General features: G+C 37.9%; 1 long non-coding RNA gene across 1 annotated transcript; it reads left to right on the top strand.

The window, feature by feature from the left end:
* Positions 1 to 12,858: 12,858 nt before the first annotated feature.
* Positions 12,859 to 68,628, top strand: LOC111094268. The gene is made up of 4 exons (XR_005384607.1): positions 12,859 to 12,922; positions 21,373 to 21,569; positions 59,006 to 59,110; positions 66,796 to 68,628. It is a non-coding gene; the product is annotated as an uncharacterized LOC111094268 (long non-coding RNA).
* The last annotated feature ends 3,461 nt before the right edge of the window (positions 68,629 to 72,089 follow it).

Raw genomic sequence — 72,089 nt, 5'->3', positions numbered from 1 at the left:
TCCTATGAACTGTGAGAGAATTTAGTTGAATTAGGTCCTGCGTGAAAATCTATTATTTTACAGAGCCTACAGTTTTCTGCAACCCTATAAGTATTCCTTTTTGAGTGAACAGTACATTCCAGTTTGTAGGGGTTACCTTAACTGCCTAAATTGTACGACTTCCAGATTGATCCCAGGGGCCCCTCAGCCTCAAAGCTCCTAAGCTCTATAGGAATCCTTGGGCAGTAGCCATACTTCTAGATACACAATGAACACTGGCTGCTAAGTAGATTGCTACAGAAAGGTAAAATGGGATAACAGTTGCTACATGATCTGATTTTTATTTGTATTTTTTGAAGAATGCTAGGATGAACCCTGATTGCAAGTAATCATTTTAACTGCATTGTGTGAAATTTCCCTAAGGGAAGTCATTCCTTTTGTTTTTAAGTCATTGCTTTTCTAGAAATCCCTTGTTGCAATTTAGATTCTCCACAGTCCCTAACACATTCATTTGCCATCAGTAATAGACATCTTAGAGGAGGTTGATATAGGAGAGAAGAAGGTAAAAAATAAATTCATTTTACTAGTCAGAGGATCTAGACTATGGGTGCTGAGAAAAGTCTAGTTGTTATGCTGTAATGTAAGAGAGCAAGCATAAAGAAGGCTGAGAGGTTCCAAATACAGATTTCCCTATTTTATGTTTTGGTCTTTGGGCAGCTTTGTTGCAGATTAACCATGGTTTCCTGATTGAGCTGGTGTGCGGATAAGGAAATGGAGTGACTTAGCTTGTGTCAGAGGATCTCATACTTGTGAGAACAGGCAAGCGGCCCAACAATGTAGAGATATAATCACTGTCCTTCTGTCTAGTAATAGTTGAATGGTAAATAGTGATAGCGTAGGGCCCTGAAAAGGAGACATAAAAAGACTCATGGTTATGGGTAGCTATTACAATTGTGTGTATGTGTGTGTGTGTGTGTGTGTGTGTGTGTGTGGTGGGGCAGGGATTCAGATGATCTGAGGTAAGGAAAACAGTAATTATTCTGGGTTCATATGGATAAATATAAATTGGAATAGTCATATGATACATTCTATGAAAATGTACATGTGAGATTATTTTTGATGCCAGGTAACACTAATGGGAAACATAATCTAACCCAAATTGGTGATTTATAATATGGAATAGGAGTACTAAGATTTCATTTCTCCCTCAGTTTTTACCATGTCCCAGTTTATCTTTCAAGACCAAAATGATATCTTTTACCAATATCTCATGATAAAATACCCTTAAATGTGGTTTACTTGCTCTTGAAAAAGTTCTTTAAAAATTAGGCCCTATCTTCCAGAGTTTTCTGGGTGCTTCCTCTTTCTACAGTCTTATCTTTCATTATTTTCCAAAGTGTATATTCGATGTTAGTAAGTCATTCTTCTCACAGGCCTGATTTCAACACATATATTCTTGATCCTGAGAATTTATCATGCTTTCTCCATGTCTAACACATATTTTCCTTTAATCTTAACATATCTAATCTGCTCATAATTCAGGGCACAACCCAACTTCTGCTTCCTCTGTGGATACTTCCTCCATGGATTCCTCTAAAACTATACTTGAAATCTTAAGCAGGGGTTGGCAAACTTTTCTATTAGGATGAATAGTAAATATTTTAGATTTGTGAGCATACAGACTTCCTTGCAACTCTACTGCTGCAGCCATACATAATACATTAAAGAATGATCATGGTTTGGTTCCAATAAAACTTTATTCATGAACACTGGCATTTAAGATGGGAGGAGTCCTGGCTTCATGGGCATGTGACCCGTGTAAGGTGTTCAGAGAGTCCTGCATTTAGAGAGTCCCGTGTTTACTTTAGTACTTTGCTATTATCATCTTGAAATTTGTACTGATTTCTCAACAAGAGGCCCACATTTATTTTTCACTGGGGCCTTATGTAGTCTATCCTGGGTGGGAGTGCATATTTTATTAAATGTCAAGAATTACTGTAAAGCTATAGGAGTTTAGGCAATGTGGCTTAAGTGCAAGGTCATATAAATTGTGGGATTTCACAATTCTAAGAACAGAATATAATTAAGAAATGGTGCATGCTTATATGGACCTTTGATTTATGACAAGGGTGGCACTCATTACAGAACAGTGAAGAAAGACTATAAGATGGAACTGGAACAACTAGATATCTATTCTGAAAAAAAAAATGAAATTGGATCTCAAACTCATACTCAGAACTTAGTGCAGATTATAGACTTAAATGTAAAAGATGAAACACAAAAGGTTTATGAGACCATTCTTTACCTCAGAGTAGACTAAGAATTTTTACATAAAATACAAAAAACAGTAACCATGATGAAAAAGATTTATAAAATTGGCCACATTGTTGTAGTTGAAATATTGAGAGGCATGGAGCCCAGCAGTCACGTCCAGGATCACAATACTGGGACTATACAGTTAAAGGGAAAAATTATAGAGGAAATCAGAGAGGTAATGGAAGAGAGAAGTAATGAGGACGTAGAAACTATATTGGCAGTTTGGGGCCATTTCCCATCTAAAGATAAATGATTATATCCCATCAATGATGTCCACATTATTTAAACTCCTTTCAGTGGAAAGTATAACCTGTGGGGATTGTTCCAGATATTTATTCCAGCATAACAAACCACTTTAAAACTTAAAAGAATAGCAATCATTTATTATGCTCATTAATCTGAAATTTTGGCCAGGCCAGGCTCAGCAGAGATAGGTGGGACAGCTCAAATGAGGAGAGATTTGCTCCTAAGATGATTTGTTTATATGGATGCCAAGTTGATTCTGGCTGTTGATTCCTCTTTGTGCCAACCTCTCCATGAGGCGCCCTGGGCTTCCTCACAACATGGCAGCTTGATTTCAAGAGCAAGTATCCCAAGAGAACTGGGAAGTAGAAGCTGCCAGTGTCATTTACACTGTACTTTGTGAGTCAAATAGCTACAGATCCCAAGGGGGAGGGAGTGTAGACTGCAATTATCAGTATGTGGCATATCAGAGAATCTGGGGCCAATCTTCCACATGGGCAAAAGCAAATATAAAATCTAAGAAATGGAGTCATGAATTTGATAGCCTGGAGGATGACTTGTGATTTAATAAAGAGACATCTGAGGCAGTCACCAGAACTGCCATGATTTGTAGTTTGTCTCGATGTACAAAGAAGGTGGATCCATGTAGTTTTCTGGGTGCAGGAGACATTTTTTGTCCAGTGATCATGTAAAAAATACATTTTTCTAGTAATTGGAGAGGGTCCTGATCATTTGGAAAGTTTTAGGTTTTTGGTTCAACTCATTGAACATAACCCAATTTGGTGGAAGTGAATGCAAAACCCTCAGTTTTAAAATTTTTTTTTAATTTTTATTTATTTATGATAGTCACAGAGAGAGAGAGAGAGAGAGAGAGGCAGAGACACAGGCAGAGGGAGAAGCAGGCTCCATGCACCAGGAGCCCGATGTGGGATTCGATCCCGGATCTCCAGGATCGCGCCCTGGGCCAAAGGCAGGCGCCAAACCGCTGCGCCACCCAGGGATCCCAAAACCCTCAGTTTTAAATAGGACCTTCCTCTATATGTGCTTGGTATTCACAGCTGCAAAGCTGCCTGTCCCATAACAATAGAGCTGATCACACACTCAAAATGACCAGAGGCTGCAAAATAAGTAAATAGATAAGCTTCTATTTAAAAATGCCTAACGATGCTTCCAAGTTATGAAATTGCTTGAGTTTACTTAGCCTACACATGGAGAAAAACTCATACAATTAAGCTCCGATAGTCATGTTTCTGATATTAGAGTGGCACATAAAAATTGTAGGATGTCTTCAGGAGTAGAACTGATTGTGAGTGATTCTGAAGTCTGTTTGATCTGTAGTCCACATTACCAGGAGAAAGGAAAGAAAAGGAAGGGAATTACCTTTCTGAGTGCCAGGCACTGGACAGAGTGCTTTTCATCTGTGATCTCATTTATCCCCCAAACAACTGTCGGTGGCAGGTATTATCAACCCTGTTTTTACAGCAAAAGAAATTGAGGCTCAGAGAGGCTGGATGACTTGCCCAAAGTACCACAAAGGTTTTCACAGGTAGGATTTGAACCCATAGCTGTTTGACTACAAAGGCCTTGCTCTTTCCACTATATTAAACTGCCTCTGAAATCAGAGGTCTGTCCTCAGCAAGAATGTGAGAACTCAGTGTTGTTCAGTTTGATATTAAAGGAAGAATTGTGAAGTATTAAAAATGTTGCACATTGAAGCAAATATATAATTTTACATTGTGTGTCTTTTAGGGTCATAAACACTTCATGCTTCTACATTAAAGTATACAAGAAGGAGCTGACATATTAACATTTTCACACTATCTTTGAGAGAAGCACAAAATCACGCTGAGAGTGGGCATGCTTAACCTGCCATGGGGCTTGATCATCAGACATGTTGGAACCTCCACTGAAAAAAAGAGGCCAGGGAGGAAGAATAGGAAGCTAGGAAAGGAAGTCATAAAGATCAGGGGCTGGGTAAAGTGATCCAAGTCTAGTGCTGCCCTTTGAGAGAGGAAAGCAACGGTCTCAAAAAGTTTCCAAAGGAACCTGGTGAACCTGAAATGATGCAGGCCAGGGTCATCCATTATCCAGCTGAAAGTGAGGCAATGGCCATGTTCAGTCAAATTGGGAGCAGCATTATCTTTTGGTGTTGTCTGTCATATTGGGAGAGGGGGCCAAGCCATTGGATAGGGTCAAAGGACAAAAGATAGGAAGGAATCCAAAGACTCAACTACATGGGCTGAAGATTAGGGCTGAACTCTAATTCTGGAAGGAAACTGGAGCCCTAAACAGGGAACTTGAGGCTGCAGCCTAAGCATACAGACTGGGAACAAGAAAAGGCTGTGTATAATATGACAGATTTGCGAGTGCCTAGCGCTCAATGCAGTCTCATCAGATACTATAACATTAACTCCAGACTCCAATGGCTGATGAGTCTAAGCTCACAGAACATTCTGCTTCCCTTGCTTTGAATTAATTTAAGAGTTTAAGAGACTCTTAGAGTGCAGCTGGGTCTAAAAGGCGTCAACTGCACGGGCAGAGCAGTTAACTTTCATTTACTCATTCCTTCCATTCTTCATTCATTAAATCATACTTATTCTAGGCCTTTATGTATATAGGCATAGTGAATTTCATTATTATATAGAATTTCAAAATTTAGGCTAGTATATACTGCTCATGTAAACCATGCACAATTCCTTAATTTGGTCTCATACTTAACTTCTGATCAATCAACAAACATAAAATCAATAAGTGCCTATTATGCATTAATCTCTTTAGCTGATCAAGAAATCCTATCATTTCTCATAGCTTTCTTCATCAATAATTATTTATCTCTTTTATATTTTGTATTCTTTCCCTTGAATTACCTTTTTTCTTTCTTCAGCATGAAAAGATGTTCAAGTGTCTATGAAACAAAAGAATCTTCCTGCGATCCTTATCAAACATTAAAATAATACCCAGTATGAGCTGGATAGAGTTCTTCATGTTTTGTATGTCATAAGGCATAGCAACCTTGTAAAATGGATAACATTATTTCCCCATTTTATGGATAAGGATACGGAGGCACAGAAAGGTCAAATGAATTGTTCAAGATCACACAGGTAGTGAGAGTTTGAGCAGGGACTTAAACCTAAGCAATCTGGCTCCTGAGTGTGTTTTCCTCTATGCCATGTTCCTCCTGGGAGTCCTCTTTACCTCTCCATCTTCTCTTCTCTTCTTTCTCCTCCCCTCCCCTCCCCTCCCCTCCCCTCCCCTCCCCTCCCCTCCCCTCCCCTCCTCTCCTCTCCTCTCCTCTCCTCTCCTCTCCTCTCCTCTCCTCTCCTCTCCTCTTCTCTCCTCAGTCACTTTCATGAAGGATTATCGTCTGCCTTTATCAGATTTCATCACCTGTATTCCATTCAATTCACACACCTCTCCAGATTTGTTTGGCCCCTGCTACCTCCTAGGTGCTTCACTGCTTGCTCGGTGGAGAATTTCCATATACAGAGCTGTCTTTCCCCCTAATGTTTATTGTGGATTCCCCCAGGACAAGGCCTGGGCCCTGGCATGGTCTGGATTTTTCCCTTGGATCTTTCCCAGGAAAGAATCACAGCTGTTCCAGTGCCAAGGTCTGAGCTGACTCCTTCCACCGCTAAGGACTCCGATGCAGTTGTGTGGCAGTGACAGCCTTGGAAGGCACAACTTGGGAGTAGGGGAGTTAGCACCACTTAGGGTAAACTTTGACCAATGGAAGAGGAGAGATGGAGGGTGGGCCAGGGGGAGATCCAGCAGATAAATTCCTCTTCCTCTTTCCCTCTCTTGGATCATTCCATACTGTGGGTACTTCCATATTATCTATCCAGACATCAAGCAGCTGGCTAGATTTTCTCAAAAATTTGTAGACTGCTCATCATGCATTTCTTTATATTGGTTTTTCTTCTCTCTAGCTTCATATTCTTTTTTCCTCATTCTTGCTACATTGAGACTACATCTCTAAGTGAAGCATTGGCTTTATGCTCTATTTTCTGTGGATTTCCAAGATGGTAGGTTTTCTTCCACTGCAGTAAGTAGGCTATCCTCCCACTTCTCTACTCTGTTTTCACCGAGATTATCAATGACCTCACTGGTAAATTAAATGAACATTTTTCAATTTCTTATTTTGTTTGAATCCTCCACTGCGTTTAACATTTTTGACCATCTCTCCCCAGCATATCATGATAATTTGTTCCCCTGGTTCTCTTCTCACCTGCTCAATACTGCCATTTATATAATTTATGTGCTGTTTCCTTAACCAGACTTTAAATGTTGGAATTGCTAAAGATTCTCAACTTTGGCTTTTTTTTTTTCTCTAATCTTCTTTAGTTCTTTTATCTATTCTCATGGTTCAACTACCTACAAATTAATAGAGTCCAAATCCACTTGTCTAGCACAGAACCTTCCTTTTCAACTTCAGACTCTGGATTTCTATCCCCATCTGAATATTCTATAAACACATGCTACTTGTTATGCGCAAAACTAAACGTACACCCTCAAGTCTATGTTGGTGTTGAATATCTTTCATTCATACTTCAAGATCCACTTTCTACCCTTAAGTACTCTGCTTTGGGCTCAGGAAGGTAGACCTGTATGAACTACCACAGCTCTGGAGGGCAACCCTTTGCTCTCCAGCTTCTGGTTGAGTTCAGCCTTTTGGCAGTGAAAGTGGGGCAGGAGAGGGAAGAAGGATACTGAATCTGGTTCCTTATGGCTCCAGCATCTTCCTAAGGATGTTCCTAAGGATGATTGAATCCCTTGATACAGGATCACAGCTTTTGTCAGGCAGCCCTTTCTGCACAGCTAGTCTGGACTCTTTTCATCAATATGCTACACACTCTATCATACCACATTGTAATTATTATCTTCTCTGTCTCTCCCGCAAAACTTCTTGCAAGCAGGGACCTTATCTTATCCATTTCTCTACCCTGAATAACTATCTTGGTTCCTTTCGGATAATAGGATATTCTCAATAAGTATTTAGGGTTAAAATATGTGTTCAAATCTATGCTACATGGAAAGGGGAAACAGAATAAGAAGATTTTGCCCCACTATCAAAGAATGGCAGTTCATTTGGGCAGCTAAGACTACCATGTGGAAACAATTAATTATTAAAAATTAATAAAAAGTCAATTTCTTCAACACTTTAAGAAATTGACATTTCAGGATGTAGAGCTTTCTATGCTATTAGGGGTCAGCAGGATTTCATAAACCAAGAAAAAGTGCTGGGTATTGGAGATTTAGCCTCCAAATCAGCTTGCAAATAAGTCACACACAACCAACATTGAAAACAAAATCTCCAAAACAGAAACAGCAATAGCAGCAATAAACAAAAACAAAACACAATAAAACAAAACATTATCAACCTTTTCTCTTTCCAGAGCCTGCATTGTTACTTAAAAATAAGTGAAATTGACATTCTTTGGTATTCATTCTAAACAAGGAGATGACTGGCTATTTCTAAGGTTGACTTAAATGTCACTCAGAGTTCTCTCTGCAGGTATTGAACTAGCCTGACCTACGGCTTTGGTTTTAAAAGATTATGGAAATCGGGGATGTGAGGTTGTGTGTGTGTATGTGTGTGTGTGTGTGTGTAGAGGTGGATAGAGGAAGCTTTAGACTCTATTCCAGAACTATAAAGATTCAAAGTAGAAATCCCACTAAACAGATAGTTTTTGTGTTTCAGTGTGTTGTAAACTGTCTTGCCATTTAAAAGCCAATTAACATTAGCCCTGCAGCAGAGCTTCAGCACTTTATTGTTTCTATAGAGTACCAAAGAATTGTTCACACTGACATAGTTGGAGAACACTGGTTTTGGGAAATAATCACTCCTCCCCAAAACTGTCACTGATGCATTCCATTAGGATAAATGAGTCTATCACACACACACTATCTTTATTTTTAATTGTACAATTCTATGCCTCTAAACACACCGTGGCTTCCTACTTAAGCCTGCCATTTGTGTGGCAACTCATCCGGGAGGTGAAATATGTAAACATGATTAAAAAAAATGAAGTGATACTCATTTTATTAATGTTTGGTGTAAGCATAGACTACAATGTGGACAAACACCAATAAAGGACAACAAAAACACTTTCTTTTCATACAACATTTATATTAATATCTCCAAACTATCAGCCACATTCTTATCTGCCTTACTTAAACTTCTTCTACCTTTTCTAGTCATAGCCTCCTCAAACCTGTATCTGGTTCACTGGAATGCTCTCTACATGACTCTCTATGTACCTTCTGACCATATCATGTTAGTACATACACATCATCTCTTGCCTGGATGATCCATAAATATAATTTCCAAAAGACCTAAGTCCCCCAGTAAGATCTTATGTCATACTGACTGGTTGATAGAGGCCATTTGGACACATGTTGGCATTGTGGACTTTATGATCAGCAGGATTAAAGACAGAGGAACTGACATGGAGGCAATTCTTAGCACATGGGCATAGTAAATCAGTATAGAGATGTGAACATGGTTTTAAGATGATTTGAAACTTGAGAAATTTAAAAAGTAGCATCAGTGTATAATTAGGTGACTCAGACAGAACGCTAGTCTAGTTTACACAATACAAAACTTTTTTGGAGTTAGAAATATGTATTGCAGAGCATTTTATGGTAGGAATTACCCATGTTGAACAAATATATTGAACATACCCATTATGCAAGACATAAGCCTAGGTTCTGGGAAGGCAATAATGAAACCTTTCAGTGATGATTTTGGAAATTTAGTGTGGGGAAAACCAAATTAGCCCTGGAAATGCCCAGAATCTGTAGGATTATAGTACTTGGGCATTGTGAAGAGTCATAAATATGAATATGTGTTCCTGTTTGATGGGAGGAGTCTATGATTTGTGGTATGAGTGGACATCTTAAGACACATGGTGAGGGGCAGCCAGTTGATGTAGTGATTTTTTGAGAGAGGAAAGACAGGAGGAACAAATATGGTGGAAACAACTGAAGTGGCTTCAGTTCAAGTAGGAATGACTGTGTGTCCCATTGTAGAGTCCAATGGAAAGCCTTTCTGGATCCATCAAGTTTGACATGGTCTTGTGTTGATGGAAGATAGATTAAAGACAGAAGTCTGACTTGTTTTATTGTAATGAAAATATAGAATTCTGGTCTTATTCATTTGGTGAGCAAACCATTTGAAAAAAAAAGGTTCTATGCCTATTATTTAAATTTCTGAATTTATTTTGTTTTTGTTTTAGTTTTTTCTGCCATTACACTTGCTAGTGTTTTGCCTCAAACCAATCATGATTAATGACAATTCGGTCAAATATAATGACACACATTGCTAACATTTATCACAGAGAATGGCATTGGCAGTGATTGAGAACAGAATTCTGGTAGGATTGGTCACAGTGGAACTTGAAGACTGGAGTTATTATAGAAATTTTTGTTTGTAACTTTTTCAGACCCTTCCTGTAGGTATCCTCACTATTCGTCCTTTTACCAATGTTGACTTGAAAATCTCACCTATGAAGGCTTGGGTAAATAGGATGTCCTCTTGGATTTATTTTTCAGGTGACTCCTTAGAACATATCCTGTACCTCTTCTACTTCAGCCGACTGCTATACAACAGTTTTTAGGTGTCTTGGTATATCTATTTCTATACATATTCATCTTGATGGAATCGTATTGTGATAAGTGGTACTTCAAGCCTAGTAGACTGGCTACATTCAAGGACTACATTGTTGGTAATTCAGTTTCCTCCTTCAACGTGAAAAAATATAACATCCAACGTGTCTTTCAAACACGTTGCAGATTCAATAGCATCAAGGTTTGGACAACAGAATGCCAACGAGAGCACCATTGTGCATGTGTATGGAGTGTTTCTGTGTTTGTGTGTGTGTGCGTGTGTGTGTATGTGTGTGTGTGTGTGAAAGAGAGAGACAGAAGAGAGAAAGACAGAGAAAAAGAGAGACAAAGAGGGACAGAGAACTACAGGGGGCAGAGTCCATAATATCTTTTATATGACAGAACAGAAATAATTTAAAAAATATACTCAGAATATATTTGATGACTAATGATATACTTTCTCATAAAATTGCAGATCCATATTTCACTTTCAGGAATAGACATACTATTTCCTTTCAGCTATAGACAAAGACTCTTTCAGGGAAGACAGTATTTTACCTTACAATCACACAACGTCAAGCCAGAGTCATTGTTCTAAAGGAACTGAACCTTCTGCCACTTGAACAACCCCTAAGTGCTGACTGTTAACTCATTTTTCTTTTCCTTTGATGTGACTGTGACAAGAAACAAATTCATGGAAGTGGAATTATCTGTGATGGTGGGCCATTGTAGAGCTGACCTTGGAAAAATTAATATAATAAGTGAGTAGTAGCAGTCACTACGATCAGATCTGTGCCAGAGTTGCAATTAGGATCATAGACTTTTGTCTGTTGCTAATTCATAATATTCCAGATACAGTGGTTGTTTTAAAGATTAGTTAGCTTTGTCATTGTTGTCAAAATTTGTTGTTGTTTGTTTATATGAAATATATGGTGTTAGTACTTTTAAGAATAATTTAAAATGTTTGATTTAGGTAACCAAGACAAGAGTGTGTATGTGTGTGTGTGCATGTATTTGTGTGTGGGTCTTTAATGAATAACATGATTTCAATAAGGCTTAAAGTGGAAAGGATCCTTTCTAGGAACAAATGTTTGGTTATTTCAATATTTATTTCAGTTTGGTTCTGGAATGCTTGGTAAAAGTTTTCCAAGACAGTATGTTTACCTTTTTATCCTTTATTCTTATGAAAGAAACTGAGTTTACACTTTGCCTCCTCCACTTGACATTTTTGCCTAAATGCGCCTTGGCCACATTCTCCAGTATTCCCACTCCCATGGTGTATGATTATGCTGCTCACCTCTTACTTCAGCTTCTATATACTTTTTCTTGCTCTGCTTGTAATATAAATGCCACAATCTCATCCCAATTGACTTTATGTTTCTTTTTATTTAAATAATCGTGGGGCTCTACCATATTGAATCACACGAATGAGCCTATGAATTTAATCAAATAGTAGGTCAATTCAATCAAATATCCACCTAGTTTGATTATTATTTTGATTATTATTTTTACTTAATTGATGGGTTGAGTAAATTTACTTAGTTGATTGATAACTGGGCCATAGGTCTCGTGTTATGAATATATATATAATTTTGTATATTTGCATATGTGTGTGTCTCTGTATATCTTAAATGTGTGTGTGTGTATATCCTATTTTAAATAGGATTCCTATCTTAAATATATTTGCATTTGTTGGTTCATTCATTCATACAATCTGTCATGCCTGTCATTCAATCCATGGTCACTAATCAAGAACACGATCTAAGTATGACATGATCTTGGTATTGAAGAGCTTAAACTTTAATGGCATGTTGGTTTGACTGATAAGCTCTTATTAGCTAATAATAGTTGTAATAATAGCTAATATTTCTTGACCATTATTTATATGCTTGGCATTGTACTAAGTGTTTTATATGCATTATCTCATTTGATATTTATGGCCAGCTCATAAGACATGAATTACTTGGCTTTATTTTAAGATCAGGGATCTGAGGTCCAGAGAAATTTAGTAATCCATGCTAAGTTATATAGTTAATGAGTGATAGAGCCAGAAGTTGAATTTCGGCAGCCTAAATGCTAGAAGCTCACCCCTAGTCACTGTATCCACATACTCTAGGAGGACAGACCAGGATGGCATGTGTGTAATTTTCTGTCACAACACCTGGCCACTTAGAGCCTTCATATGCATATTTATCCTGACAAAGGAAAAATAGATGCATAGGGCACTGAGTGGCAGAGATAAATAAGGCAATTTGAGATGAAATATTTTCTAAATGACATTTCTAATATGCAGATAATTAATAATATATTCTTTATCCTTCTGATTTACATATTTCCACTTTTAATTTTTACTTTAATATTTAAGAGATACTAAGTTTATTTTCACTGTGAAACTCAAACATTTAATCCTAACATATACAGACACCAGGAATAAAAATTCAATTTCTGGGAGTGAATGTGACATGGTTTAGAAAAATATTTTACAACTGTATTTTTAATGCTAGAGATTCCTTTCCCACAATGTTTCTTTTCCTTTAGGAATTTTATCTTTGCATTCCTATAATGGTATTGTAACATTCAGGAGCATCTGATCTTTCCACTTACTAACAATATATTTGTGAATATATACACATAAAGTATCATATAGGCTAATGAGCTATATTTTAGATTTGCTCTTCTTTTGATGATCTTAAATGAGGTTCCTTTTTTTAATTTAGAGAAAGCACAAAGTTTGAGTCCAAATTGTTCATAGAGATCTGAAGGAGAAAATTTGCCCTTGGTGAGTGTCTGGTTTTCTTTAAGATAATGCACATACATACTCTAAGTTGTTTTTATACTTAGAATGCACATTACTTGAAAGGTTGAGAACATTCTGATCCCTTGGTATACAGGTAAACTGGGGCATCTGCAAATCTGAACTTTTATTTATTTTATTTATTTTTTAATTTTTTTTTAAATTTTTTTTTATTTATTTATGATAGTCACAGAGAGAGAGAGAGAGGCAGAGACATAGTCAGAGGGAGAAGCAGGCTCCATGCACCGGGAGCCCGATGTGGGATTCGATCCCGGGTCTCCAGGATCGCGCCCTGGGCCAAAGGCAGGCGCCAAACCGCTGCGCCGCCCAGGGATCCCAAATCTGAACTTTTAAATTTGCCAAGTTTCAAAATAGTTTTATGGTTGTATATTTTTATAGCTTTATCATAGGAAAAAGAAGCTAGGTTTGATTAATGGTTCGCTTTTTCAGTTTTCTTATCAATAGCATTTTATCCCTTGAGCCTATGAGACTTGTAATTAGACTATTAAACAGATTTTACCATCATTATTTACAATACAGGTAACCATTGTTATGATTATGTTATATGCTATGTGGGAAAAATCTATTTAGGTTTCTGTTAAGGTGTGAATTGAACTCACATTCTGCAATCAGTCAATACATATTTTTAGTGAATACATATCTTTCTTTTCCCCAGCAAATCAAAGAATGGAAAAGAGTTTAAAAAATAGTTCCCCAACTCTCAGAAATCCAGGGCATCAGTATAATTGTGCAGATGAAGCGTATTAGTCTAGAATGATTAAGAAGTGATTCTGTCTCTGAAATCTTTGGGATAGCAACCCAGTTTCCTAATGCCTCAGTTCCCTCATCTATGATATTGAGTTGATAATTTCACTATACTGAGATTCTATGCAGATTAAATGAGATAATATCTACAGTTTTGGGGGGTTAGTTCCCCCTCTTTTACTAGAGAAGGTGGAAGACTATCTCATGTGTTATCCTCTTAGCAGCCTGGATGCTTAATACAGTGCCCAGCAAAGACCAAACACTAAATATGCTTTTAGTGAATAGGTGCATTTTCCTGGATGATGTAATGCAGACTATAATTGTTCTAGGAATTCAGAAAAATGAAAGAGAATTATGCCTGGAGCATCCAGGGAAATATTTGTAGTCGAATTTAGACGTAAGTTGACACTTGAAGGGAAAGCAGTATTTTGAGAGGAGGAGAGGCAGAGGATGGGAATTCCAGGGAGAAAGTGTATCTATCATAAAAAAAGACACAGAAATGAGAGAAATAAGCATACAGAGTGTTGTAAGAAGCGATAAACTAACCAATAAAACATTTATTGATAAAATAACAAATTTTAGAACCAACATTAATTTTTATTTATTTATATTAATTTTTAAATTTTTAATTGAGGAGTATAGATATATAACATATTAGTTTTAGGTATGCAACATAGCAATTATGCAATTATATATATTATGAAATTACTATCTGTCACTCTGCAAATTTATTACACTTTTATTGACATATTCCTTGCATTGTACTTTTTTTTTTTAAAGATTTTATTTATTTATTCATGAGAGACACAGAGAGAGAGGCAGAGACACAGGCAGAGGGAGAAGCAGGCTCCCTGTGGGGAGCCCAATGCGGGACTTGATCCCAGGACCCCAGGACCATGACCCAAGCTGAAGGCAGATGCTCAACCACTGAGCCACCCAGGGGTCCCTGCATTGTACTTTTCCTCCCTGTGATTTTTTTTTTAATTTTATGACTGGTGGTTTATATCTCTTAATCCTCTTCCCGTATTTCACTCATTCCCCACCTCCTCCCTTCTGTCAGCCACCAGTTTGTTCTCCATGAGTCTGTTTTTGTTGTTGTTTTGTTTCATTTTTTAGACTCCACATATAAGTGAAATCATATGTTATTTGTCTTTCTCTGTCGGGCTTATTTTACTCAGCACTATACCCTCTAGATCTATCCATGCTGTTGTGGTGGCAAGACCTCATTCTTTTCATGACTGAGTAATATTCCAGTGTGTGTGTGTGTGTGTGTGTGTGTATAACATCTTTATCCACTAATCTATTGATGGACACTCGGGATGCTTCCATATCTTGGCTATTGTAAATAGTGCCGTTAAAAAAAACCCCGTAGGGGTGCATACATCTTTTCAAATTAGTGTTTTCATTTTTGTTTTTTTTTGTTTTTTTTTTGTTTTTTTGTTTGTTTGTTTGTTTGTTTGTTTTCATTTTTCTTTGGGTAAATACCCAGGAGTGGAATTACTGGATTGGACAATAGTTCTATTTTCAGTTTTTTTGAGGAATCTCCATACTGTTTTCCAGAGTGTTTGCTCCAATTTACGTTCCCACCAACAGTGCATGAGAGAATTAGCCTTAATTTTTAAAATCATATGTGCCAAGATAAATTTCTGAAGATTAAAGCTTCAAGTTTCCTGCTAGCTTGTAACTACAGATAAGAAACTTAAAACATTTTAGAATAGCCTGTTTCTAAAAGAGAAATGAGAAAAGTTATCCAAACCAGCATTCTCTATTTTTCTATTTGAAGCATTATTTGCTATTTATAATGATTATTGTTCAGAAGTGGAAAATTGATTAGAAAATCTTTTACACTTTCCTTCCTTTACATCAGAGTGGCTTCTTGCATAATTTCGGTTCTAAGTTAAATTTCTATGCCAGCTGACCAACTGAATAATGGATAACTGTGAGCCTTTTAGATTTGTGAACTGAAATAGAGGACTACCGCTTCTATTTTACCATATAGATTTAATTTTTTTCTTCTAACTATGAATCTACAATTAAATAGTTAAAATCTCATTTAAACAGTATTGTCAGCACAGCAATTTGGGGGCAGACAAATAGGCATGGCCATTTAAAATATGTTGAGGATACATGAATAGATTAATGCTTAAAGTAAAATCAATAATGAGTTTGAAACAGAACCAAAAAGTGCTCTTCTTAGACTTTGATTCAGAAGGCTTTTGATTTTTAGCATTAGGTGACTTTATGGTCACTTGCTTTCTGAACCTGCTCTTTGTGAGTCTGACATAAACATTTTGCATGTCAAAAGTTGACTGACACTTTCTCTATATACATTTTAGTGTCAAGGCTAAACCCATCAATGAACATGAAGTCTTTCTCAAATAATAGTGTATTTGTTTACTGGTGTCTGCTGTCTGCTTTGAGAGTATTAGATCATCAAAAAGATATTAAAAACCTAACCTTAGTCATGGGAATAAAATAAAACACAATCATGATTTATTATTTTATAAGGCTCAACCAATATTATGTTGATACTGACAGTTGAACAAATTATTAGGTTAGGAACTAAAGTGTCAAACTTGGCACAATCTATAACTATGATGACTGTCAATGGGCTTTCATTAGTTTTTTTTTTTTTAGTTTTATCTGCATATAAAACTTTATACAAAATGTGAAATTATTGTTATCAAAAATCTAATGTTTCTTGCACACTTCTGTTTAATTCCTGGTAGAAATCATGATAAGATGTGCAGGAATGCTTTTTTATTTTTTATTTTTTGAGAAATAGGGAAACTCAGATGTAGAGTGATCGTACCATTTTGCTCCATCATTATAATACCATATTCTTTATGCATGTCAGCTTTCAAAGCATTTTTACTACATTATCTCATGGAATAGAAGAGAGATCACCGGACAAGAAATTAAGAACGATGACCTAATCCCAGTTCTGCTATTAAGTAGACTGACCTTGAGTAAGTCTCTTAAATTCTCTGGGCCTTTATTTTCTCATTTACAAAATAGAGGAGTTTGACTAGATCATAGCTCAAGTGTTTTTTGTTGGAAAAATACTTAAAAAAAAAAAATCATTCCTAATGTAACCTTGTGCAAGAGGCAAGGCAGATATTTTCTCTATTTTGCAAACAAGAAACCTGAGGTTTAACGAGGTTTGTCACATAGTCCGGAAACATTGCAGTAGGCCTAGAACATTAGAAATCTGAGGGCTTTATGAGGCCCCTCATGAGATTCAGTACTTAAATCTGATTTGGCTCATTTATGAAATTATTCCCCTGAATATTTGACTATTTATACCTTAAATGTCAGTAGTTATCAGCAAAATAATTAAAAAACTATATGTTTACTCCCATGATTTGTTAGTTGCCTCTAGACACAACAAGGAGTGATTACATATGGGGAAAACGTTGGACTTTGTCTTAGAAAGCCCATCATGTTGAGGCAGTGATAAAAAGGCAGTATGATGAGGCAATGAGAGCTAAACTTGAAAACCTCCCCTTTGCCTCTGAAGCAGTGTTAATCTTTTTACTTTGCCCCACCAAAGAAAATGAGATAAAGGAATATGCTAGTGTAGATAAGCATTTAGCTGGACTAAATTCATCTAGGAGCGATGACGCTTTCTACTTCCCAGTGTACATATGCCTGACACCTAGCACCTCTGAAGGCAGAGGGAGAGCTTGATTTTCACTTATCCTCCTTGAGGTTATTTTGATCGTGTCCTTAAGTTTTAAAAAATGTTCTACTTAAAAACCATCTTACTTCTCACAATCTCTATAAGCAATCAACATTATAATGTGAGTTTTACGAGGGCAGAGTTTTTTGTCTCTTTTGTTCACCCATGTACAAGTGCCTAACAAGTATGGCACATAGTAGGCCCTCAATAAATACTTATTAAACACATGAAAAATCATCTCCAAACAATTCTTTTTTTTTTTTTTTTTTTTATGATAGGCACACAGTGAGAGAGAGAGAGAGAGGCAGAGACACAGGCAGAGGGAGAAGCAGGCTCCATGCACCGGGAGCCCGACGTGGGATTCGATCCCAGGTCTCCAGGATCGCGCCCTAGGCCAAAGGCAGGCGCCAAACCGCTGCGCCACCCAGGGATCCCATCCAAACAATTCTTATTGCAAAAAGAAAAAAGAAACTCTTAGTGTTTTGTTGTTGTTGTTGTTGTTTACAACCTAGAGTACTATATGAACATTTGTGAGTAGAAGTGATTGAAATCTGAGACACTTTTTTCCTTTTTATTGAGGGAGATTTTTCCTCCCTAAAAAAAATGGATGTGCCATATTTGGAGGTAGGTAGGACTTTTTGTTGTTGTTGTTTCAACATGTGACTTGGAAATAAGAGTATTTAAAATACTTGGACGATTAAGTGTCCCACTCTTGATTTCAGCCCAGGTCATGATCTCAGGGTCCTGGGATCGAGCCCATAGTAGGGCTCCATGCTGGTTGTAGAGCCTGCTGAGATTCTCTCTCTCCCTCTGCCCCTCCCTGCCTCTAAAAAATTATAACAAAAATAAATAAAACAAAACAAAAAAATACAGCATTTACTTCAGGTAACCATGATGTTGTTCCCAGAAAGTTTGTGTCTCTTCCCTCATTTATATATTTGCCTTTCTGGTCATTAGATTGTGTGCAGAGAAGGCAAATGCAGAAATTGTGTTTTTCCTACTTTTTCCAACTTCTCAGCTCTTCTGATTATTCTTTTTTCCTTTTTCCCTCACCCCAACTCCCACTCGTGCTTCCCTTTTTCTGGTTGTGTGCTCTCCCCTCCGAACAATCAAAATGAATTTGACGTGGATGATGAAAAATATAACTAAGGGGGTGAGGGAGGGTCAGGCACCCAGGGACCTGAACCCAGGTCACCATCTTTACACTGCAGCCTGTGTTTCTGGATTTACACAGGTGAAATGTTGACCTAGAAGTACAGTCTATGGAACTACTACAGCTTTAAGCTGTGGAGGTTTATCAAAAAAGAGCAGAAACAAAGGCAAGCAGATGGCTAAAGATGAAGGTCACATCAGATTGAGAAGTTTGTCAAAATGTGATGACATAGGTAATCTGTAAACTGTTATTGCGCCTAGCTGGAGGTGCTGAAAAACATTTTGAAATTACAAAAAACACTGGAGTCGCCAGCACAGAGGCAGAAATGATAGCCTGGAGTGGTTCTGGTCTATGGATGAATGCCAGATGTGGAAAGCGACATATCTGGAATTAATGATATTAAACATGCTTTTCTTTTATGCTCAATAATAACTCTATTATGATTGATACAAACCGCAGACACTTTATCTAGTACAAATGGAATCGTCTGTCATTGACTATATTAAATCATCAATTTCTGCATGATGAGGATCGTTTAGGGTAACTAATCATCTGTCTCGTTCTGAAGTCTTTAAGGCCGATCAGATAACGTTTTGAATACCGCCTGAGCAACCACGACAATCTAACCCTTCCATGTAAGGATTGAGAGGGGCCCATTATGCCGTCAAAGCCGGTGGAAATATCACAGCTCTTTCTCTACATAATACCCTGCTGTAAATAAATCACTCTCCACCACAAACTTTATTGATCACAAGCACTTCCATGCTTGTGTCTAGTGAAGTCTCTACAGAATAAAATGCTGCTTTATATTTTGTCTTGTCAAAATATTAAACGGCTCTGTCAAGCGGAGTCAGGCTAGCAGTGATGGTGTAATTCTGCTGTAGCCCTTCTCATTCCCTCCTTCTATCTCAGCTGCCAAGCTTACAAAGCAGGATTTTTTTTTTTTTATAAACTTTCCAATTATAGTCTCGTAAGATTATGAAGCCTTAAGATAAAGTGTCCTAATTTAGAGTGGTGGAGTATTGAACTCCTAGGAAAGCGACCGTTAGATAAAACAGCATTTCTCCCCAGGAAAAAGATAACCTGGCTTATTTATATACACAAACCTAAATGGGCAGTGGGGGTTAGGCTAAAACAAAACAAAAAAAAAAAACTTTAATTTTGCCTCGTAAAAGGGACTGGTGGGGTGGACTGTCAATTAATCTGCACTCAAGTTCTTATTATTCATACTTACAAAATGAAAGGTTTTGATCTGAACCAGCCTGGGGGTGGGGGTTTGGGTGGGGATGGGGGTGCGGATTGAGGGAACACCGAAGTCCATCATTAACACAACACATGTTTTCCAAACGGCCTGGATGGGTGACCCAGCCCCTAAGTGGTACCACATACTGTAATATGTTTGTGGCAACACCCAGAAACAACAAGCAGATTAAAAGCATAATTTACTGCCTGCTAACGCTGAATTTCCTGGGCAGCATCTGGTTTTAATGCAATCTAAAATAGTTTCATCCTTTGTCCCTTATAGAGGGGTAGGATTTTGCTTTCAATAGGGAAAGAAAGACACCGAAATCACTTAGAGAGGAGTAGAAGATTTAGTGCGCCGGGCCATTAGTGCTGCTCGGAGGACACTAGGTTTGATCTTTATTCCCTTTTGGAAGATCATTAACTCTTTTGGACATTTAGCAAATAACCTCTTCAAGGCTCGGAAGAGTTTCTACGCCACCATAAGAGAGCATTTTGCTCCTGTCCTGCCCGTTTCCCAGCCGGCTATTTATTGAAGCTTCTGTTTGGTCATTTTTAAAAAGAAGTTAAGCTGTAAGATAAATTGATAATCCTAGACACTGAATTTATTTTGGAGTCATAAAAATTGGATGCCACAACAACTGAAAGCACGAGTGGAGCTGTGGCTCTCTGTGCACACCTCCGTTCCCGCCTAGAAGAGATCCTAATGAAGAGAGAACAAATTTTAGCTGAGGGACAGAGTTAAACCCACTGGCATATTTCAAAGAAGTGAGTAAACAGCTTTTTACTTTTTTGATGGTAATAAATTTGAGCCGTCAACAACCTGAGCTTAATTCAAGTTGTAATTCATCTCCATAGTCCCCTGACCAGTATTTTTTCGAGTACTATAATGGGCAGTAAACCTCAAAGATAGTGATATCAATCCATTCTTTTTTGTTTGTTTGTTTGTTTTTTTTCAAAACAACAGGGAGGTTATTAAATTCTACCGAACTGTTTAGCCTCCTTCCAAGTAACTATAGCCATTTATTTTCTTGGGAGGAAAATGAAATGTGCCAATGTATTTGCAAATGTACTACTGAAAGTATTTTGCTAAAAGTTGCAGTTTTCCCCTTATCTAGCAAACATTTACTAGACTCACACACTATATCCTCCTTGCCTCGCTAGTACTAGCCCTGACCTTGCGAGGCTCCGGGTTTACTTAGGGATATGTGCTCATACACAGACAGGTCAGTGTAAGAAAGCTATGACATGGGTGTGTACAATGTATTGTAGGTCTTTATTTACCCTATGAAATACATGTCAGTTATTTTTCACGTAAGAGTGTAATAGATGCCTGTAGTTTATGCCTGCTTGATACAGCTTCTTGATTTTTTTCCTTCACTGATCTCAAACCCATTGGGACTTCCACACACCTGCTCAGGGGTGGGGACATAATACAGGCCAGGTCATATGACCTCCTGGCCACAATTATTCATTCAGGGATGGCCAGTGGTTGCATAGTCAGGGAGGGACAGAGCCAAGTTTTTAGAGGGCACGGTAGTTCCCGACTGCATGTTCTAAGCACTACGTTTTCTTCTTTTTCAATCTACCCAGTGTAGAAGATGCTCCGAATAGGTGAACTGAATGCATTGGAGGTAAAAAACCCAAACTAGTCCGCTGAGTGTCATGGCTGAGACTTTCACTGAAACATTATTTTTCTGCTGATTTGCGAAGCTGGGATGCCAGGCTGTCCAAGGGTCACTATTATAAAGAAAGAACCCACCAAATGCAAAAGAAAGAAACTCGGAGAGGTGAGGAGATGGGAGAAAGAGGGAAATGCTGAGGATTGAATGAACTGAATGGTATCATTTGATTTTGTGGGTCCACTCTCCAAGTATCTATGCCTGGATTTTTTTTTTTTTTTTCATTATAAAAACTGACAATTGGCTACTCTTGCTGAAGCTGGTCTCAGTTCAGGTTCTCTACTACTAATGGTATGGTCAAAAAGATGAATACGTACTTCCTTTATGGCTCAACAGGGAGAAAGTAAAGCATCACCTCTAAGGGATCTCAGAAGCCCCTGGAGCTCCATGAGGGGGAAGAGCCTGGAAGAAGGAGGCTTCAAAGGGAAGTTATCATTCATGATCCTCAAAACAGAACTTGGGTTTTGTGCTAACCTTGGTTGTAGGTACTAAAGATTATATAACTGATAATCATACCCTATCATTTCAATTAGAAGATTGTAAAAAATCTATTATCAAAATATTTACTTTCCTTCTATTTAGCAAGCCAGGTTCTCCTAGTTTCTGGGTTTCCCCTGGTTTGCACAGCAGATACCTAGAGGAGCTGTGTCAATCCTCTTCAGCGTATGAAGGTATCATTTAATATCCTGAGAGGCAGCTCTTTTCAGCCACCAGGAAACGGGTTATGATAGCATATGTGGAAGCGTTAATGCGGTTTCCTCAAGTACCTAGCATACTCCTGGGGAGTAGCTTACACTGTGGGAGAATCTAGGTCAATGTGCATAACTGAAAATAGCTTACCAGTGAATCCAATATGAATTGAAAAAATAATGAGATGAGATCCCTGCCATGAGATACCCTGACTAGACTGATATTGGGCCTAAAAATCAAGTATCCTAGGTCTTGGGTTACATGTATCGGTCAGCACAATTTTCTTCCCTTGCCTTGTGCAAGTGTTTTAAAGGAGCACTGGATGCTTAGATCTAAGTTTGGCCAAAGAGGCTGCCAAAAAGACAAAGAATCCGGTTCCATAAAGAGGCCAGATTGCAGTTTGGAATGGAAATAAAAACTTCTAGTTATGCGACAGGGCATCTCTAGGCGATTTAAGTTTTTGTTTAGGATTCCATTACTATCCCCTGAAGATACTGCATTTCCTCAAGTTAATCATTTGACTATAAAAAGAGAAATTCAAATCTCTCACTGTTCTAAAATTAGGTAGGCAGCACAATTATGCAGGGAAGTAAATAAAGCAGTCTTTTTTATTTTGGAAAAAATACCTTCAGATTGCTTTATTTGTCAACCTTTAATATATAAAATGCTTAAATGATTGCGATCACATTCCTATTTTTTTAAGATTTTATTTATTTATTTAAGATATTATTTATTTATTTGACAGAGCGAGAGCACAAGCAGGGGGAGCAGCAGGCAGAGGGAGAGGAAGAAGTAGGCTCTCCATGGAGCAGGGAGCTGGATGTGGGACTCAATCCCAGGACCCTGGGATCATGATCTGAGCCAAAGGCAGAAGCTTAACTGACTGAACTACTCAGGCAGCCCAAGATTTTATTTATTTACTTATTTATTTAGAGAGTGTGCATGAGGAAGAGGAGCAGAGGGAGAGGGAAGGACTCCCCAGCAACTCCTTGCTGAGTACAGAGCCCCATGTGGAGTTTGATTCCTTGATCCTGACTGAGATCATGACCTGAGCAGAAACCATGAATCAGATGCTTAACCAACTGAGCCACCCAGGTGCCCCACATTTCTGGTTTTTATTATAGGGAAATAGTTCCTAAATATATTCATAAAGTAAGATAATTTTCTTAAACAGAAAGTAGTAGTTTATACAAACTTAGTGTTTGAAATAGTGAGTCTTTTTGATCACTTATACAAGGTATGATTAAGTAGTTGTCAATAATGTCAATAATAAATGCTGTTGTAGGGGCACCTAGCTGGCTCAGTTGATTAAGTGTCTGCCTACAGCTCAGGTCGTAATTTCGGGATCCTGGGATGGAGCCCTGCGTCGGGCTCCCTGCTCAGCGCGGAGCCTGCTTCTCCCTCTCCCTCTGGCTCCCCCTTCTGCTTGTGCTCTCTCTCTCTCAAATAAATGAATAAAATATTTTTAAAAAATGCCGTTCTATCATGCCATCTAGGTAGTGTTTCTGAAAAGGGAAAGTGTCTTCTTTTTGTCAAAACCTTAAACTACTCAATTCTTTTCCAATGAGAGGAAACAAATAACTGCTAAGTGTCCACTATTGGCAGGTCAGTTTGCCTGATGACTAGCACTAGATACTGTGTGAAATACAAAAGTGTTAAGACTTGGAGTCTACGGTCAAGCAAATTGCATCTTTGGGGGTGGTTGGTAAGTGAACAGGGCAAGGATGCAGAGATGTATGTAATTACTATAAAATATAGAAAGCTAAAGTGCTAAATAGGAACACAAGTGCTAGGGGAGATACATGAAAGAGTAATTAACTCTGACTCAGAGACTCAAGGATGGACTCATAAAAATAATCTTGGCTTTGAATTCACAAGTATTTGAGATGTGGCGTCGGCATTCCAAGTTGAAAGGACAGCATAATCAAAGGCACAGTAGCATAAAAGTACATGCTGTAATTGGGAAAACTAAATTAATCTGCTAGGTTTGGGGTTTAGGAGTTGAGGCAGATTAAACTGGGTAGTGATAAAGATAGGTTGAGTACAGATAAGATTGTTGAACATTTTAAAGAGTAGTCTGAGTATTTTTTTCCCCCTTTGAAAATGGGAAGGCAAGGATGGGAAGTGATGTGATTTAGTCTGGATTTTTAGAAGATTAGTGTTAACAATATAAAAATAATAGCTAACATTTAATGAGGTCTTGGCATGTGCCAAGCACTGTTCTATATGTGTAATATATATTAACTCACTTAACCCTCACCGTAGTTCCATATTTAGTTATCATTACCGTTCTCCTTTTACAATGAGGCACAAGGAGCTTCAGCAATTTGGTAATGGTAATATAGCTAAGAAGGAACAAAGCTAGGTTTTGTCCAGACTTAATGGCGTCGGAGTCTATGCTTCCAACTATGCTCTATCTCAGTATCCAATATAGGGGGTGCAGTGAGTAAGAGAAAGTTGGAGGTAGGAAGACCATTCAGTGGGTCCAGGAGTATGATGATAAAGGCCGAATAGGAAATTAATGGTGAAAATAAAAATAGAAGGATAAAACCAGGAAGAAACATTTAGAGGAAGAAGTAACTAATTTGGGCAATCAATCGGACATCTGGAGTGAAAAAAAGAGAGGAGATGAAAACAACAGCAAAGTCTTAAAATGCAGGAAGGTGGCGAAGTGCTAGTAACAAAGTTAAGAGCTGCATGGGGCATGGGGGTGCAGGTTGGGAGGGGTTGATTAAATGTTTGGTTGCTAATATGCTCACCATAGGGTGCCTGCTATTCATTTCTGTGGATGAGTCAAGTAGGCATTTGGAAACAGAAGTCTGTTGCCCAGGAGAAGGATTGAGGCTGGACAAAGGTTATAGAAGTTGGCAATCATTCAACTGAAATGTATTGAGTACCCATCATCTGCCCAATTCTGTATTATAGATACAGTATGAACATTTAAACATGTTCTCTACCCTCATGAAGCTCACCATGGAATAGAGACACTGTCAAGAAATTGATAGGTGATTTAAATGGTTATTGGTTCTATGAAGAGAAGTGAATGGTAGGACTGGGCCTTATAATAGAGATCTAACTTTAATTGTGGGAACTCGAAAGGCCTTTTCTGAAGATGCTTAATTTGTGCAGAAACCAGGAAGAGGAATAAGAAGGAGTTACCTGAGTTAAGGATGCTGGATGTTCTGGCAGAAGAAACGGTGTGTATGGAAATGCTGAGGTAGGAGAGAGGTGTGAGTACTCCTGGAACTCAACAAAGATGACAGTGGCTGAAGTTTAGAGAATCAGAGAGGGACACATTCTGACAGAAATTTGTAAAGGCCATCAGAAACCATATTATATAAGGCATTTTAGGCCGTGCTAAGGATTTTAGAATGTATTTTAAGTCAATGACCCATTATTGATGAATTTCAAGCAGAGAAGAGGCATGGTAAAATCCGCATTTTTTTTTTCATGGCTTCTAGGAAATAGGATGGATGATCAGGGTTAAAAAAAAAGGAGGTGATTTAGTTAGGAGGTTATATCAATAATATCCAGTGAGAGACAATTGGGATTCAACTACCATGGTGGCAGTGGAGAAAAAGAGAAGGGGCAGCAGAGCTGAAAGATATGATGATGAATCATAGATGGAAAGTGGGAAAGAGATAGGAAAGATGACTTCTAGGTCTCCTTAAGGAACAATTGAGTAGATGGTTTCCAATCTCAATTAAGTAGATGGAAATATCAGTGTCCTACACTAGCAACATTTAAGAATAGTTACAGCTCAGTTTTTGAAAATATAAGTTTAAGTTCCCTGTAATAATTCTTTTTTTTTTAAAGATTTATTTATTTATTCATTCAGAGAGAGCGAGAGAGAGGCAGAGACACAGGCAGAGGGAGAAGCAGGCTCCATGCAGGAAGCCCGATGTGGGACTCGATCCCGGGTCTCCAGGATCACACCCCAGGCTGCAGGCGGCACTAAACCGCTGCGCCACCGGGGCTGCCCTCCCTGTAATAATTCCTATTGGAGATAATATGTACGTAGCTTATCAGGTTTCTGGAGCTCAGAACAGAGCATAGGCAGTTATGGAGATATGCATTTGCAAATATATAGCACACAGAAGGTGTTTAAAGCCATGCCAATTGGTCAGATTGCTATGACAGGATGGAAGAGTGAGAAGAGAAAGGATATATGAACCAAGACTTGAGGAACGTCAATACTTAGGGTTAGGGTGGGCGACAAGTTGTTATTGTTCAAAATAGACTTAGAATTGTGTAGGAGAGTATGAGGTAAGTCAAGAGAGTCTGGTGTCATGGAAGACTAGCCATGTAGATAGTTATTTTATGTTTCTAGTAAGTCAAGAAAGATGTGCGTAGAACAATGTTCTCTAGATATAACATCAGAGGTCACCTTAATGAAAATGGTTTTGAAACAGTGAGGTCCAATAAGATCAGACTGAGTTGAAGAGTAAACAGGAGATGAGGAAGTGGAAGAGATATACAGGTAGGCAATGCTTTCCAGAGTCTGACTGTAAAGTAGAGAAAATGTCACTTAGAGAAAATGTCACTAAAGCAGGAGCTGGAAGGACATGTGAAGAAAAGGCAAGGCTTATTATTGTTGTATTTTGTTTTATTTTAAATACAGGAACTATTAAACACATTTGAAAACCTAGGGGAAGAGTTTAGTAGAAAGGGAGAGGTTGTGCAGAAAAAGATGTGGAAACAGATGGAACAAAGTCCCTGAGAGGTCTGGAACTGATGAGATCTGAACTAAAAATGGAAGAATTGGTCACTGTGTCTGTGGGAAGGATACACAATTATGTTGTAGAGAACTGGCCCAGTGAGGACAGGGCTGATGCAGCAGGGCTTAGAGATTTGGTGGTAGGAAGATAAACTCAAACTGGCCTCATGGTTTCTATCTTACTTTGAGATTCATGAAGCAGGGTCATGTACAGAAATGACAAGATAGAAATACCACCTTGGAGCATGAAAGGTCTCAAGTCTAGAATGTGTTGTGAAAGGAAAAATGTTCTGAGGTCAGAAACTTAGAGCATGCCTGCATTTAAGGACCCAAGGGAGAAAAAAAAAATGTATGCAGAACACTAAGAAAGGATGGACCCAGAGGCAGGAGACCAAAGAGCCTAGATTGTAACAGGACAGAGAAGAGGTTCCAGATGTCGCTAAAGGGAGAGTCAATGTCGGATGACCTCTTGGAAAGCTAGTATTTTTTTAAAGTTTGTGTCACCTGACAAGAGCTGGGCTAAGTGCTTCCCATGAATTAGATCATGGCAAAGGCTAAGAAGAATGTAATATTAACTGTAGACAGATTAAGTGACTTGTCTAAGCTCAAACGGCAAAGACTTATATAGTGAGGTTTTTAATGTAGGAAAGACAGCACATGAAGCTCGCGAACTTACCATTCTGGATTCTGTCTCAAAAGGCTAACCAACGTATATTGGGCCTTTGCTATCCACAGGCATTTTGATAAGCATTTTATTTCTGGAAGGTTTAGGATGCTAGTCGAAACAGGAAAAAAAATAATTAAAAATAAATAGACTTAACAGTATTGGCCCTTAACTAAAATAGAAGACTATCATGTGCTCCAAAATCATAGTAAGGCATCTTATTAAACTCATAAATAACAGTATTTATTAAGCACTCATTCCATAAATACAAAACTGAAAGATGTGATGGGTTAAGATAGGGTTAGACCAACATGTTCTCTCACCTATCAGAGTTTACAAGGTGATACTGACTCCATACAACCAAAGAGCAAGGGCACAATCCCTAAGAATAAATACATGAATAAAATATTGATACTGAGTAAATGCAAAGACAGTGCTGAGCAATACAGAACATTTTAGGAGTTGGTTGTTCAGACAGGATCCAAATTAGAGTACCTCTGCCTAGAAATTGGGCCACTAGAGGGAATTTCTGGAGCAACATGATATTTTTGCCATATCTCCCTCCAGCCCCTTAATATAAAAGTTTGTTATTCTCTAGGAGGTCCAGATTCTAAACAAGGCCAGATTAGAATGAAAATAATTGATACTGCTGAGGTGGATAGTTCAGAGGTAAGGATGGGTTACTGGTGGTGTTCAGGCCTGAGTTAAGAACAGTCTTGCTGGTTCCAAAGTCAAGTCACTAATGTCACATGGAGGTAAAATGTGAGGAATATTTTTCACTATATCTAGTTATATCTATATGTATATCACTATCTATCCATCACTTATCTACTATATGTTTATTTTTATATGTTGTCTGTGTTCGACTAACTGAAATAGTTAAATAGATCTTTATAGATATATTGGCAATGCCTGATGAGTATCTATCTATCTATCTATCTATCTATCTATCTATCTATCATCTATCATCATCTATCTATCTATATCTATAGATATATAGTCCAATGCCTGCACAGTACTGCAGTTTCTATATTAAAAAATGATCTCCATGTTCAAGCAGATGGATCATGTTCACAGAGCTTCGTAGATTTTATTAAGGCAGATATAAGAAGTCTAGGATAATCACACAGTCTTCATCCACACGATAATTTCTCTTTAAGAGGAAAAAACCACCCAATTTAATGCTGTTTATAGAGGTATTATTTGCTAATCATTGTAAAGTAAAAATTTCAAGTCTATAATAACTCTAGAGATGTGAGGTCCTTTACCACATTTTGATTAATAACTGCTTTTTAATAATTAAACACTTTCAATACCGCCCATGTGTCAATCTGTCTGTCTGTCTAATAAAATCAAGGCACTAAGAGTAAAGAAGAATATTTTGTGTATTTGTGGGGTGACAGTAGATTTCTGTATAGAGCAAATTAGTTTTCTTCTCATTCAGAAGACTCGTCCATTGATAGCCCTTAGAGAAAAGCAGTTTCTAGAAATCTATGCATTGTAAAAACCAAACAAGCAAACCACAGTGGCATGTGTCATGAGCTTTGGCGAGCATGGTTTTGCTTGCCATATGAAGCATTTAGAGAAGAGGGATTCTGGATCAAAATGAAGACAGCTAACTTGAAGTGAGTAAAGCTCCAGGTATAAAGGCTGCCCCTATCACGTGGAAATTTCTCTTCTTGTGACCCTTTGTTCTCCTGCTAAGACCTTGATTTTAAGGCTGTGGTTTCTGAGGAGTGGGAATTGCTGGGAATGGCTGGCAAAGGGATCCTGAGTGATTTTCTTGTCCTTTCAAAATCTTCTTTAAAGTCTGGACATGTCGGGCCACTGCTAAATCCGTCTGGCATAGCATTCCTGACAGGCAAAATTACTATCTTGGAGCCGGCCTTCACTAGGGCTTCTGTTTGAACTCCCTGGAAGCTGACATCCCCGTAGAGTACGAAATCCACCGCATTGGCTGTCAACAAGCTGGCAGCTTACTGACTGTGTGTGTCACCTGCTGGCTGTTCTTCCAGAGTGAAGACTCCTGTCTGATGATTTATCCCAGAAAGAGGCTTGCAGATTAACTGGGAATGAGCATCCTGTGCCCAAACGAGAGTGAGATTCTCGTTCACATACCTGCTTGTCTCCTCTTCTCCAGTGTCCAAAGAGCAATGATCGCACAGGCTGCTTTCTAGCAACACACAGTCTTAGTCACCTTTCAGCCAAACAAAAAATCCAGAAGCAAAACAGATCATTCGGGTTTACTGTGTGAAGTGGCAATGCCACAGAAATCAGCAGATTGATAACTATTTAGAAATAGATTTATCTGATTTCATTTCCCGTCTAGAGTGTGGGTCAGTGTGTGTGTGCCTCTTTATGTATAAACACCTAACTTGTTCGGGATAAAATGTTTAAACGTGAATAAAAACAATAAGCAGCCCAAATGCTCTTAAGGAGAATTCACTTAGAATTTATAAATACGTAGTCGATGGGAAAATAGATAGATGGCTAACTAGACGGGCGGGTAAATACACACATTCAGAAAAAGAAATTGGCATCAAACAGAAATGTGATTAAGTCAGGGTTTTTTTTTTTAGAGTACATGGACAAAGTCTGTTTACAAACAAGGATCTGCAACTCCCTTTTTTCCCCACCGGTGACATGGGTTTTTTCCTTCTCTCTCTTTTCTTCTCCCCAAAATGCGTGCTCAGCCCGAGGAGTCTGCTGAGTGGCAGGGCTGGCAGCAGGGAGCAGATTAGCAGCAATATTTGAGAGACAGACTCCGGCTGCTTCCCTTCATCACTCTGCTCTCACTTCCAACTTCAGCCCTCTCCCCACCACCTGAAAGGCAATCAAAGATTAAGTGAAAGAGAAAAATATGTCAACGTTTTTTTCTTTCAAAAAGAAGTCTATTTGTCTTACAGCTTGATAAAATGCCCTAGTAGGTTATGTTTACTTAAGCTTTCTTTCTTTCTTTCTTTTTTTTTTTTTTTTTTTTTTTTTTGACTTTTGATTGCTAGGCCTGTGATTCCAAAGTACACCGGACAGACCCCACAGACTAGTCAGCTGTGGTCACTCGCAACAAATATCTAGCATGGAGTGTGCAAGTCTGTAGTTTTTTACATTTTTTTTCCCTCGCGTGAGCCTAACTAGGCTGTAGTAGGTGGTTTTGCGTGCCAGCATTAATTTTTAAAGAGAGCCAAGGATGGAAGCAGTGTTTCTCTCTTACTGCCTATACTGAAAGCAGGAAAAAAAAAAAAAAAAAAGATTTTTAAAATACGTAGTCCCATTGTTACCTTAATCCTCTGCTATTGGTCAGATCTGTAACCTGACCTTAGTTAATCCGGGGATAATTTTGTTCCTGGTGATGCCACCTGCTATAGACATTTCCTGTTAAAATCTACTAGTTAAGCAAACACTAAGACTCTCAGAACCTTGGTATTTTAATCTGTAAAATGGGGATAATGGTATAGCATGGGATTAAGTGTCAACTATATGTTAACGTGTCTACTATAATACCTATAATTACATAGGGAGTGTTCAGCCAACATGAGTGTAATCAAATTTAACCATTCCTACAGATTCTAATGAGCCCTCCATTGACAATAACAGAATAAAGAGTTACTATTATCATGTAAACTTATGCACATAATAGTCTCCTCTAAAGCAAATGCCTTAACCCTAAATCTTGATATTAATGGTAATACTCAGCAACCTGTATATACATAGCACTTTACAGATATGGAAGATAAGTAATATCCATTTACTTTATCCTTCCAATGATCCCAAGACTATTTAAACATGAGATTAATGAAACTCTTTGAGCTTAAAAACACACTCAAGGTCATACATGAATCATGCAAAAGAAGAGGGACTGGAGCTCAGAATCTAGAACCCATCTAGAATCAATGTTTATTGATTTTAATTGAGGACAGAGCTGGTAGGAAATGAGATATGCTTACAGCAACCAAATCAAGTAGATATCCGTCTTTGGCAGCTTTCGCAGCAGCCGTATTCCACTGGGTCTACTGAAGCTAACATTTTGTGAGCTAAGTTGGTCTTCAGGTAAGTGAAAATACAATGTATGTGTTGTGGCTTTTAATTTCATTTCACGACGTGGTCTGTGTTTGGGTACCTAATTCAGTTGACAATTGACAGCATTTTCCTTGATGATTTTTGGATTTTGGATTATTTATATGGTGTACACTCTCTAACCCTCCACCCAACTTTTTTTTTTCTTTTTTTTTTACAGCATGATGGTCATGGACATAATTTTCATTTGGTTAGAGCAATTCATTTATAAGCTAGTGTGTGGCTGACCTATAGGAACCCTCTACCAGAAGTCCAAGGGTTTATCGTTTTTACAGAGTCTCAAGCATTCAAAAACTAAAGTTTCCTATTTCTTGGGGATATAAATGGACCTCTATCTACACTTTTGCCAGCATTCTCCATTTGCGAGAGTTCGTGATAGTAGTAAGAGGGAAGCAGGGGGCCAAAAAAGGAAACTATGGTATATATTTAACAATTTATCAATACATGCATACTGGCATCTTTTGACAAGAGGCAGCTCCATTTTGAATGATTCTAGAAACTCGGAGCTTTGTCCATTCTGTAGGATCAATAAAATAGTTGCAAATTATTGTCACATTCATCGTCGATTCTGAACTTCCACGGTAAGAAATGTCTTAGTAAGCCATTTATTCATTTTTGCTTGTTCGAGCAAGACATTTAGAATGTTTATTATGATTTTCATTTTTTTTGAAAAGAAAAGAATATCATCATTTTGTAAGAGTATAATCTGTGACAGTGTGAAGGAAAAAAGCTAGTGTGTAATTACATTGTCAAATTCCAACAATGCTCAAATTAATCTTCCTATTTGGTTTTGCATTAATCATATTTTTAATAAAGATCAGCTACCCCTGTTCAGACATTTCAGTACTCTGGCCCAATATCTTGTCTGAAAACCAACTCCTCCTCCCACAATAAGCCGTGTGCCTGATTGTTTTCACACTAAAAATTTCTTCGTGGTATGCATTGGAACTCTTTTTAGGAAAAAAATCTCCAAAAAGAGAGTGCTTTGGGGTTAATTGTTTGCTGTTACCAACAAGTAAAGAAAAGAGAAAAGACATGGTTAATGTGAATATCAACTCTAAAAATCTCATTCTTGAGCAGAAGGGATACTGCAAGGCTAGCAGATGTAAAATTTCATCAAATGTCAGTCACTTTACACCACTGGCCTCGCCACAGCCCTTTGGAGTGTTATAAGACTTCTCTTATTTTTTATTGGAACTACACCAGGAATTATAGTAGGAATTATGTCGGTCCTGCAGCAATTTTCGAGAAGCCACAAGTCCATGATCCTGAAACTTTGACTGCTGACAAGAAGTTGCTTGGAGCAGCAGTGTTATTAACAAGCCACCTTGCCCGCACCCCATCTGCACTGGAAGCCATCCCCAGCTCATCACCTCCATCTGTCTCTCTGTACGACGGGGTGTGCACACCAGCAGGCTCTGGCCATGAGGTCCAGTTTGCTGCTGAGTTACTCATCAAACATCCCACGCTGTGTAGACTCCTTACTCTCAGTTTTGTGGGCTGCAGGCAACCAGTTCTTGAGTCTGCCAGAAGTGTATACTTATCTTCTTTTATAAGGAAGACTCTCACAGCAGTAATTTTGATGCCCTAAGAATGAAGATATTTAAGCATGTGCCCAGAGAGATACATTTGGTGCTGTGGGTGTCTCCCTGGGATTTATTATACCTCTTAGGGGAGGGGGGGATCCCTTGATTTGATGCCATCAGGGCTTCAGAGGCACAATGTCCCCTGAAGACTAACAGGTCCAGATTCTTGTTCCAGCTTTGAAAAGGCCTCTGGGGACTCATAAATTCAGGGCTTCTGGATTAAAGCATAGGATATGCATGAGCCTACTGTTCTGCTCTGCTCTGGTCTTTTCCTGGCAAAAGGCTCTACTTTCATTCCTGCTGCTGGTTATCACATGGTGTGCAAATGAGTTACCATCCACTAGAGTTTTTGGTTTGGGGTTTTTCTTTTCTTTTCTTTTCTTTTCTTTTAAACAGGCCCTGTAACTTACTTTGCTCCAAACTGGTGGGTTATCAGAAATTTCATTTTCGTTTTTTATCCTCCTTTTCTGGGTAGCAATGGGGGAACAGTGAGAGACAGTTTTCGTATTGTTAGCTCTCTCAGATTCTTTTGTGATACTTTTGTGACATAAGGAAACGTCAATGACTGGCCACAGAATAGGACCATGGATTCTAGAAGTCATATTTCCTTTTGACTCAATGTAGGATGGGACACATGAACTATAGAAAGGGTAGCATTATGTTGTAACAGCGAGGATGAGGCATGGACATTGTGCGGGAAAAAGCAAAACGAAACAAAACTCTACTTTAAGTGCTAGCTTTGCCAAATACCAGTTACTTGGCCTTAAGTAAGTTAAATGGCCTAAGCCTCAGTTCTGTCATTTGTCAATGGGAGGAAATAGTGTCCAACTCCTAGGTAACTTTGGCATGTGGTAGTAATTAAACAAGATCGTGCATATGCGGGACTTAGCACAGAACACGACAAATAAAACATGCCTAAGTGTTATGTTAGACTACTGTTCTGAGGACAGAATATTCTTCCAGAAGCAAAGGAGAAAATTAAACTGAATGATTCTTTTCAGTTTCACTGTACCAAAACTTTCTGCTTTGTTCTACCCCGTGATTTTTAACTCACAGGTGGAGAAACTTAAAGAGAAAATTAAAACTGCTATTTGGTGATTCTATTCAGGAGTTCTGCATATAGAATTCAACCAAGGATTCAGGACTTTGGGTCCTCCAGATGTGTCTCTATCCATAAAACTGTATTTCCTTTGACTCGTGTAGAACTATGTACCCAGAGGGCACTCAATAAAAATAATGACAAAAAAATCAACCCATTGCTGCACACAGGAGTGAACTTAAAGATCGATTTCATATTATTTTTAGTGTTCTTCAAAGCACCCGGTTTCTTGAGGGAAAAGTAAGCCATATTGCTTGTAAGCTTTTATGTTTTCTTGTTTAACATCTGTCTTGGTCTCTCGGACTTTGCTACCATCACTGACATGTGGCAAATCAGTTCTTGAAGTTAAATGTTATCAAGCGTATTAACTAGCTAATTTTATAGAACCAGAGAGATCACTAGCTTTAGATTCAGGCACCAAATGGCACCTACCTGTCACAAACTCTGACAAAGGTCAGTAAAAATGGTTCCTATACTAGAATATTGAAATCTTTAGGGCATAAATGCATATAAGTAAAACTGGGAAAATCTATTAACTAAGATAGGTTGATGGCATCAATGTCAATATCCTCCTTGTAACACTATACTATGACTTTGCAAAATGTTACTATTGGGGAAAATTGGGCAAAGTATAGAGGGAAGATATTTCTGTGCTATTTCTCACAATTGCATGTGAATCTACAATTATCTTATTAAAATTCTTGATTAAAAATATGAAAGACAGATACTTTAATAATGAGTCATATTTATAAGTATTTTTTCCCCACACATCTTCAACGGCTCATCGCTTTGTAGAACATCTAAGTGAGATGTTTTCTACAGTCAAACCCATTTAGTTGGTCCATGGCCTTTAAATTTCATAGAAAAATGGAGTGAAGTGGCTCAACTACTATAGCTTGTTCTTTTTTTTTCAAACGAACCTTGGAAATTGGGACAATCCTTACTTTTAGACCTACAAAGAATTGGCCAGAGGATAAATAGAATCCACAAAAGAAATTTGCAAATAAAGTGGCACAGAAATGTCTTCAAAATAAAAGCATCTTTCACTGATCTAGTTTTAAAATAGAATGATATATGGTGACAAAATCTAAAATTTTAGAGCAGCTTCCTTCTTTCAATTCTGAAATGTATATATCCATTAGCAACAGCAGTATATAGTCCTGCTGGGAGCTTAAAAATAGTTATTTTCTGATAATTTAATGTCCCATGGCCTACGGTGTGATGCCCTTGTTTATTCTTCATGTCAGATCTTCCTAATATTTTTGCTAAAATCATCAGGTGCAGATTCATGTTTCTCATGATAATAATTATTTGAATCTGGTCATGTGAGCGTGAAGAATGGTTATCAATACTAAAGATCCAAAATGACTCTAGATCACTAAAGGTGGTATACTGGAGTGTTAGCGTGGCAGGAGTCAGTGACAATACATCTTTGTCTTTTAGACCTCAATAGAGCCGTGCTGATTTTAACCATAGGAAAGAGTGTGGAGGGGGAGAAAACCATGGCTTTCCAGCTGTGTTTCTGTAACTCAGATATTTACAGCTGAGATAACTAATCCTCTTGGCTTTTCTCTGCTTTAGTGAAAACAACAACAGTGCATAATGTACAGACCAGGGCTAATCATGGTGGAGTGTTATGTATATTTGTTTTGACCTATGTTAAAGGAAAAGGTGGGGGAGAGATGCTTTATTTTGGGTACCTAGCAATTATTTCCATATTTACTCCCCATTATCTCATGTCCCCCAGAAGACTTTAGAGATCAGGACAGATGGTAAGTTTTGCATTTTCACTATTTCCAGACACCAATCCATCCTTAAATGTCTGAAAATTGTATTCAGAGATGCTGAAGTATCTATACCTGTTAACTTAGGTTGTTAAATAATGAGTCACAGGGAAAGACATGGGACACACATCTTTTTCTCTGATGATCACTCACTCAGTGCCTCGTGGATATGATTTCATAGATCTTTAAACTAATAGCATTCATAGAGTCTTCACCTACTTTCCCTACAATCTGCATGTTGGTTCTTTCATCATCCATTCTCAGATTTAGTTGGAAATCTCCCAAAGTGTAGCTCATATAACTCTTCTTGAAAGGCAACTGCCCAATCAATCGTACTTGACTTCAAGGAAGTTTTGTGGAAACTAATTATAGGAGAGTCACGAAAATCCCCAAACTCTTAGGTAGGTAGAAGACACTGTGGAGCTGTACGGTTATGTTAACAGCTTATTTATGGAATGTGGTCTTTGTTTTGGCAATTTTTTTAAAGGTTTCACTGCACACTTTTAAGGCACATGAGTATGCATTTGCTGCTCATTACGCGCTGTAGTTCTGGGGCAAAGCTGGGTACAAAGAGTCTCTGAAGGACAAACCCGACCATTCATCTGTACACATGTACCATGCTGGCTGCTGTGTGTTGTAGAAAGAGGCTCTGCAGATTCTCCAATCGGAAGAAATAATGAGCTTAAAGCAACAGCTCCTCTGAAAACAGTTGGCAGTTAGATAATGATGGATATGCCACAAGTTCCAGAGATATCAGCCAAGAGAGATGAATGATGCATATAAAGAAGGGAAGGCTAAAATCTACTACCTTTGTTTTAAGGGTGAAAACACAAGATGCTGTTCAGGATGATGGCGACATAATTTGAGGTACATTGTGCTGCATGATAAGCAGCACCACATTCCAAAACAAATTGCTTTCTGAAGGAGGTTATTAAGAAAAAAATTAGACATGGTAGGAATTGCTGCAAAGTGGAGGTTGAAATCTTGGCCTTGAGTTGAGGTTTTCATTTGTGCTCTCTTGCTGAAAAAACTTCATATTCAGCCACTTGGTCCCTTTTTGTAAGGTGCACATAGTCTGGTTAACTTCCGACAGTGTTTATGGACATCAATACCATTGATTAAAAAGTAAAAGTTCTGTCAAACAGTAGTTTGATCTTCATGACAGCAAACAGCCTGTTTGATGTTTTTATTGAATCAATTGATTTTTTTTTTCACTGAATTGATTGGTTGTTTCACTGTCATGTGGACACTTCCTAAATCAACATGTCCCTCTGTCGAGGTTGTCTGTGAAAAAGTCTGAATTCACGGATGTGTCTAGAATCTTGGGCTAATGGAATCTTATGAAATCCAAACCGCATCAGAACAAATGGCATCGATGCTGAGAAGAAGAATTTTTCATTTTTCCTTTTCTTCCAAGTTGGATTCGAATTTCAAGCAACTCAGTGTTACAGACTGATAAAAGGTCCTTTTTCCCCCTTATCTTGTTTAAATGTGTACTTTGGATGTTGACTGAGTTGTTAGATAATACTCTATCAATAAGGAGAAGTTGATTTGTTATAGAATTTTAAGGATAAAAGAAAAAGGAAACAGCTCTTTACACTGCCTCATCTCTTCCACAGACAAGCTGACACATCAGCCAGGCTTCTGCCTTTCCAAGGGAATTATCAAATCTACTATTCACTGTGGTCAAGATTTTTTAAATGCCCAGCGAGTCCCACAAAACTTCATTATTTCTCTAGTATACTTAGATTTACTGATAGGCTTTTGTTTTTGTTTTTGTTTTTTAACAAATTTTATTTTTTAAAAAAACTTTTTTTAAAAAAGATTTTATTTATTTATTCATGAGAGAGACACACACAGAGAGGCAGAGACACAGGCAGAGGGAGGAAAAGCAGGGTCCATGCAAGGAGACTGATGCGGGACTCGATCCCAGAATCTGGGATCAGGCCCTGAGCCAAAGGCAGATGCTCAACCACTGAGCCACCCAGGGTTCCCAGGCTTTTGTTTTAACAGTGGCAGTTAGGCACAAAGATAAAGTCTGCTATATTCTACTATAAAAGTGACGCACTGACCATTTACATACTCATATTCATGCACTGGCCATTCTCCTCTGTGGGAAAAAATGGTAGTTGCAGACTTGTTTATCTGTTCTGGGCTCAATGCAACATATTAAGCACCACATCTTCATGGAGAGATTGATGTCTTTGGTATGTTTCAGCATGTCTGTCTCCCATAGGGGCTGCTGCAGGATCTCTTTAGAAGGTGGACTGTGATGACCCTGCGGGGTCAGTTTATAATGGCTCTGACCTATCAACTTTCAACACACACTGGGGTTGTTCAATCCTCCAAATTCACTTAATAGTGAGACTCTACCTATTTGGTGCATACCCTCCCTTTGACACGAACCAAAGTGTGCCTCTGGATTTTCACCTGTCATCCATCCATCCATCCATCCATCCATCCATCCATCCATCCATCTATCCAGACTCTTTCAGTCCTCAGATCCTCTTCAAGACATTTGATTTATAATAAATACCTTTGTCTCCTACTTGACTGATTGAAATTATCTGAAACAAGTTTTCCCATTTCTTGCTTCACTCTAACTTCCAAATATCTTTATGCTTGTATCTTTCTTATCACTTCAATAAGCCAATGTATTTTTGGCTCTTTTTTCTTTGTTTCCTACCATTAAGCACAATTTTATGAGCCAGAACTTTCCTCCTATGTACTGAGCCTTGTAATTATTTCCTGATTCTTCTGAGCATTGATTTCTAGTGGCTCTATCACCACTATCCACAAATATTTTTATGTCTTCCCTAACAAAAGAAAAAGATGTCTCTAGCTCATAGTACTCTTCAGTTACTACTCTTTTACTGCCAAGTTTCTCCAGAGGGCAATTTACAATTCCAGCCATCATTCCCTCACCACCCCTTCACTGACAGTCTGGCTTCCAGCCTCATCACTTTACAGGAACTCCTTTTCCCAAGGTCACCAGTGTCTTCCTAATTGCCAAATCCAACAGTGTGTTATCAGTCCTAATTCCTGAAATCACTGTAGCATTAAACACTTACTTGACTTCTTTGACTCTTGCCTACTTTTTTTTTTTTTTTTTTTTTTTTTGGCCCCTCAGAGAACTTGTGCATTCTCATGGCTTCGATTTTGAGCATCAGGGATGGGTGGAAAAAGAGCATTGATGTCAGGCAGAGATATCAATTCTAATTCTCTATGGTTCTTACATTTATTAGCTATATGATCTTCGATACATTTTTGACTTCTTATAACCTTAGTTTCTGCATCTAAAAAGTAGAGAGAATAATGCCTTTTGCATGGGAAACTAGGATTAACTAAAAATGAGCAGCCTATGGTGGATGGTCAATAAATGTGAGTTTCTTTGATTTTTCTGAGTAATTTCCTGAATTTCCTGCAAAGTTTGTTATATTTCTTTCTTAGTTGCTTATTTCTGCTACTTGCACCTCAATTGTACATAGTAAAGCACAAATATAATTTTCCTTTCATGACCACCACCCCAAACTTCCTTGTCTACAATTCTTTCTCTTACAGAGTCACCATAGCCTTCGCAAAGGCCAGTGACCCTACTGGGGTTCGCTTGGGAAGCTCTTGACTGTTGGTCCTCAGAAGGGATCACGGACACAGGTTTGCTGAGGAATCTCAATATCCGTGAATATTGGTATCTCTCCCAACTCCATTTTGACTCTATCTTACATCTTCTTGCTTGGTAAGCTGGCTTTTTCCTGACTTCTACCCTTGACTTTCTTCTGGGTCCAGCGGAGACTCTGGGTCCTGGTTTGGGTCCATTCTTGACCGTCTCCTCAGATCTCTCTGGTTTTGCTGCTTTCCCTAGAGGTTGACAACCAAGTTCATGGTTTTCTAGGGCACCCGAGTTGCCTCCCTAGATAGCTTTTTGTTGCCCTCACCTAACACAACTCCATAATTATCAAAGGCACCTTACTGGGACCTGCTTCTGAGATCACCACTTCAGGGTGTGACAAGTGATGTCATCACTTTCAATTTCTCAAGCACTTGAATTAACTTGTCACCTTTATTCCCCTTCTCTCACTCTAGGACAACTCTCAAATCCATTCAATCCTAAATTACTGTAGCTTTGCAAAGCTACATACATGCATCTTTTCTCTTATTATTTATACCAGTAGAATAATAATGTCACTAACGACAATAACAACTGCTAAGATTTGTCGAGAACCTATGGTGTACTATCCAATCTGGCAAGACTTTCCAACCTTCATCTCTTCTAAAAGAGAAAATTGAGGCTTAAGGAGGTTAAATACCGTGCTCAAGGTCATAGTAAGTACTGGAGCTAGGGATTTAAGCTCAGATTTGTCCGCTCTCAAATGCATGTTCTTATTCACTGTTTTATTTTGTTTGAAATGATCACATTTCCTTGATGGAAGCGCTTATGTGTTTTTCATAAATATTTTTCAAATTGCGTATCTTTCCAGCCACAGATTTTGTGAAATTGCACTGAACAAGGGGTTTCTTGGAATTAGAGATAAATTGTAAATAGACTGTTACTCTAGTAAAGATTTACCCAGTATTGGCCAGAAATAAGAACAGTCCCAATATAGAGAGAAGCCAAGAGAAGGGAATAGTGTCATATTGCAGAGAAAGGAAATGGGTGAAAATTTACTCTCCAGTGTTGTCAACTTATTTATCAGTAGGGGCATTCTCTGGTTGGGAAGAAATAAAAGGAAATGTCCTCGGAAAGAGTAAAAATTGAAACAACGCTGACGGTGTCAGGCAATAGGAAGTCAATGGAGAGGAGCGTGGTGTGGTTTAGGAGGACAGTTTACTGCTTGAAATACTTCCCATTAGCATTAAGCCCTTGAACATGCACATGACAACGTCAAAATGTCTGTGTGAAAATCCTAGCACTCTTTGTGCATAGTCTGAGACAGAGCACTGGACTTGGGATCTGAATACTGAATTTTCTTCCTAGCTCTATCACGAAATAGCTACTTGACCTTGGACACATGTCCCAACCTTCTTGTTCCTGAGTTTTCTCATCTTTAAAATCCCTGAGAGTTGGGTTGTATGAGCTCTAAGTCTCTTGCCTGCATTTGCTATTCTATCCTCTCAAAATGTGATGAGAACTTAGAGCTTAGCTTTGTGGCCCACTACCTATGCGACACATTTACGAACATTACATATGGATGTCACGGGTTGCTCTGGTCACTCAGATTGTGGAGAAAAATGAAAATCTGGATAAGAGAGTCCCCAGATGGGGCGTAACACAGACATCACAGGTTACACACCTTTTGTAAAGTACCAAAGTGTGTTAGCACTCTGCTCCGCCGGCAAGATCCCTTTCTAATTCTTGAGTCAAGCACTCTTCTGCCCCTTGATGCATCTATTTCCTTGCACTGCTGCATAGGACTTTAGTTAGCATGTGCAGGGGACGGTCTGTGCGACTGCAATGCAAAGGTACAATTACAACCGAACAAGGGAATAACGTGGGCAGTAGTTTAGTATCTCAAGATCTAAAGAATGATCACCTTCGGCTAGACTAGTAGACCCAAATTGCCCTTTTTATTGCTTCACTAAAACACACCACTTTGCCCAGTTCATTTATTGACTTTTTCATCTCAAGCACAAATTCTTACCTAGGTAGAAGTTAAAGGTCCGCAACACACTAATTGTAGAAGCAAAAGTGCCAATTCAACAGAATTCCAAAACCACGGGAAATGCCTATGAACTTGACAACTCTTGTGTAAATTAAGCCTGAAAATGATTTTTTTTTTTTAAGAGGCTTCGGGTGTTCCTCGAAGAACTTTACCTTGGTTACAAGAGTGTGTATGTCTATGGAAAACAAGAAAAGAGCTTAGTGTTGTCGGCAGAAAAGAGTAGGAGACCGTGAAGTTGCTTTTTGGGAAACAACCAAAAACTAGCTGCAAAGCTTTGATTTCAATCTCACCCCAAAAACTATCACCGTAGCTTCCAGAAGCTTACATGATTTGCATGAATAATCTATCCCCCCCCCCCCACTACTCTGCTTTGCAAGCAAGCAAGCAAGCAAGAGTTAAAACACAAGAGCAATTTTTAGAGGAAACCTTATGACTAGCAATCAGTGTTAATAAGATTCTTTTCCTCTTGCAAGATTCACAGAAAGCCCTAGATCCATGCCGAGCACATTCAAAGGCAAGGGACTAAGAACTCCTCTCACAGGTTCATTATCATTCTCAGGTTATCCCAAGCCAAGTGAATCAGGAAAGCAAATGAATTAGTGAGAATTACGGAGCCTCTGTGGTCTGAACCCACTCCAAATCTCGGTGAAGATGAAAGGTAGACGCTGATGTCTTATGTCCCAAGGTTCTCAGGATGGGAGCCCCAGTGCCTAGCTGTTCCCCCAGAGCCTGGCAGAGATGTGCAGGCAGTTAATGTTGCCTAACGTCTTCTGACCGTGGGTTCAGCCATGTGGGAAAAGTTTTATGAGGCTGCAAAACCAAACCCCTTTTCACTCACAATTAATTACAGAAGACTTGCTATAGCACCTAGCTGTCAATGAGTCCAGCGTGGGCACTTTTCTTCTTACTTTGGTCACTTACGAATAATCAAAGATACCAGGATAATGCTTTATTAGGGGATGATACCAAATGGGGTTTTTGAAGAAACAAAAAATCTGTAAGATAGTTGAAGTGCTAAGGGTAAGCTCCTTCGAAAGAGATGCTTCAAGCTGAGGAGCAGGACTGAGTTCGAACTGAAGTCCCTGGCATCACAGAAGTTTTGGTGGTTGTTTTTACTGTTGTTTTGAAGGCTACTGGCAAATCAGGGTGGGCAGGAGGGAGAGAGGGCATGCGTTTTTTGGTTGTGGTGCAGATACAGCGATCCGTGGAGCGTCTATGGAATTTAAACAAAACATGTAGTAAAGGTTTGGGAGTAGCAGTTTGTTTTCATTAAATACTTGTTACTGCTAATTATATTTGATCACTATAAAGAATACAGTTTAATTAAAGAAACACGGTGGTTAGAAAAATATTTGATTTCCAAAGGAGAACAATTTATCTTTTCATTAGTAAGTGGGGGGAAAAAGTAATTGTGACTGTATGTTTTTCAGCATGTTATTGGTTTTTATGGAGAGGTTTTATTCCATTCGTAGGGGAGAATCTGATTTCTGTTCCTAAATTTGTGGTGAACTACTAACATCATATCACGTTGTTTGCATGCATGCTTCCAATTATTTAACATAAGTAATTATTTGAAAAATGAAACAACATTTGGCAAATGATATAAAACAACATATTCTAACATCAATCTGAATCAACGTACCTTCTTTCTCTTTGGCGATCGTTTCCATGTTAACTCTTTCAGTGAATGCCGAAATGTACAGTCACATGAATGTTTTCCCTAACCAACATATGGTTTTCATTCTCATTTTGCAAGGTAATATTTCAGCAGTGGTCTGGAGGAAATTAATGGAAAATGAAGGCAGATAACTATCCTTGTAACTAAAGCCTAGTGTTCATGCTGCTTGTATATCATTGTATATAATAATTCTCTTAAGCAATCACAAAATTTAAAATTTTGACTTGTAAAAATGTATCCTCTCTACATCAGTTTAGTTTGAGTGAACTCCCACGGGTTCTGGAAGTGTAATGGACCAAGATACATCTCAGTAGAACTGGTATAAGATTAAGAAAAAGGACAATTTCAAATATCGTGTTTATGGTATGTAAGTGTCAGGAATGACTCAGAACAAGAGAAATCCCTTTCCTTGCAGTCTTCACACCAGAAACAGCATTAAAAAGTAAGAACGTTCAGAGTTTGGCATCATGTTTTTAAAGGAACTAATTTTTCTTTCCATTTTAAACATGTGACTGTGAATTTTGGACGATATTTTGCTTGTAAAATCTTTGGGTGGTTTGCTTCTTTCAACAGCTTTTTTTTTTTGCTATAATATGCAAGAAAAGTACGAAATGTACATAGTCATGTATTTGGAGAATTATGCTTTTTAAAACGTTTTCTTTTATCTCACGGAGAAAGGTGAACCTAAAAATCATTTAAAATACAGTGTAGATGTTGAAGCTTCACAGCTATTTTTCTTTCGCATTGTAATTTGAACATTCAATTTCTCTTCGGCATATACACAAATTACATTGAACCCAAGCAAACATAAGCTCCCGAAGGCCCCAGGGGGAAAAGAGACACTGTCTCATTGGTGCCAGTGCCTGGCATTCTGCTCATGTCACTGTCCTTAGAATTTTCTCCTCTCTTCACTTAAATGTTTCCCAGTGAGAAGTTTTCCCTTTCCTTTCTTTTTTGCAAAGCTAAAATAATTTGACACTTCTGGGTAGAGGAGGAAAACAAACTTCCAGCTTTTGATAAATCATATTAGTGTGTATGAAAACCTGCATGTTTAAAACTCCGTGAGCAATTTTACACTGAAATCAGCGTTTGCTAGGTTTCTGAATAAAGCGCAGGAATGCAATTAGAGCAGTTTGGGATACAATGAAGGGCCTCGAGAGCAGCTTTCTGCAGGCTTCCGTCAAAGCAGAAACACACCTTTGTTCCTAGAAATAGGACTTAGAGCTCTGTGAATGGGCAGCGGCGTGGCCATGGGAGTGCTCCTGCCTTAGCACAGAGGCCTGCCTTGCCCTGTGCTGCCCACAGATGACCAGGGAAATCCCAGAGGTACTCTAGAATTTCTGCATTCTCATTTCTTCAGCCGTAAAATAGCTGTCATTCACCTCTCACTCTGGCCAGAGTGACATCTGCCAGTCTCAAGAACAAGGCCAAATTACGGTCCCTGGGCCACCACGGCTCAGCGATGGGTGTGCATCTAGGGGTGTGTTGCTAAACTCTGTCGTTTGTTTTTTGAGACGTTTCTTTCAAGGAGGTTGATTCTCAGTATATTGTTGTTTAACCTTCTGAACCTGTGTTTCTGTGGTCCCCTGTACATCATAATGACACATTTAAGACTATTTGCAAACAGGTGGCAAGAGCCATGGGGGAGAAGCGTAGGCGTCACTGTGCAGGGCGATGCGATGTTACTGTCCTGAAAGACCCATGGCTGTCAGTGGAAGGTTCCTAGGGTCCTTTTAGGACCCAAATCCTAAAGCATTCCCTCGGACCCACAATTCCCATCTAAAAGTTCTGTGGTGTGTGTGTGTGTGTGTGTGTGTGCACACCTGGGTGCATGAGAGAGAGAGAGAGAGAGAGAGAGCTGTCATCATGTCATATGAAGTTATGCAACGTTCTATCCCTTGTTGATGAAATGCAACATGACAGGATGTAATGTAATGTAACATATCAAAAAATGTAAATCCTATAGTTTGCGGGCTCCGCTACCTGCTGCCGGTTCCTGTAGGGGGGGTGTGAGCTGGACTGACGGAGCGGCCGGGAGTGTTCGGCACGCTGGCCGTGGTGTTCGAGAACCTGCACACACCACAGTTCACTGATTTCCCCAATTACTTTGGGGCGGTTTGGCACGTATAGAAATGTTCAACAAAAGTTCTCTTGTTGGACACTTCTGGGAAGTAATTTGATTGTTAATTACAAACGCTCAGGGTGATTGCTCTGCATAATTGTTTTACTCCTTCCGAACTCCATCAGAAGCTTATCCGCCCAAGGTTTATTTTCAGACCCTGGAATTTTTAACATCGTCCTTATGTCACACTGATGCAACGTGAGGGACCTCTCCAGAGAAAACCCTTTAACCAGCCAGGCCTCCCGTTGGAAGCGCGGAGACAGTAGGGGACCACACGCGTGTTATCTCCAGTGGCATCTGTAATCACAGAACACGCACCCGCGCCCGCACTTCCAGGCTCCGCACCTTTTGAGAAACAACTTCAGCTATATGCTCTAAATTGCTTGAAAATCGCAAAGAGCAAAAGGCACATCTCAGAATTAAACCAAACGCATTCCAGATACGATTTCTTTTTATTACCAAGCTGTAGTCTCGACTCTTAACAATAGACAACACAAAACAAGTCCACGTCGCTTTAAAGGTAAGTGGGCAGGAGCTCATCTGATACCGCATTCCTGAGCATGGAACCTTTTATTTGCTGTCATAGTGATGACTTTTAATTGTCCTAATAAATAAGCTTTTAAAAGGCTTCTAAAATGTTCTCTAATAACATACTTTGGTCTTTAGCCATAGAAATGCAGAAATAATTAGAAGTGGCATTGTGTACACTGCCTTCTGGACTGGGCTGAAGGTGAAGGAGAAAGTCTCATGCTATCCTTGTCAGCTGCAAGGGTAATTACTGCTGGCTGAAATTACTCAACATTTGTTTATAAGCTCCCCAGAGCATGCTGTAAATAGATTGTCTGTTATAGTCCAATCACATTAAAACACTGCTCCTTGCAAACTGCTACCTCCTGCTTTCTGTAAGCTAGACAGAGAGAGCCTGCTGCTCACTTAGTGAGCACCGAGCAGGGAAGGGCTATGTTTAATGTGATTGTTTTCATTAGATTCTTCTCTGTCCAAGATCACATTTGTCGTTTTCAGAGTCTGAATGCTAGTGGGGTCCATTACTTTCATTAGGACCCTTGTATTTGCGTTAGGGAGGATGGATATCTTTATTATGGGGATGTGCATGTAACAGTTTGGAAGGGAATTTGAAACAGTGCAGAAGACTGACCACAGACAGTCCCTTCCACACAGGGGATTTGTTTAGCTCTATTGAGTTTTAGGAAGTGCAGAGCACCTCCTGGTTACACCAATCTGATTTCATTTAGCAGGTACTTATGGAGTCCTTGCTGTGTGCCTAACACAGGGCTAGGTGCCATGAAGATAAATATTTATTATTTCTAGAGAGACTAAAATATGGCTGGGGAAAAATGGCTTGGATACAAGATGAAGTTAAAGACTCTTAAGATATGTGATGAAATCTAGATTTGAAATACAACAAGCACCAACATGAATAGGCGGAGTATACATGTGGACGATCAGCAAGTTTTTGTGTTTGGAGAGCAAATAGAATTTACTGTTTTGGAAAGGTAGTAAGGCTTTATGAATTAAATTAATTGTGTCCCCTTCAAAAGGCACCAGAGACAACCCAGAGAGTAGTTAGCTCAGCTTTTTGGTGACCCTTGCTTTCAGTTTATAATTTCACGTGAGAGAGATTTGATTGGACCTTTAGGCTGGCTGGCCTAAAATGTTTTGAATACAGAAGAGAGCATGAAACTAAAAGCAGCTCAAGAGAAAGAACCTAGATATTCATTGAACCAAATCCTAAAATAGTCCAAGGTTGCTCTCTAATTGATTAGTAAATAAGTTTAGCTATTTTGTTTTTGTTCATGCCGGGAAAAGAACTGGAATAATTCCTGAGTTGTTTACACTTATAATTGACCAAGATTTCCAAAGTCCGGGTGATCATGTCTCTACAGCAGTCTCAAATTTTTTTTAAATATTATAAACCTGTTTTGAAAAGGAAGAGATATTGGAAGACAGATACTGCAGAAAAGGGATACTACTCAGTAAATGGCACACATGGGAACAAGAAATGCAAATTGTATACATGCAGATCTGAGACACAAAAGGACTAGTTGTGAATTGGAAGAAAAGTGGGCATTATTTTTAGTTTCCAGGAAATATTTAGCCTTTCCCTTCCTTCACTCCAATTCCATTTTTCCCGCCCTCAGGGAAATTATCCTTCTTTTTCATCTAGTCTGGAATTGATACGAGGTTTTGGAAAACTCTCATTTTCCATTATGCATGCCAGTGTCACTGGAAAGCAGTTCAAGAGACTGAGACATTTGGGTACCAGAAATGATGATTCAATTAGATTTTACAATAATTCCTGGAAGTACTGTATCCTAGGCGTTAGTGCCGGCAAGAGCATCAGCTGCAGAGCCGATCTGGGGTGGGCACATATATTGCCATGGAAGCCAGTGATGTTTTACATAGAAAACTAAATGAGCACGGGGATGCCGGTGGTGTGTTCATTTCAGGAGGTTTGGCTAAATTTATTTTCAAGAGAAAAAGTAAAGCTAAATAAAATCGTTCTTTAGGACTGGCACACATTGTCTTCAAATAGACTGAGTCCATTTGTAATCTATATAACATTTTTATATGCTTCCCATTACTCACTTTATGCCATTAGGAAAGCACTGAATCTTTAAAGAGAAACTTCCTACAGCTAAAAAAGACATTAAGGGGGAAAAAATGCTGGGAGCCATAGTGACAGGTACAACTAAGCTTGCATCCTTCGGTTCCCTGGAAACCAGTCAAACACTATCTCATCTTGCAATGGTTGTGTCTGATCCTCTGCTTCAGACATCTTCCTAATAATGGCAACTGCAGAGGTGACTCTCTGCAAATAAGGGCTTGCAGCCACTGGGCATCCATCACATTTCTCCAGAGCAACATTAGACCACCCTAATGGGTACTCCCGTCTTCATTATGATATTAATTCTCTAAATTTCCAAAGTGATTTCATTTGTAACATGACAAAGGCTGGCTGCTCAGGAGACAAACTGTTTTCATCCCCCTCCTGCATGCGCACAAAGGCCTGCTCTCTTTAGTCTTTGGGGGAAAAGGAATGTGATAGCATCAGATCTCTTGTGATACACAAGGCTGGCTAACGGCTCCACCACCTGCCAGCGCTCCGTGCCTGCCCCTCCGGCCTGAAGCTCTCTAAAGCACTGGTGGCTTGAGTGGAACATGGAGGTTGGTTTGGAAACCAGCTATCTGGACAGAAAACAGCGGCCGAATAAAAAACTCGGCATGGAAGCTGAGTGGGATTTGAGGGTAACAGTGGGGTCGCGGAGAAACCACATCTGGTGCAAGAGGCCTGTTGGGGAGATGCTAGCGAACATCCTGCTTTTTCTCCCTTGTACACTGGAGCCTTTGTTGTGGCTACAAATTCCAAGACTGCCAACTGCATATAACCTCCAAAATATGGTCATTCATTTCTCTTTCAATATGCTGGCCTCCATGGACTTTCATACAACCTACCCGCATCAAAATTAGCTTATCTTCTACAATCTTTGCTAGATAAAAAAACTCCACACTTCTGAAAAAAAATCCCTTCTCGATCAATATTGAGGATTTTCTATTCACCGATGATCATTGCTTTCAACTGAGTTGGCATCATAGATAGAAGGTCCGAATTGAGTGACACAGTGCTGAATTTCTGAGAGGTCCAGCACTGGTCAAAATACTGAAGGAGATGAAATTTTTCTCTGCTTTCCCTTTTCTTGCCTTCCACGAGCAGCTTTTTGGTCTTAGTTCTTGCTTCTTACTGCTGACACGTACTCTGTTTAAAGAAAAAAAATTCCTATTAACATGGTCGAAAAGAAGGGAACTATTTTTGAGTAAGGTGTAGACTAATCGGTAGTTCACTGTTATTTAAGATCCCAGTACCTTTAACTGGAGGTGGCACATTTTAGTGGTAAGCATCAGCAAAAGCTGAGCTTGATTCCACGAGTGAATTTTACAATCTCATGAAAGTGAATGAAAGAAATTACCTGGCCTCTATTTCTTCAATCTGAAAGTGGGGGAACGGTGCCTTGCATTCACTGCCCCTGAGCTGCCCGCGCAGCCCAGCCATTCTCAGCTCTACTGTATTCTTTGACATCGCCCTGGACGGCCAGCCTTTGGACTGAGTCTCCTTCTAGGTGTTTGCAAAGTTCCAAAGACAGCAGAAAACTTTTGTGCTCTGAGCCCTGGGGAGAAAGGATGTGGTTATAAGGTCCCTTCTTTCACAGGCTTATTCAGGGATTTCTGTGCCCGGGTGGGGACTTTGTCTGCCATAATGGCACTGGTGGCAAGCCCATCTATGGAGAGAAATTCGATGATGAGAGTTTCACCCTGAACCACATGGGTCTTGCCAACTTGTCCATGGCAAATGCTGGATCCAACACAAATGGGATCCAGTTTTTCATCTGCACTGCCAAGATGGAGTGGTTGGATGGCACACATGGTCTTTGGCAAGGCGAAAGAGGTCACAAATATTGTGGAAGCCATGGAGCACTTTGGATCCAGGAAAGGCAAGACCAGCAAGGAGATCACCATACCTGACTGGACAAGTCTAATACATTTTTCTTGCGTTTTATCTTAATTACCAGATCATTCTTTCTGTAGCTCAAGCAAGCACCCTTTATCCCCATCTGCTTAAAATAACCTATAACCTGTGCTGTTGCTGGAGTTCTATGGGTTTTATAGTCCACAGTCTAGCTGGGTTGCAGAGTTAAATTTCTCATTAGGAAATAAAAACTAAACAAACAAAAATCAAGTGAAGGAACTGGATGTAGACTCCAAGTTCTATTTTATATTATGTCATATTGTATTTCTATTAATATTTTAAGTAGTATTCTATTTTATATTTGACTTTTTGTCTATATATGTTCAAATACCTGGTGCCCTTGCAGGATAAATTTAGGCCATATCTTATCATCACAAAGTTTTAACTGAATATTCATATCATTGATTTACAATTTTAGGATATTTGCTACAGCTCAGAATCCTCAGGCCATTATAATTTAGAAAAAAATTGTTAAGATTTTATACTTGAATAGATTTCTTTTAGGTTTTATTATTAATGTAATGCAATCATATGCATTATATGTTTCTTTTAGAAATATCAAAATATAGATGTACAAATTTTTAACAAAGTAAAGCAATTATTTGGGAGTGATAAATTTTATCCTATTCCCCAAACCACAAGTTCTTCAAAAGAAAATTATTTTGAGCAAGAGAACAGTATGGAACAATTCATCTCTCATCCATCCTATTTTTTTCAGTTTAAGAGATTGTTCTATAAATTCCTTAAAGTTGTTGCTTTTTTGGTTTTAAAATATATTCAAAATGAAGCTTTGTTTCTTCAATCTAAAACTTCTGTAAATGTTACAATGCCTCCCTTTAGAAATTGAGAGTTGGCTGTTTTTTCTTATAGTTCAATTTCTACAATAAGCCATGATTTGCTTCTCAAGATTTAAAGAAGATAAGCGTATGCCCTAAAACTTAACATGAATCTAATAAATATTTGTCAAATCTGTGTTCAGACCATTCTCAAATTAGCAATGTCTGATTTCAAATGGCTCTTACAGACAACTGTCAGACACTTCTGATTTCACTGCTGACAGAAACTTCACAGAAAATCCTGTCCCCTCCCTAGTCTCTCCTGTAGCACTACAGTCTCAGGATCCCTTGCCATGACTGTAGCATAACACCTGGTGGTGTGATGTGTTGGGAAGGGAACAGCGTGGAGATTCCTGATACCAATGAAGGGCTTTTATTGTGGGAGATGTCCTCCTTAGGCCCCAAATTAAAACAGAGGTATAGAGTTACTGATCAATCATCAGAATTTTATTGTTGACAGCTTACTATGTGCAAACCAGCCCTTTACCTCCAAATGTCCTCCTTGGAACATAATGCTTCACTTTCTTCAAATGATTGGAATTATACTGGTCATAAAGCATAAGGTCTTAGGACATACACCTAAGGCATAAGGCCTTTGCTGTTAGATTAGTTTCAGATGAACAACATTTACCGCAATCTAAATAAAATATAAACAAATGTATAGGATTATTGAGCCTTTGACATCTGACTGAAACTCTAAATTAAATCAAAGCTCTTTGAGTTAGGGATCATTTCTTAATTGTATTTCTATTATGTGTCTTAGTATTTGCTAGGTGCTCAATGTATATCCATTGAACTAAGCTGAACCTACCCCAAGATCCACGACTGGTACATTTCCATTAGTTTATAGTACTGAAATTCAAACTCATGGTTTGGACAATCTATACCAGTAGTGAGGATGATATTAAGAGTAACAGCATGCCATTATGTTGATAATAAAATATATGGCATATTTAGATAATGTCTTGCATGGTGATAGAAATTTTTAGTAATCAATATTTTAATTTTAGGCTAAGCAAAACAAGTGGCTAAACTATTTTAGGTTAGTCTTGAAACCAAATTAATTTGAAGAACTGTTTAAAATTACTTCCATATTGCTATTTTTTAACTGACTCTCAACTAATATATTTTAAAATATTAGTTCATAGAAATGGTTTTCACTTAAAAATAGGATGAGCAAAGAAATCACTGATGACTGTTCTTATAGTGGTAAAATGATTAACAGACATTCGAAAGCTGAGAATCAGACTGGCTTTATTAATCCAATGATTTTGCATAAGCTTAGCCAGCTGGCAGATATTTAGATTCCTTTTTTCTGTGATTGCCATCTGCAAAGATTGAGAACAGGGTTTAGACTCCACCCTAATGAGTCTGGATTCTTAAGACATCATCCTTCTAATCCAACAGGCCCTACTCGTGCCTTTTTAAAGCATTTGTGAAGGTCCTAAATTAATCTAGCTCTTCACAATAAAAAACTGTAGCTCAGGGTATTTGGTTTAGAGAGTGACAACCATATTAATATTGAGAAAAATGGCCTTTTTGATAAAACATGCTTTCGCATTCCTCTAGTCATGAGTGCAAAGCATGGTGAATACATTAAAAAAGTTTTGGACTCTTTGCAGTTGTTGGATATTAGCCCATAACATGAAAAATAACAAGTCTCAATATTAGTTTTTTTTTTTCAGGTTTTATATATGTTTGAGAGAGAGAAAGATGAGCAGGAGGTAGGGGCAGAGGGAGAGGGAGAAGCAGACTCCCCGCTGAGCAAAGAGACTGATGTGGGGCTTGATCCCAGGACCCTGAGGCCACCACCTGAGTCAAGGGCAGAAGTCCAACTGACTGAGCCACCCAGGCACCCCCAGTTTTTAATTTTTCTAATTCACTAGTAGAACAGTTAAGAGTACTAGTCTAAAAGTTAAGAACCTTAAGTTCAGACTCCAGCTTGACTAATAAATGGCTCTGTGTCCTTGGACAAACCCCATACTCCTTAGTGCTGTAACTTTCTTAATGTTCAAAAGAGATATATAAAAAAATATAATGTGTATTTATAACAACTACAATTATATTTCTTTAATTACTCACTTATAACCATCACTCCTTTTAAAAGACTAAACAGAATGTTCATTTATTGTATTTTTTAAAAAAATACTAAAGGAATATGATTTTTTTACATCATCATGCCTTCATCTGCTCATCATTATTGTTGCTTTTGAAGTGACCTTGGGAGTTTTGGCGAGAGGATTTTTTTATAAGTAGCTTTTTTTTTCAATAGACATTTTCCTCCTGAATAGCTAAATTCTATTGCCATTGTTTCAGTGATTAACAGAAGCATCAAGTCAAGTTGTAATCATGAAAGAGTTTGAACATTTGTTTCCTACTCGGTTTAAAAAAAAATCAAATGCAAAAAATACTGATAGAATTAAGCATAAAACCCTATCAATTTTTTTCTACCCTTAGCTAAGAAAACCAAAAAAGGTCTGCTGGAGGTAGAAGCTCTTACACAAGGTAGCTCTCTGTAAGAGATCTGTGTTTGCTTGGAAAGCTCGTATTCCAGATATCTACATAGTTATTTTATTCAGGTGTGTGCTAACATGTTACTTGTCAGAGAGAATGTCCCTGATACCGTCGAAGATACCATCCCCTGTCTTGCTCAAGCTCCTTCCTCTTTATTTTTCTATACATAATACTTATCCCCACTTGAGATGTATTTATTTATTTTTGATGTCCCCTCTCATTGCTAGAGAGAGAGCAGACATACCAGCAGACACTACTACATTGTCACCAGTGCCCAGGACAGTACTTGGCATTTAGAAGAAGCTAAATAAACACCGAATGAATGAATGCCTGGAAAAACTTAGTGATAAACTAAATCAGTTAAGTGAAGGAACAGACCATTGTGGAGTAAATAATATATAATAAAGAATATTCATTCCTTGCCTCAGGGAAGTCCAGTCTCTAAGTAGAGCTTAACTGCCTACAAGGACCAATAAATTAATTGTAAACATGTGGGTAAAAACAATAGGGATTAGTAAGAACTGTTGCAAACTGGAAAATGTATTCCTATCTAAAGAAATCCACACATTTCAAACACTTGGAAGCCCAAACCAAACAGCTATGTGCTATATTTGGTTCACAGGCCACGTGCTTATAATGTGTGCCAGGTAACCTTTGTGGAACGGTGCAGGTAAGGATGACCTTGTGCTCTATTATGGAGGAGACAAAATGTAGAGCAAAATAAATAAAACCTAAAATGGAAGCTACCTGAACATTTGAATAGCTATTGATGTAGAAGGTCACCAAGAAAGAGAACTTGGGCTCTTGGACACTGAGCCTGATGGTGACAATTATCAATTTATCAATAATTAACTTGATATTCCTGGGGGAGGGATGTTTAATGTGATTCTAAATATTCACTCTAAGTCAATATTTTTTCAAGCTGTCCATCCCTTGCTTCTAGAGAAAAGCTCCTGTGTCTACAATCAGATCCCTTTCAGAAAATGAGAGCATTGCAGAAATTATATTTCTGACATTTATTTTCAAAGCAAAAATGGAGTCAGACTCCAATACATGAAGAGGCCACTGATGTTTCAGTTTTTTCAGTAGACATTTATGGAAATCTCCCATGTTCTAAACCCTGTGCTTGGCTTCTGCTGCTAAGAGGTTTACAATCTAGAGGGGGAGATGACTGGCCTTCTGAGCAGATTACGTGCATAGTGGTATGAAGGACCACCCACCAGGTGAGACCTACCTATGGGAACATTATATTTGGCCATTGGCAGGCTTTCCTCTTGGATGTATACAGTGAAGTACCATTATGTTATATTTCCTATTTTTTAATTAAAAATCATATTTTTAATAGTGTATCAATCTTAAATTCCAATTTAAATATTGACCAGAAGGAAGGGAGTAGTCAAAGGTACAAAGGAGTTTCTATCTGGATGTGCCAATCAGAAAGGGTGGGTGTTGTAGTATTCCTCAAGCTTTATTTGTTTGTAGGGAAAAGTAAATTCCGGGGGTAGCCTAGTTCCACAGAGTTCAAACCTGGAAACTATTAACAGAAGTGCTGATCTTAGCTGTCCTGAGGGTGTTGGGAGAAAAGGGTGTATCTCAGTCACTAAATATAGATTTACAGAGCTCCCATCAAATGGTGACGTTCTGCAGGAGCAAAGACAGGCAGTGGATATCTCAGGAAAGCAAATGAAGGTTGAAAGAAGCCATTGTGAACAGTGCATGTTTTCCATTATGCACAACTGTGCATATGACAAGTATATATGTAGCCAAAGTGAAAAATGCATGATTGCCAAACTGGGCACACACTCCCCTCTCGACACAATTGAAGCACAGCTTCTAATGCATCTGTGATTGTGGGTCAGTTGATATATACCTGGAGTCCTGTCAGTAGGAAATATGAATGTGCATAAAACTCTTAAATTTAGTGTTCGAGGTGGTTGGAACGAGCCATTCACCTTCTCTTCTCCCCCTCCTCCTAGCTTCTCCTTTTCTCTTTTCTTCTCCCTCCTCCCTTTGTGAATTTATGATTCAGAAATTATTCAAACTGACTTCAAGCTCTGTCATTTCTTCATGGGTGTTTTATGCGCGTTCTTGGATTTTCATCTTGTCACTGGGTCTAGAAGCGGTGGTATATCATTACATTAGAACATTTTACTGTGCTGGGTCTGTCAGCTTGCTTAACTGGGGTGGAGGAGCCAAACCAGATTCTCAAATGATCCACTGGATATTTTCTGCAAACATTAAAGAGAGGAAAAAAAATTAGTTCCAAATTGAACAAATGCTACATTAAAAATAAAGGGCTACATGGCCTGACGCTGCAGCTTTTATCTATGATTTTGTTTAAATTGCTAAAATATTACTAGTTTTGGGGTACTTTTGCATGCAGCTGATGTAAAAGGAGGTTAAATACTCCTTAATTAATGGTTCTTATCTTGTCTTTTTCTTTTATGGCTATATACTCTACTTGTTCTATTCCCCAATTAATGACTACAACTTGCCGTATGTGATTATAATATATATGTTGGAGTTATTTAGTCTTTGCTATGTAATCTTCAGAACCATGTAGTAGGAGGGCAATTATCTCATCCTGAATATATAGCCTTAGAAAGAACCTTGAATATATACTTCTCTTTCTCTTTCTTCCTCTCTCTCTGTCTCTCTCTTTCCAAAATTTGCATGTGCTTGTCTCTTGAGATAACTGAATTTTCTCAGTGAGGGCAAGATGATGATTAATCAGCTGGGTTCCTATCTATGTTTAACTGCTTGTCTCTAGCATTGAATGGGACGAGTCCTTGCAGGAGTGTACTGGAGCACTTTGCATAATACAGATAGCTATTCGAACTGCTGTATTAATATATGTCATCAACAACTTGTCACTTTAGTACCTTTTAGGATGTCTGTGGGAGTACATAATATAAATCTGAATTCTGGGCAAAACTATACAATCGGTTCATTTCCAAACTCTATTATGTATAAGATTAAAACCCTGAAGGTTTAAAATGACAGGTTCATTGTCAAGTGCACTGTACTTTTTATTCTGAAGGGACAAAAAGACTTTGTGAATTCTTAAGTCTTCATGAAAACTCCACCAGTGATCTTTAGAGCAGCACTGTGCTGGTGAGACCTCTACTACCTTCAGGGTGTCCTGCGGTGCTCTCCATCTGGATGGAATAGGGAAAAAATTGATAAAAGAAATGGAAGGAAAATTATTTTTTTGGTTGTTTGTTTAAAGTCACCAGATGCTTATTTCATTCCTCTCTCGTCCTACCTCCCTCCTTCCCCCCTCTTTCCCTTCCCTCCTTTCTTCCTTCTTTCCAACTTCTTTCCTTTATCACTCTCTCTGTATGTTTAATTTTTATAACTTTGTTTTGATTAGTCTTTTGCAGCCATACCTGGGAGCTGGCATGTTGAAAAATAAATCACATGAGTAATGTCTATAAAGTCTAGAGAATGATTTCCTGACTGAATGGTCACTTGTGACAAGGCTAAATTTGCTCTGTTTGGAAAGAGGCTACTGCTCACCTGGGAGCTTTGCAATTGGTAGATGACTAGCAAGCCTTCTCGTAGAATGGCATCATCCCATGGCAGTTTGAACAGAGAGGGCTGCATTCCCAGATTTACCTTCCAAGATTACATGAGTTTTTGAGTCTCCAAGAGTGAAGGTTACAAAGTATCACCTGGAGGTGGGGTGCTTCAGAGAGAAAAATACACACCAATATTCTCTATTACCCCTACCCAAAGCAGAATCTCTGAATGTAAATTACAACAAAGTAGGTGCAGTAAACTCTAAATTATCTGTGTTAATGCAGGGGTGCATCTGTTCAAAGCCATTTATATTAAATTTAGATGACATTCTGTCAATTGGCAATGGGTGGGGTGTATTAGATTTATTATTTAAATTATATTGTATCTAGGCTCATATTGGAATCTCAGTAGTTTGCATTTCCTGTGCAAGCCATAATAAGAGGGAAAAAGCTCAGAAATGTATTAGATGGCAAATGGAAGCCACTCTGATAGCAATCATTTCTAACAGATAAGCCAGGAAGTAGATAATTTACACTTGGGTGATATTTAGATTACTAGAAATGACCGTAGGTATATGTGCTTAGAATTCATGCCTATACAAACATTGTTAACAGGTTGACTCCTGAAAAGGAATGTCAATCAATGATCATGTTGAGGTGAAAGCAGGTTTTTTGGTTACCAAAGGACTTAGATTTGAACTCATCTTTAATCTTACTCTTTTTTGAATAAACCTTCAAAGTCTCTGAGTATCAGTTTCTCTATCCATAATATGGAATGATAAACTTACCTTTCTTATCTAATGTGTGTTGTATCCTGAAGTTAGGTAAGAACAGTTACAAAGATGGGTAAGACATGATCTTGGGCCACAAGGAGAATGGGGGTGGGTAGAGAGCAGACAAGTAAACAAACAATCTCACTAACACAGGGAGAGTTATAAGAGAGGTTGCGTGGAGTAATTCCATAACCTGCCTTGTAATAATATTATATATGTATGTATATAATATATAAGAATATACTATGTAATATAATATATGCATAATATCTATGCAATCTATATAATCTGTACTATTTAATATCACATATACATATATATCTGTATCTACTGAACCATGAAATCCTTGAAGTTAGGAATCATGTGTAATTTACTTTTGAATCAGTAGAAACCAGTTCAGGCATAGGCTATAAAAGGCCCACAAAGTTTCTGTGGAATGAATGATTCTTAAGCCACTCAGCTGAGAAAAACTTTGAAGCCTAGAATTGGGAAAGTCAGACTTAGCACCAAGTACTGTTTGCATGCTGCCGGGTCAGCACCAACCCTACAGGTAGGTTATTTAATGAGGTCTTATCTATAATATACCTGGCATAGCGTTTGGCATGGAGCTCATTAAAGCAGAATTAATACGGGCCATGGCATAGGGAGTAGGAGCCATTAAAGTACCCAAAATGTCACTCTCAGCATCCTGACTTACTTATTGGTTGGTGGAAATTTCCTGTCATTAGGCATTCACACTGACAACTAGGAAATTGCATCCCTGGAAGTCTTCCTAGAAGTTTTGATGTCCCAGAGGAAAGATAAAACTTTTAAACTATGGCAAATCCCTAGCACTGTGGTGTGAAGTGATTTTTGATATTAGCAAGCATTATATCAGAACCCAAAGGGTACATGAGATATAGTAGAAAAGCTTGGTAAGAGAGACAGAAGGAAAGGTCTATAGTCTGGGACTGGGACAGTGAGAGTCCAACCCAACAGGTGGACCTTGGGGTGCGGGGATGTTCTTTCTTCAGCCAGGATCAATGTGATGAGCTCCATTACTTGGCAATGTTCTGCTGTCAGGTGGTGAGAGGGCCCTGGCTTCAGTCTTCACTTTGCCGTGGACTAGTCCTGGCTGTTTCTGTAAATCTGCCAATAACGGTAGAAAGCAGGGAAAAATGTCATGTGTTGAACTCCTTCTCTCCACCATAAGAAGTGAGGAATAAACTCAAGAATACATCAAAGTGGGAGTTTTGATAGGGGTTAAAGTGGCCACATCTGTACATTTCCTTCCCTGTTCCTAGGTTACCAGGAGAAGACATCAATTACGGAACTGAAGAGTCGGTCGGTATGGAGTAGGAAGCAAATAAGAGGAGCTCTGTAGACACTTTGATTACCCGTTTCCCCTTGTAAGTCGAGTGCCATTCATTTAGGCATTCTTGTGCAGAAAAAACTGTCAGGCTAAGTCCTACAAGGGAGATGTGGAGACAAAAATATCAGCATGTACATTAAATATTGAATGGAAGTCAAATACTGGTCATGAAGATTGCTAAGCAAGACTAAGGAACAAAATTCTAAAGCCACAGGTAGAGATAAGTCCCGCACTTTTCATGAGATTTAGCAGTGTGCGATTTTTTTTCTTTTCTTTTTTTTTTTTTTAGTGTTAGGGAATAATCCATTTCATTAGAGTGTTTGCAGCAGATACATGAATGGCGTAAATCACATATTACAATTTGCCATGGAAATCTTACTGTCCCAATTAATTGTCTGTTTAGTTAGTGCATTCTGCAGTGAGCCATCCTTCTAAGGCCTGGTGGTATTTCATGGTACGTCAGTCAATAACCTGCATCCCCAGCCTAATTGCCATGGAGCTATATCCTGACTCTTAGAAATCTTGGGAGGTTGGCCTTGGGAAGGATAAAGTTATGTTTGTTAAATGCAAGCCTCATGATCTCTGGAAGGCGTTAGCAATAATCTTCCTGCCCATTGCACAAATTTCTCCCTGTAAATGCCAGTGATCATGGTGTAGACGAGCATGTGCTCCAATCCCATGATTTTACTTGAAAACTAAACTTCCTGTCAGCTTCTAAAGCCTTGCTCTCTCTTTTAATGTTAGCATTTTGTGAAAGTAAATGGAATTAGAAGTAAATCCATTTAATCACACATGAAGCACAATTTTTCCTGAGAACTTCAGATATTTTCATATGAACAATGGAAAAGTGAACATGTCATTTGCAGTCATGTCATTGGAAAATTCTAAAAAAATATTTAATTCTAGTTCCAAACACTTGTCTATCTTATTTAGAAATAATGTTTTATTGTTTTTTTTTAGTACTGTATTTCACCTATATCTTTGCAATATAACTTTTTGGTTTTTTAAGATTGAAATATAGTTGACATACAATATTAGTTTCAGGTGTACAACATAGTGATTTGAAATTTGTATACAATACGAAATGATCACCATGATAAGTCTAGTAACCATCTGTCACCTTACAAAATCATTACAATGTTATGACTATATTCCCTATGCTTTACTTTATATCCCTGTGACTTATTTGAAATAAATCTTTTTTTAGATTACTTAGCTCTGAGTCTAACACTAAATGACAAATTTTCTCTAATATTTATTCTAAAGAGAGAGAAATTCTTGTGCCTGTGTACATGCACGTAAATACACACACGTCTTATAGCTTTTAAAATTCAAGTGCGAATATATCTAATTCATCTCCCAATACAGTATATCAGAAGAAAGGTATGGATTTAATGTGAGTAAACTAATTTGTATTGTAAGAAAATAGTCAAAATAATTGCTAAGAATAAGTTTCCCAATATTTACCAAAGTTTAAATTTCATAGCACAAACCCAATTCTTAAAAACTAAAGTCTGAGTGAGAATAAAGATTTCTCTAACTGGTGTAGCCAGTAAAGAATCTATCTTTTTGAGTTATTTTAAAATTCTTATTGGATTTGCTATTACTTTGAAAAATGAATCAGGTAGCAATCCTGCTTATTTGCCACAATTTTCTATTTTACATTAGGAGGAGAATAAATGTACTCAATTAGAAACAACACAAATCCTTTGATGAAAAGTTTTACATTTAATTTAACTCTTTGCTTGACCGAAAAACTGATTCAGGGCTGCTGTGTAAGGTTGTACAGTTTGTGTACTGCCCAAAATTGACTGCTTGAAGATCTGGATGAAACTCTAAATCAAGCCTGGTCTTAGCTGATCATACCTTTGCTTTGGGGGCAGCAACTACCATTTTATCTAATTTCTACAAACATCTCATAGAGACACTCTGCATTTTTTTAAAGCAAACTCTGTACCCAACATGGGGCTCAAACGCATGATACTGAGATTGAGAGTCACATGCGCTACCAACTAAGCCAGCCAGACACCTCAACATCTATACTTTTAATTCAAATTTAATTTGTAGTTTTATTTTTTTAAGATTTTATTTATTTATGAGAGAGAGAGAAAGAGAAAGAAAGAGAAAGAGAAAGAGAAAGAAAGAGAAAGAGGAGAAAGAGAAAGAGAGAAAGAGAGGCAGAGACACAGGCAGAGGGAGAATCAGGTTCCATGCAGGGAGCCTGACTTGGGACTCGATCCCGGGTCTAGGATCACGTCCTGGGCTGAAGGCGGCGCTAAACCGCTGAGCCATGTGGGCTGCCCCAGTTTGTAGTTTTAAAGTCAACTTTCTAAGACTATGTTTTAATAATCTGATTAGGTCAATGTTTTGTTGACTTTTGTTGACTTAATTCATGTCTTTATTATAAAGTAACAACTTCAATACACAAAAATTGAATTAACATTCCAATTTTATCCTTTACATATTATCCCCAATAAAAACTGAATAATCTCATTGGAGGAAACTTTTACCTGTTTTTAAAATCAGGGGTTATAATAGATATATATTTACAATAGATCCTTTTTTTACTCATATAACTTAAGAGTTAGAGAAGTAGCTTTAGATTTTTTAAACCTAAATATATGCTACAAAACAATCTAATTACTTGTTTTTATATCCTTACTTAATTGCCATTAAGAAAATGTTAGATGAATAATATCATGAGTTTTGGTTGAGTTGAGGTCTGAAATTTGATTAACATTTCCCTTATATTTATCTTAAAAATAGATATCCTCTGAATTATGATGAAGAATTAAATGTAGTACTTGCACTGAGAAGAATTAAGGATAGAGCCATATACCCCAGTGAAACAAGAAAGGGATAGGATGTCAGGGTATAGAGTTGTCACCTTTGAATTTCATTCAACAGTGTGTTCAGTAGCATATTCAGAGTGTGAAGTAGATAGAGCTTATTGAAGGGCCATTTTTATATCACAAGACATCAAGTTTAGAGAGAACCACATTGACAACCTATAGGTCATCTCTTTTAAGACAAAGGTGTTCACCCTAAATATTCTGGCAGCTGGGACATGGTGACAAGTTTAGATTTAGAAATGGAGCCATATGATGAAGATGGCTAAGTTGACTGCCGACTTCGAATACATGAACGACATCATAAAGCTAAGCTCTCTACTGCCCTAGGCCATCTTCTTAACATAGACCATCCCATCTTATTTAATGCCACCATATTTTGGGGTTCTTTGTTATAGCAGGTTAGTCTAGACCCTGACTAATAAATTTGCACGTGGGAAAATCTGCTTCCTCTTAATTTCTTCTATTAGTTAAGGTTATTGCCTCTGGAATTGTACAGAATTAGTATTCTCCCTTTGAAATGTGACATCACTTTAACTATTAAGGGACAAAGCTATCTACTATGCATTTATTTCTTCTTTCCTAAGTCTTCATCAGACTTGATCCCCTCCTCACATGTCTGAGCAGTCCCTCCTTTAATCTGGACACCACATCCCCTTAATGCAGCCAGAATTTGCTGCTCTGTCACATTCTCATGTTCTTTTCTATGAAGAAAACTCAGGTCTCCCCTATAATAATCTCCTGGGAAGCCCTTAATTTATCTCTGTTAAATTTCATTTTGTTGATTTTAATCCCTCATTTCAGCAAGTTGAGATAATTTTGAAAGAGTGCAGGTTTTAATGAGAACATTGGTAAGTGCAAACAAGCAGTTTGACTATTCTTCTCAATAAACTGAAAGATTGTTGTTAAAATATTGAATATTACTGCTACCACTTTTCCTAATGAATTACTAGTGCCAGCTGCTGTATGCCTTTTACAAGCATCAGGTCAGATTATTACTCACAACAATTCTATTATTATTTCTATTTTTCCAATAAGCAAATGAGTCTTCAAGGGAAAGGATGACTTGTCTACACAAGTAGAACAATAGCATAGCCAAAGTGCAAACCCAGAATGGTATGACATCTGAGCCTAATTAGCCACTAGATTCTACTGCCATTTGATGTGCCTTCATTCCCAAGAAGTACAGGCTTCTGCCTTGTACAAGCTTCTATGTTTGGAAAGGATAAAGCATATGTTTACCTGTCATCACAGAAAGCATGTACTTCTCTGTGTCTATTTTCGTCATGTTAACTTAAAAGCAAGGGAAGGAAACATTCCAAGTAATTTAGAAAACTGAATCTATCAAACTATTAGGCTTGTTTTATACACAGGTGATGCTGGACTCTTCTCTCTTTACTGAAAACATGGGGTATTTTCTACTCAAGTCTTTTCACAACATGGTTTTCACAACTGAATTTGGTCCTGAAAAAGTAGGTCTGGTTCCTTTTTCTGTTGTTTACGATCTTTTGCTCCAGCTAGAAAGATGTTATTACAATTCTCAGGATCACAGTTGGTTTTCTAGAAGACTTAGCATTTTTTGCTCAATGTCTCTTTTCTTTGCTGAATTGGCTGAGAGATTTCTAACATCCAAGAATGCTTGCCAGCTCTTGGGTTTGATGGGAAGCACGTGTAGTTTATGCTCAGGGGTCCCCAGTCTATAAGTGTGTTTCTGTAATTTCCCCGTATTCTAGAAGTCTGCTCACCTTCCCTTTATGTGCAAGTCATACTGCTGTTCTTATGCTCTTCTCTCCTAAAACTCAAGAAAGCAAAGCACAGACTAAGGAGTTATGGATGTCTTGTTTGGGACATTTATATGTTGGGGTTTTAAAAAGCTTGCATTATGGAGTCGTAAAAATGGAAATTGTTACTGAATGATGACGGGAAAAATATCATTGAGTTCAGAGAGTTTCCTAATCATCTATTTCAATCTCTTCATTATATAGATGAGAAAATCAAGTCCCAGAAAGTTGAAGTGACTTCCTCAAGTTCATATAGATAGGATGGCAAATTTGAGTAAGAAGGCTTCTGTTACATCCCTCAAACTATATCATGTGTATTCCATTTCTTGTTTGCACATATATTTATTATTTGGCCCTATGCCATGCATCCTATTTGTAGAACAAAGCATGTAGTGATGGATGTGAAGTATTTAAATCTTGCCTGTGCTTCTGTCTTGTCTCTAATAGGCAGTGAATATAAGTGATAATAGTAATAATAATACTTGACATCATAGAGAATATTTATTGAGCACTGACTATAAGCTGGACACTATTATAAGAAATATATATATACTATTATATTTTACATCTTCTATAGATAATATATATGTTACCAAATTATCTGACCCTCAAAGAAAATTTCATGTCATTTTTATTTCAAATGAGGAAATAAAGGTCCAGGAATTTGTCTGAAGTCACAGAGCTCATTGTGGCAAAGCAAAAAACTCAAAATTTGGAATCTGGCTTGGAATCTATCTTCTAAACCATTATACTGTGCTCCCTCTGATAGTGGACTTTCTACCTAGTTTTTTCACAGTGTAACTAGTGTGTGTGTGTGTGTGTGTGTTCCTGTGTAATGTCATCCACGATGTATGCCTTATTGTGTTAATACCATACGTGCATTATAGTCTTTCTATATGTGAGCAACAAAAAGTTTTCAGAAAAAAAATAAGTCTGGTTACTCATATCTACTCACGTAAGATTAACTTCATGGGCTCAGAATTTGTTGAGATAATCGAATAATGCAGGAGGATAGACACTTCCTGATTTAATGATTACAATTAAAGATCAATTATTAGACTTGCATAGCAATTTATGTGTTTTAAACGGACTATCCTATGCATTTTACACCACATTTGCTTGTCAAAACTGTCAATCCATAAGCCACGGAGCAGGCAAGAAAACTTAAGACAAAGAGAAATGAAAATTAGTGTATCCATTTTTTTTTTTTTTAGTGTATTCACTTTGAATGTAAAATAAGTGATACCGATGATGTTTTTGGCCAAGAATATAACAGGACATTTTTGTCACCTTCCCTCCACATCACCAATATTCTCACAGGCCACCACTCTCCTATCTCCCATTTGAAACTCCTGGGCCCATTTTAAAAGACAGTCTATTCTTCCTTTCAAAATAAAAATCTTAAAATTATAGGAGAAAAAATATTTTGAGCAGTGTTCCTTCTTGCCTCTAAGAATAAGCACAGCACATTTAAGTCTGAATATTGTGTCCTTTAAGCAGTTTTATTTATTTATTTATTTGTTTGTTTATTTATTTATTTATTTTAAAGATTTTATTTATTCATGAGGGACAGAGAGAGAGAGAGGCAGAGACACAGGCAGAGGGAGAAGCAGGCTCCATGCAGGGAGCCCGACGTGGGACTCGATCCCAGGTCTCCAGGATCATGCCCTGGTTTAAGCAGTTTTATTAATGCATAGCCAAGAAAGTTGTGTATATCTATTTTAAACCTATTTTAAAGTTTATAATCGACTTTTCACACTGCAGACATTTATGGCTTATTATGGGAAAAAAAGACACTTTATAACTTTTTGTTTTTCAGCATTTATACTGTTAATTTTTAAAACATGATCACATATCTAACACATTTAGAAAATAAATATCTAATACGAATCTTGGCATATTTAGGGTATTGCTAAGTATCCAAAAATTTGAAAGACTACTCTTTTAATGACATCCTGTGATTCAATTTAAACAGTCAGCTTTTATATGATTAGTATTTATACTCAAAACTGGGTAGGTTCTGTATATTTCCTATAAACATGCAGAATAAATATCCTTAGTCAATGGGGAAACGAAAGAGATGGGCTTCAGAAGAAAAATTGGAGGCTGGCTGTCAGTACATTTTAGCCTAGCGCTTTCACTTCTTATAAAAACATTCAAAATACTGCAATACATTCAGAAATATCAAATAAAGTTCAAACTGTTTAAACTTAATTTGCATCATATTACATCAGATCAAGTTTCTAGTTATTTCTTCAATCAATGTTTGCAATATGCCTATTTTTAATAAAGATCCAAGAAATGGACTGAAGCTTTGGTTTTAGTACAAATGCATTATCTGGATTTATTATAAATATGAGCCTAGCAGATATTTAGCATAGATTCGTGTCAGTCAAACCAATGTCACTGTATTGATACTCTTCTTCTAATTGGGAAATGGAATTGAGGTGGCATTTTTATCGTGATGTCCTTTGTGGTTGACACGTGTCTGTTCTGAAATATCTTTGTGCATGAATTCGCAGTGCAAATGGGATAATTTGCCTCCAGATAAAGTTATGTTTTAGAAGACTTAAAAAAAAAATCCAAGGAAGGCAGAGATATCTGATAACACCCTCTTTGAGGATGGAGAAAGAAATAAAATACGAAATTGTTAGAAGTTACAGTTTAGAAATATGTACCTGCTTTATTTGTTGTTATGATTAGAGAAGAATGGATTGAATTAATCTTTGAAACAGAACTGTAGCAAAAAATCTAAGTGTCAAACATTAACTGCATTAAAAGAACCCATTATTTGTCTTTTGTTCTCTGTCCTTTTAAAAAAGATAAATGCCTCTCCATTATATTTCATTATCAAAGTTCTGTTTAGAGTCCAATATTTGCAAATTTGACAGGTTAAAATATAAACTAGTCTACAGCTGACACATTTGAGAACTTATGAACTTATCACTCTGCAATCTAGATTTTTATGCCACTCTCTAGATGATTTCTTTTTTTAAAACAAGGATTCTTTCAAGTCTAAACGCCTATAAATTACAAAATTAATGCACAGTTTGATTCTTCTTATTATTTTTCTTCCTATTATTTTATTTCAGTCTCTTTTATTCTCTTCAATTAAAAAGAGAGCAAGACAAAAGAAAAGAAGGAAACAGAAATGACCTGAATCCTCAAGGTAAATGAATGCTGTAGATTATGCAAATGAATTGTTGAATCTCTAACTTCTAAACTGGCTATTGGGAAAACAACCTGATAACAGGAAACTCTCCCCCATTTCTAGAGATTAATAAGAATAGTTACACTGTTACTCATTTCAAACCAGTGTTTGTTGTAAAACCGCATTCTTTCGTATGCATCATGAAAGCATAACATGAAAAACATCAAAATGGCCTAATTTTGGAAGCCAAATAGCAAAAATGAAGAAGCCGCTCCCTTTCTCCCCAGTGGTTTGCAATTGAACCCCAGTTTCCTGAAGTTCATCCAACCCAAAAGAAGAAAGAAAACAAGAGAAACAAGGAAAGACACAGCTATCCCGAAAGAAATGTATTGAAAAAGAAGAGAGAAAATGAAAGCAAAAATTAGTCATGTAAAGATGGAGAGACTGAGCTATAGAAACTGGTCACATAAATAGTCATGAAATGAAAAGTTTCAGATTTGTATTGAAGTAAAAAAAAAAAAAAAACTACTTAGAGAAAGGCCAACAGGCCAGACTAAATAATCCTCGACTTACCGTCCAATTCTGAATCCCATATTAGCTGCAGAGATTTTAATGTAAATATGCCATTACACTGTCATTACAGTGATCAGGCTTCATGGCTCACAGGTCACATCTCAGCCACTGTTAATTTTGCAGGCAAAAGCTTTTTTTCTCTTGAAATGTTAATAACTTTCTATTAGTTAATGTAGCGTGACTAAAATTCAGATTAGATATAATTCATTTTAATATCTGTGACTGGCTATCCTGATCATTTAGCAATGGTTTCCAGCTGAATACAAGATGCTAAATTGGACTCATTTGCATAGCCCTGTTAAAGCAATGCCATTCTAGAAATGTAGGCATCTTCAAATTAATTTAAAAGATTTTTTTTTCTCCTGGTTTTGCTACTAGGATAAAATCTTTAGTTGGCAACTAATTGAAGTTACCATGGGCTGAATACACATCCTTTTCTCTGCCTGTCCTCCCATCCCCCACGAAAAAAAGAAACCAAAACACTCATCAGGAGTGTTAATTGGTGAGTGCAGAAGATACCCAGTGCCTCAGAACGTAGGGAGGGCTCAGTTTAGTAACCGTAATGTTAAAATCTGAACAAATCTGAGCTACTGACAAGGTTTGCAACTACCAGGTCTAGAAGAAAATTTAATTCCACCTTTGCAAATCTGTTTTTAACTCTGCACTATGTAGATGCAATGTATCACTACCTGTCCTGTATATGGGGTCTAGTTTGTTGAAGTAGATGATAAAATCTGCTGCTTTCCAAGGAAGCCTACACCAGGGTGGAAAACACTGTTGTTATTAATCATAGATAGAGTCTGTTCTTTTCTTCCTTTGCATACATAAGACCCATTAATGCTAATGGAAAACACAGACAATACATTCATGCAACATGGGGCAACCAGACCTCTGACTTATCAATGCCAGTTGCTAGACACACAAACAATCCAGTAAATACACCTGTGGAAGGGATTAGGGATTCTTTGACTGTAACTTGATCCTGTTTTTTAAACTGTATCATAAGTGATGATGTTTTCCCCTTTCAATGAAAATGCAGACAACTTAAAATATTAATCACTTCCCAGTTCGTCACAAGTCTCAAAAATTTTGTGTAGAGAATAGGTAAATAATCTTATACAATTAGGTCAAAGTTTTGGTTCAGGAACCTTAAAAGATTCCTAGAAAGTTAAAAACTGAAATAAATAATGTTTTAAATGTTTTCTCTCACTTTCATTAATTTAAAAAGTGGTTTGAAATGTTCATTTTCCTTTATGAATGTATTTAATCATTATCCATTCACTTTGGTAAAGATGTTTGGCTTTAAGAATTCACATTGTTAAAAAATATATAAAAAAAAGAATTCACATTGTTACTCTCTTTGAAATATGATTTTCAGAAATGAGGGTATAATTATTTTTTATCTCAAAGCAAAAAACAGGTCTCGATACAGATAATGTGTATCAAGGTTTCTTTTTATTTGAATTTGATCATTTCTAGGCTATTTGAGAAAATATGTGAGTCGGAAAACAGTCTGTTTATTGTACTACTCTCCTACACCTTTCTTCTTTCTCTTCCTCTTCCTTCGTTTTTTTCCTGGAGCAAAATATCAGATTTTCCTGCTGATGCTTGTAATCTGAAAAGTTAAAGAACTGTTTGGTCACCCCCATCCCCATTTCTCTTGACCTCTCTCCTTGCCCTCAAGAATTTAAGGGGAAGTATAAAATTCAGCTGCTATATGTGTGGGAGAGATAGAGAAACTTTCAAGAAAAAAAGAATCTAGTGGAGATTTTGAATAAACATAGAATTGGCACAATTATTCCCTTCTAAAATTTATGTGATGATTTTCAGTTGTGTTGTTATGGGGAAAATAAATCACTAGGCAATAGGCACAAGATGCCAACCAAATAATAAACTTCAATATGACTGGCTATTGGGCAATTGAGGAGCTAGAATGCCAGCTCCTGAAAATACTTCTCCATTTAGTTTTCCCTCAAGAGTCAATGGTTACTGTAGACTAAGTTTGATTGGCATCTTTCATCTCTCAGCCTATAGACATAGTCAGATATGTGTGCCCCTCTCTGAAATTCTTTCTACCAACTTATCTCTCTCTTTCCCTTCAGGGTTAAACTTCTTGAAAGAGTGACTATTTCTACTTTCTCCTTTTTCTTCACTTCCCAGTATACTTCCCACCTTCACTACAAGCACCTTGCCATTTAGCTTCCTTTCTTCCCAACCCTCCGTTGATACATCTTATGATCTATTATTGACCCAATCACATGCACATCAGTACCTCCATCTCTGGTCCAGTCATCTGGTCAACTGATCGAATGATTAATTCCATCCCAAGGATCTATTTTGACCCAAGTGTTAGAATAGGTACTGGAGGATATTCAATATGCCTGGTGTATAAAAGCCTGGATATGTAGATCTTGAAAAATTATCCCTGTTGATTTTTTTTAAAGATTCTATTTATTTATTCATGACAGACACAGAGACAGAGGCAGAGACATAGGCAGACGGAGAAGCAGGCTCCGCAAGGAGCCCAGTGGGGGACTTAATCCCAGGATCCGGGGATCACAATCTGAGCCAAAGGCAGACGCTTAACTGCTGAGCCACCCATGTGTCCCATCCCTGTTGATTTTGAAGTGGTGCCTATAATCTGGCCACTGTTCCTTAGACATGTTATCTACTTCTAAGGTGTTACCTGTCAGCTATATTGCGGTATCTCCCAAATCTATAGCTTAAACTTGGGGCTTTTTTTTTGACAGTCTAAGCCAAATATCTAGTTGTCTACTGGCTATTTTCATCAGATTGTACCAGTGTCAGATGAAGAGAATAGTGTGCAAACTGGTTCCTCATCATGGTTCGCCAAAACCTGATTCAGGATAGTAAAGTTTCTCTTGGCATCCAATTCTAAAATGTGGGAGTCAACCTAGAGTTACTGTCTGTATATCCAGCTGGTCACTAAATGATATTAATTATATTTCCCTCATAGGTCTCCAATTTGAACCTTTTTCTCCATTTATTGCATCAGGTCGGGCTTTTATAATTTCTGTCTGGGACTGTTTTTACTATTCAATCTATTTTTAGTGGCCACCTCCACTCCAATTTATCTTCATAGCCAGAACCGTATTTCCACAGTACAGATCTCATTGCTCCTTCTGTTAAGATATTTTAGTGGCCTTTGCACCACTTTTAGGGTTAGAAGTCTTTGTATGGTGAATTTTTCCCTTAATGATTGGCCCCTGACTGGTTGTCCAGCCCTATACCCTGCATTATACACATTTGCACTTTGTACCCCAATATGAATGAATTATTCCCATTTCTTGGAAGGAGCCATGCTCTTGCTTGCATCTGTGTCTTTGTTCATACTATTTTCCTTTTGCAAGCACTCTTCTCTTGCCACTTTCCCACCTAAGAAATTCTTACTCACTCTTTTTTTTTATATGTATATTTTTTTTATTGGAGTTCGATTTGCCAACGTATAGTATAACACCCAGTGCTCATCCCGTCATTACTTATTCTTTAGTATTCAGTTCAATTTCTTAACTTTCCTAGCAAGCCTCTCCTCCCTCTCTCATGCCTTTCAGGTAGGATTAAGCATGGCCTCTGTGCACCATGGTGTACTGGCTCATACTTGAATATCTCACGATACACCCCCCCCCACACACACACACACACCCCTCATGAGTGTCAGGAGAAGAGGGGAATGTATTGGTACAGATTAGACCCTTTATAAACATTTTTGAAAAGTTTTTATTTATTTGAGAGAAACAGAGATAGTGACAGAGATAGCAAGAGAAAGCACGAGCAGGGAAGAGGGAACCGATGGATATGGGCTTGATCCCAGAACACGGGGACCATGACATGAGCTGAAGGCAGAGGCTTCAACTGCAACCAAACCACCCAGGCACCCCTATATATTTTTTAAAGAAATAAATGAATTGTCAACATGCCTGTCCATCACCAAACATCTAGCATAAAGCAATATTGAGCCCACTTGGTCTTCCTAAAGTTTCAATTCACCAAAAGTACTCTTGACTGATCTTTGAGCATAAAATCTCTCAGGAACCTAAGGAAAAATTTCACTTTGAAAAGGTTGTATTTCAGACTCATTCTTGAGATACATTAGTTACTTCTAGCTTTTCCTAAGGTCACCTGGAATTTTCAGTTCCTCCTTTCCATTCTTTTTTGTTTTCTTTTTTCAGAAATTTCAAAACTCTTTATGGATTTAGAAAATATTTCTCTGGATAGTGACATTGGTTATTTCCATTTAAAACAGATACTTGGGGATCCCTGGGTGGCTCAGCAGTTTAGCACTTGCCTTCTGCCCAGGCCGTGATCCTAGAGTCCCAGGATCGAGTCCCACATCGGGCTTCCTGCATGGAGACTTCTTCTCCCTCTGCCTGCGTCTCTGCCTCTCTCTCTCTCTCTCTGTGTCTCTCATGAATAAATAAATAAAATCTGAAATAAAATAAAATAAATAATAAAACAATACTTGACAATAGTTAGCCTGAAATAGATCTTCTAGTTTTCAAAGCCTTATTTTCTGGTAAGTCATTTTATTAAAAAACAAACAAACAAAAAACCAACAACCACAAGATATTTTGAAATACAAAATAGTTTGGAGCAGATTTTAGAACTTCATAATGTACCATAATCTGTGTTTAGTGGCCCTTA

Source organism: Canis lupus, chromosome 36, assembly GCF_011100685.1.
Source record: "Canis lupus familiaris isolate Mischka breed German Shepherd chromosome 36, alternate assembly UU_Cfam_GSD_1.0, whole genome shotgun sequence".
Taxonomy (NCBI): Eukaryota; Metazoa; Chordata; class Mammalia; order Carnivora; family Canidae; genus Canis; species Canis lupus.
This window is presented reverse-complemented; position numbering and strand designations above follow the sequence as displayed.